At 34.3% G+C, this 72,089-nt stretch overlaps 1 protein-coding gene and 1 long non-coding RNA gene across 2 annotated transcripts; one reads left to right on the forward strand and one right to left on the reverse strand.

Moving 5' to 3' along the window:
• Positions 1 to 12,872: 12,872 nt before the first annotated feature.
• Positions 12,873 to 37,587, forward strand: LOC150028999 (uncharacterized). The gene is made up of 3 exons (XR_016519058.1): positions 12,873 to 12,989; positions 13,159 to 13,233; positions 37,273 to 37,587. It is a non-coding gene; the product is annotated as an uncharacterized LOC150028999 (long non-coding RNA).
• A 354-nt stretch (positions 37,588 to 37,941) lies between these two features.
• Positions 37,942 to 39,678, reverse strand: LOC137810675 (protein JINGUBANG). Its single transcript, XM_068612062.2, has one exon. It carries the CDS (start codon positions 39,374 to 39,376, stop codon positions 38,144 to 38,146), a length of 1,233 nt encoding a protein of 410 aa, XP_068468163.1. The 5' UTR covers positions 39,377 to 39,678; the 3' UTR covers positions 37,942 to 38,143.
• Positions 39,679 to 72,089: the final 32,411 nt, after the last annotated feature.

Below are 72,089 nucleotides of genomic sequence, written 5' to 3' on the forward strand. Positions count from 1 at the left end.
TGCTAGTCCGTAGGTAATATCCACCAACTCTAATTCGTATATATTATCCACCAACTGAAGTTCATAGGTAACACTCATCAATTGAGGTTTGTAGGTAACACTCACCAACTTTAGTCCGTATATATGCACAAACTCTAGTTCGTAAGTAAATCTATACTTAATCTTGCATACCTTTCTTTAATCTCTTTCATTTATTTTTTTTATCTTTTGTTTTTCTTAATTAGCAAAGAATTAATTAAATTAAATGGAGCACTTCAGGGTGTCCCAACCCTTATACAAAAGACTCCCAATAAAACTTGCTTTCCAAACTTACAACTAAAAAATCCATCTAGATATAAAGTTTCTAAGATATCTATCAAAACACTAATCCTACAACATCTTCCTTTAAACAAAATACTCTAGGACGTATAAGAAAAACAAGAGTTCAATTCAAAGGAAACCTCCAAAATTAAAAAACCAATAAAATGAACAACATTCATATTATGTATCCACAACCATCATTATTGTTTAACCAAACAACTTCCAACATAAGGATTGAGTGTCTCCCACCCACCTCCACAGAACCTCATTGTCCTCTTATGGAATTATGCTCCATAGAAAGTCGTACATACCCCTACAACTCCTGCTTAATCATACCAATTGTGCTTCCTACACCCTAATATTCCACCCCAACTATTGCCTTCATTCCATGCCTTCTTCTAAACTTGAAATACCTCACCACAATGCATTTATTTCATCCTGCACATGTTAAACACCCACCACTTCCCAAACCTTACAACAAATTGATAGAAAACCCACTCACACACACAAAACTACAAGTAACTTTACATACACGTCAAAGGGTTTAATACCCAGTCCGGATAAGAAAAATTAAAAGCATGCATTTTGTATTCAAGCTTAACCAAACTTTGAGTTGTGCCAATATAGGACTTCTTCCAAGTCAACTTTACCTTATTGAAAGACAACTTTATTTTTATGATCCCAAATACTTCATACTACCGCCACCCATAGATCTTTCCACATAAGATTTTGTTTTGCAAAAGCTTGTATGAGATAGAAAATTTCAAAGTGGATCTTCAAATCATTATGTTGGGTGAACACTATTCCTAAGCAATTGTAGCATTTGTTCCATACCTGGAATGCTATCTTACACTCCACAAACAAATATTGCGTAGTTTCTACCCCTAACTAACACAAAAGGCATTATGCCAATTTCACATATATTTTTCTTCTAGATAAGTTCATTTTAGTAGGCACTCTATCTAGTAACACCCTCCAACCAAGGGTAAGAACATTTTGCATCCCTCTTACCTTCCACAAACTTATTAAAACATCACTCTTTTGTCACTCTTTTGTCATGTAACAAAACATAGTTTTCCATATGCTGACTCTACCTCTTTCCATTTTTCTTTTTCTTCACTGACTAGCCTCCACTTCCACTTAGCCAATAGGACATAATTGAACCAATGTGTATTATTGATACTTAAGTCTCTCTCCTCCTTAGGTTTGCATGGTTTATCCCAACTAATCCAAGCAATTGTTCTCTTTTTTTTTCACCCCCACAAAAATCTCCTCTGGATACTAGTAATCATTTTATATACTTCTGTTGGAGCTTTGTAAAAAGAGATAAAAAAGAAGTAGAACAGTGAAAACAAATTTAATCAAATATATTCTCCCAGTCAAAGACACGTGTCTTCCTTTCCACACATTTAATTTGGCCCTTACTTTGTCTGGGATGGGTTCCCAAAAACAACTTTCTCTTTGGTTGCTCCAACAATCAAACCTAAGTATTTGAATGATATAGTCATTTTTCACAGTTTAACATTTATGCAAAGGTCCTAAAATTACTTCTCTCTACATTTATACTGCAATCTTAGATTTAATAAAGTTAATTTTCAATTCCAAAACTAGCTCTTAGCATCTTAGAAAAGCTTTTATCATAAAAACACTTTGATAATTAACTTGAGACATATATTTACTACTATTATTTACAATAATTATTTATGATTATCATTTCTAAATATTAATTATAATTATTATTTATAATTACTATTATTAATTATAATTATTATAATAATATTATTCATATTATTTATATTATTAATATTACACATATTATTAATATTATTCGTATTATTAAGATTCGTGGTAATAATTCATTGTTAAATCTAATTTTTTTTAGTATTCCATATAGTAGTAGCACGAAATGATTAATTCACTGACAGAAAAGTATGATTTCCATGATGGATTAATTTTTGAAGAAAATAACTTAGAGTAGAAATAAATTTTTAAGAAGTAAGATAGTAATTTTGTAATCTTTAATGATTAAATTAAATTATAAAATAATAATAACATAATTTTTGGAAAAATCTTTTGTCTATAATTTAACCTTTAAAAAGTGTCCCTTGACATTCAATTCTATTATACTTTATCCTTTTTACCACATCAATCTTTATATTATATTTTTCTTTTCTTTTCATCTCTTTGTTGTAAAAAAAATTTATAATTTTGTTACATAAAATTTTCCCTTTATTAAAGGACACCTGTTTTCGAAATTAAAAGTGAAAGGAATATTGTATGCCTTACAAAATTTACTTGAAATTAAAACTCGGCTTTTTATCATTATGAGGTTATTTTTTTTTTTTTTATCAAAATGAGGTCCGTTTTAAAAAAATTACAATTTTAGGCAAGTCGTACCAATTCGGCACGATTTCATATGCACAAATCGTCCCAATTAAACACGACTCTGCCATGTCATACTGAAGTCATGCCAACTTGGCACGACTTCTTGCCTATCATACGAAAGTCGTGCCAACTTGGCACGACTTCTGTCATGTCATACTGAAGTCGTGTCAACTTGGCACGACTTCTGCCACGTAATAATTTTTAATTTTTTTTCAATTTTATTGTTTATATTGATTAGTAAGTTATGTAATGTTAAAAATTAATTTGATACATAATTTTATAAGAGTGTTAGTTTTAAGGAACAAAAAATTGGATAATCGTGTATGGATCATGTTTGACGGTAATGTAATACAATAACTTGATTAATTAAAAAATGAAGAAAATTGTTATTGAATTTGAAAATAAATAGATAAATGAAAATTTATTGTATTTGGAAAATAAGTAGAGAATTATTGTTGTGAATTAACAAAATAAATAGTTTGAGAAGTAATTATTATAAGTGGCGACATGGGTCAAGTCAGCTAATAATAATTACTTCTCAAGCTATTTATTTTGCTAATTCACAACAATAACTCTCTATTTATTTTTCAAATACAGTAAATTTTCATTTATCTATTTATTTTTAAATTCAATAACAATTTTCTTCATTTTTTAATTAATCAAATAATCAAGTTATTGTATTACATTACCGTCAAACATGATCCATACACAATTATCCAATTTTTTGTTCCTTAAAACTAACACTCTTAGAAAATTATGTATCAAATTAATTTTTAACATTACATAACTTACTACCTAATATATAAACAATAAAATTAAAAAAAAATGATATGGCAGAAGTCGTGCCAAGTTAGCACGATTTCAGTATGACATGACAGAAGTCGTGTCAATTTGGCACGACTTCAGTATGACATGACAGAGTCATGTCAAATTTTGTAATTTTTTTTAAACAGACTCCATTTTAATAAAAACCAAAAAGAATAACCCCATCATGGTAAAAAATCCTTAAAACTCACACACATTATGAAACACATTATTAAAAGAGGTAAACTAAGAAAATTACTTGGAAATGCACTGTTGCCCCTGTGATTAAAGTTTTATGACTATGGTGATAAGATGATGTGAAGTAAAGATAATGCCATTGTAATGATTAAGAAAATGACCTCATTTACAAATATGATTACACTGAAGAAATATATAAAGCCCTTGCCATTTTGATTAATGAGTTGAATTTAAACTACGGTTAATTAATTAATGCATACTATAGTCACATTCTTATCACTTCCTGACTTCTCTTCACTGGTGGGTGTACCAGCCCTGTGCTTCCTGCAAAATTAAGTAGAATATGACTTTTTTTGTCAATTAATTACTGTTTATGTCATTGTTTTCAATGTTAAGTGTACAAATATTTTTTATTTTTTTTTAATCAACAATAAAAAATAATATAATGAAAATACTTAGTGTATTTTAATCCATATAAAAAAGTCTAGTTCTTAACAAAAAACAATCATAAAATAAATAAAACAACAACTTGATAATATTTCTTAGTCAAGTGTACAAAATTTGATAATATTTACGTACAGCCAAGAGCATTTTGTCTTCAGACATCAATTTTTTTTTGAAAGAAACATTTCAATATGACTTTTCCAACACTCTTTGCAGTTTAACTGGTTTTTTACTACTTCACTATTTTTTTAGATTATATACCGATTATTAATTTACTAATTGTCAGTGCAATTAATTTAAAAAATTATTAAAAGGACTTCTATTTCAAACTAGTAAAAAATGTGTTGCAATACTATAAACTTATTAAATAAAAATTAATTTTAAAAATAAAAATAATTAATTTTTATATTAACTAAATTATATATTATTTTAAAAATTAAAAAGATTTAAATTAATTTCTATTATTGATAAATAATTTTTAAATTAGTATCTAATTATTATTAAAGTTTTAATTATACAGAATAACAAAGCTCCATCTTATTATGATTATATAATAAATAATGGATGGTGTTGTTGAAGGATAAGAATGATATTAAAAATTTAAATAAAATTATGAAACAAACATAGTAATAATAATTATAAAGTAAAATAAGACATAAAATATGTACACGAAAACGACGTATCCTTTTATCTATAAATATATACAATTTAGAGATGAAGTGATTGCTCTAAGATAAGCTTTTTATCGTGTTAAGTAAGAAAAAGAAAAAGAAATAATGGTTAATTATTATATTTTAGATCAAACATGACAAGAGATTTTAATGGTTTTACACTGATAAATGTGGTTTGCAAGCTTTAAAACATGAAAATTTAGTGCCTTATAACTTCTATTTTTTTTTTAAAAGTATAGATAATTTTTAAAGTTGGATCTACGAATTCGTTAATATAAGCATAAAGAATTTAATCACATTTCATCAAAAGTACAAAAACTAAAAAACAACATTTTTTTTTATTAATCCACCAGTGAAAAAACAGATGTAGATTGAACTCATACATAACAAATAGAAGAAAGGAGTTAAAGTACCTTAAACAAGAAAATTCTTCTAGCATTTCTAGACCTAATAATGAAGGTACTACATGGTAAGGGTAAATTATTTTAAAATCGTATTATAAAAAGACCTTGTACGAGGTTGTATAAAGGTTGAAGTAACACAAAATATTCCTATTATTTAATTTATTTATTATTAAAAAAAAGGAAAAGACTTTTAAGGTATTAATATTATTAAATGTGCAATTTTGTTTTTTTAAAAAAAAACTCATTTATGACATTAAATGTATATTAATTTTACTGTCAAACACATTGTTCATTAAAATAAGGTAACATTTTTTAAATTAAAGCGTGTGAATAAATGATGGTTCCTCACACAACCGTCATTTATTCCAATAAGTAGGTGAATAAACGGCTATTCAACTCCACAACCGTTATTTATTCGTGTGAGTTATACAACGTAAAATCGTTGTATATTCGCATATGCTTAGGTATAAATGATGATTTTACTGAAGAACCGCCATTTATACCTTCATTTTTTACTCTAAAATAGAGCACGCTACTTACATTTTTCATTTCGTTCTTAATATTTTGTCTGCTTTGCGGCTTTCTCTTCCTCTTCACTGTTGCATTCTTCCTCTTCCTTTGTAAGTTCTTCCTTCAAACCCATTGTTTTTTCTCTCATTGCTCATTGTTCATTCCATTCGGTTCATTGATGGTTCTCATTGCATTTCGTTCAGGAGCCTTCGTTCTCTCACTGCTACCACAACATTGTCACCACTGTTTTACCTTTGTTCTCTCATTGTTGCTGCCGCCACTGCCCATCCATGTTGGTTTTTTAATATTTTTTCTTTGTTTTTTTGGTATTTATATTAATTTGTATAATTTAGTGTTTGTTATAATTTATATATTTTAGTATTTATGTTAATTTGTATTATTATTAATTTATATTATGTTAATTGTTAGGTTAAAATAGAATTATTAATTTGTTAGATTGTGATTAGAGTAATATTATTTAGTATTTATAATTAATTTAATGATTTTTAATTAGATTTTGTAATTACATTATAAATAATTTATTGATTTTTAATTAATATTTTTTATTCAATTGTATGTATAATTAAATTTGTTAATTTTATATTACATGTATATTTATAATTCTTTGATACGTATTGGTATTGAGTCCGAGGGTATTTGACCCTCGACAATTGTTTCCCGTATGAGAGACCCTTAGTTTACCATTTGAGATTTAATACATGTATTTGTCTACTACTCCTCCAATTGTAATTTTTTTTAAACATTTTTTAAAAAGTAGAGGAGGTTGTAGTGACAGTAATTGTATTGAGTCTTGAATTGTTTAGGTGAATAGTTTGAGAAGAACAATCACTTTTAATTGACATATCATATATTTTACATAATTTTGGTAGACATTTCGTGTTGTTATTCGAGTGCATATTTGATTCTGGATATTTCGTGTTATAGCTTTCATTTTGTGCCACTTGAAGACCATTGCGAAATGCTGCCAAAATTTCGTTAAATAAAAGGAAGGTTGATTAAAGTTATGTACTATTAAATTATAAAAAAAAAATGAATCTTCTCGAATAAAAACGAGAAATTTCACACGCATTAGTGAACACCTTAATGACCATTACAGAACATAATTGATCGATATTGGATTAACTCTAATCGCATAAGTGATGAGTATGAAAGAGGAGTAGAAGAATTTATACAATTTGCGCAAAATAACGTCAATAATAATGGTCATGATGGAGTAAAGTTTAAGTATCCGTGCATTAATTGTTTGAACGAGAGGCATTTGGATGTTAACAAAATCAGGGAACGCATTCCATGTAATGGGTTTCTACGATCTTATACAACCTGGACATGACATGATGAATTATTAAATTTACCTAGTGTTTTTGTATCCCAATAATATGTTCAGTCCACCATGGATGATGCAGTACATGATGATCGATTGGAGGACATGATTCGTGATGTTGGAGCTGAGTCTTTTGCAAAATAACATGGATATGGAAGTATGTCAAGCGATGAGTAAACTCCATTGTATCCTGGATCAACTAACTTAACACAGTTGTCGGTGATGTTAAGATTGATGAATTTGAAGGCAATAAATGGATGGACTGATAAAAACTTCACGAAATTGCTTCAGTTTTTGAAGGAGATGCTTCTAGAGGAAAATACTCTACCTAACATCTGAAGCAAATAGTTAATGTGTAATTACATTATAAACTTAAATGAGTATAATACTTAAATGTCTACTAACAAGTTATTTTGTATTAATCAAGACATAACGTGGATATAACATACTCAAAGGTTGACCCAGTGCAAATTATCAAAAACTGACATGGTTGAACCTAAATGTTTGTAATTTTTGTCTTCCTCTTTTCATTGTTTATCAAAATATCAATACTAATTTTTAATTTATATTGAATTGGAGTGTAATAAACAACCGGGAGGCTATGAGTGTGACTACTACGTTATGCAATGGATGGTTACAATTGTAAGACTAGGCATTCGAAAAGATCGGGAGTAGGTAATAATATTTAAATCATTCTTTATAATTCTTAAAAGTATATGTATCTTAACACTAATTTGAACCTTATTTTGTAATGCAGTTCTTTATGGGTGAGCAACCATTGCCTTTGGATGCCCTAGATTATGTGAGAAATGCTTGGGCCACATATTTCCTTAATTACTATAACTCTAGGATAGCTAATGAATAGTATAAGAATTAGATAGATAGAAATATGATTAGTGTTTGTAATACATTTTATTAATATGTGTATATATATATATATAATTTTCTTCTTTGAATGAATGTGTCTAAATTTATGTATCTGGTTGACTAATTTTTTAAATGAACAGGTTAATTAAGAAAGAAAAACACATAAAACAGAATGAACTAAAAAAATGTCAATAATAGACGACGGTTATAACCATAACCGCCGTTTATGCCTCTCGAGGGAGGGGTATAAACCGCGGTTATAGTCATAACCATCGTTTATACCTTCACCATGTGCACTTTTTGAGTAGTGCCAAGAAAGGGTATAAATGTCGGTTATGATCATAACCGCCGTTTGTACCCTTCCTAATACTCTATATACTCATATTTGATTTTCGTTATACATTGTGATTGTGAAAGGAATCGTCGTCTAGATGTGACTTATAAACGGCGATTAAAGAACCACTGTCTATACCCTAATATTATAGGCTACATGCTGATAGATAACGTGTTAAAAAAACCATTGTCATTGACCTTTTCTACATTAATGACTTAAAGTATTTAAAAATTCTATTTAGCATTCAACTAATTTCTATTTACAATCATTTTAAAATAAAAAATGGTTCCTCCAATTTTTATTTCATAGCCATCAAGAATGAAACTTCAATTCTTCTTCAAGAAAAACACTTGCATCAATTAATCATTCTCTCTTAGGATTTCTGACATTTGATAATCAATAAAAAGTACACAAAAGGGCGAGCAAAAGGATGAGCCTTGCTTGGTTCCTCTTTTCAGCTGAGTGGAGGTTTTGTTTTGCCCAATTGTCCCTTTGATTCTTTTGGTGCTAATGCAATGCAATGGTTTTGTTCAGCAATCCAAGAAACAAATTGAAAAAAGATGTTACGGTAAAAAGTTGTTTTCCACTTCCGAGATTGAAAGGGATCGCATTGGAGAATCTGGAAATAGTAATTATTCAAACTTCAAAGAAATGGAAGTTAATGCTATACTCTAGCTAGAAGATTGAAAAGGCCAAATTTTGGTATTTTCTTAGAGACATTCAATGAAAGTCAATTTTGTTCTAACCAGAATAAAATCATTATGAACAACACATTTCTCTATAAACTTTGAGCAAAAGTTAACTTCAAACCCTAAACCCTAAAATGGATCCACTCTAATTATTATATATTTATTCTACGCAGAAACAGTGAAAAGAGTGTGATTATCAAATAACATGATGTCTTATTAGTTATTAGAGATTAATACAGATTTTGTGCAGATAAAAGTGTTATGACAGATCACTACCATATAATTTCTGGGATTGATTGTAGGAAAAGAAAAAGGAAATTGGTGCAATGATGTGAGGCATTTGCGTTACTGGGTGCATGGGTCCCTAATATTGATATGGATGAGAATGTTGGTTAAGATTAGTAAGACGAAAACGTAACGCAAGTATCATAAGTCAATGCACTTTATTAGTTGACTTATGCACCACATGCTTCCTTGTTATGTCGATTTCGTGAGACAAAATAGTTTTACTTTTGCACCAGGATATCCACTCTTATCTAATTGCTTTCTGCTTCGACCAATGTGCAGCCAATCAAAATTATAGCTTGGATTTTTTTTTTGTGAACAGGAAAATAACCAAATCAAATAAACTTCACTACCACAAACATCTTCAATCGTTAAATTTAACACAATTTTTGTTGGATCTGTTAGGGTTACATATGATATTTAAAATTAGATTTTTTTTTTCAAATGCTAAAAAGTTAATGTGAGTTCTTATCTTCTTTTTAATATTACCGTAATATATTATATTTCAAATTTGGGTCTTTCTCTCTCCTTTTTTTCCATCACTTTTAAGAGGAGGAGCAAGTTCTTAAGAGTTAGGGTATAAGAATTAGTTCTCCAACTCATTTTTTCCAATTTAAAATTTAAATAACAAGTATTTTTTTTATTCTAAGAACCAACTTAAAAAATTGTGGTGGAGATTTTAATATCACTAATGTAGTCTATGAATATATACCATACCCAAACATGTTGATATTTGGTCAAGTGAAAGTGACGTCCTTTGATTATAAATTAGTCATTGGTTGTTAATTTTAAGATAATGTACAAGTACAAAATGTATAAATAGTGCTAAATGTATAAATAAGTGAGGTTTATTTAGTGCGGCTTTGTGCTCAAACGCTTTTGTAAAAAATGCGGTGACATTTTTGTAATTAAGTTCATTTACAAGTACGGCTATTTGTACAGTCGCCCTTGTAAATCAAAACGCTTGATTTACAAGGGCAACTATAAATAGCCGCCCTCGTAAATCAAAACTCTTGATTTACAAGGGCGGGCTATTTGTATAGTTGCCCTTGTAAATCAAAACGCTTGATTTACGAATGCAGTTTTACAAATAGTCACTCTTGTAAATCAAAAAGTTTGATTTACGAATGCGGCTTTACAAAAAACTGCCTTCTTAAAACCTTTTAAACCCTAATTCAGAAACACGCCACTTATGTTTTGATACTCTCATTTCTCTCGCGCTTCGTTTCTCTTATGTGTTTCCTCCATTAACTGTGCTTCCTTTTTTCTTCCTCTTTTCTTTGCATTGTCTTCGTGTCATCGGTAAGCATTGTCTTCCTCTCTTCTTCTTCACCATTGATTTTTGTATGTTTTGCGTTTCTCTTATGTTTTGTTTTATGTCATTGCTAAGGTTATGCTTGGAAAGATTTTTGTTTGCGCTTTTTGTTGTGCCTTCCTCGTCGCTGTTGCCGCCTTGCTCTGTCATATATTTGTGTTTCATTGGAGAATTTTTATTTGCGGTTTTTGGACTTCCATTGGGATGAAATACAAAGATGTATAATATGGATGCACGAAGAGATCAAAAGAAATGCTAAAATAATGATCATGTTCTTCGGAAAAGATCAAAGTTGAGAACATTGATTAGAAACCCAATCAACAGCGAAAAAGAAAAGAAACCCTAAACACCTCTCGTAAATGTGATTTATAAATGCGGTTATGTAAATAACCGCATTTATAAATCAAATTTACGAATGCGGCTATATATATAGCCGCCTTCTTATCTCTTCCATTTACAAATGCGTGCTCATCAAATGCGGTTATATAGCCGCCCTTATAAATGTAAAATAGTCGCACTCGTTTTGCTTTTCTGCACCAGTGTAGATAAAAAAAATTGAACACTATAAGAAAAAACTGGATGTTTATTTTTACATTATCAATGGTTAAAATCTTCGTTAAGTTATTTAGTTAAGGTTATGATTTTTTTAGTTCAAACCATCCATTGAGAATGTCTTTCCTAGGGTTTTTCAAATCCCAGGAGAAGTCAATATTTAACGGAGGTTTTAAAAATCCCGTTAACTACCATGAGTTTCAAAGTCTCCATAACATTTTATGGGTTTCAAAACATCCGTAAAATACTATATGTTTCAGAGCCTCCTTGAAATAACATGAGTTTCAAAGTCTCTGTAAAATACTATAAGTTTGAAAATCTCTGTAAAATACTATGGGTTTCAAAGTCTCTGTAAAATAACATAGGTTTCAGAATTATGAACTTTTGTTACTTTTAACTCATTTAAACATTCATGTGTTTTTGCAACTACAATTGTTTACATCTATTGTTTGATAAAAATATTTTTTCAATAAATAAAACAAATAAATGGATATGACAATCATCAATTGATGAGTTATACATATATATTATACCAAAATATATTAAGTATACACATTGAAATTCAAACTCAGACACAAAATATGAGTTAAAAACTAGGAGGAAGTAGTAAAAGAAGAATACTAGTATGAAGTACTACAAATGAAAACCTAACATATTGTTCAAAAAGCACAAAATAGGACAAATAATTTTCACATTACATTATATTCTTCGGCTATCACATATGCTCCTCTTGATGTCCAAAATTTGTTCTATTAGTTGACACACTTCCTTCATCAGAAACCTACAATATAAACATGTATCATAATTAGAAATGTAAATTTGGAAAATAAAACTAGTTATTTATAACTTTTTAAAATATTATAGATGAAGGATTGAACATTGTCAACTCAAGAGGCAATTGACCTTGATAATTTTGAACAAAAAATTCATCATTGCCTCAAATATTTTGTCACGTTCTTAAAATTGTTAGTTTTGTTCAATCATTGTTCTATTTTATTCAAATTATTTCAGTTTCCATGATATCGAATTTCAGGCTTCTTTCCATTAGCTTAATAGAAACACACTACAAAAAACCATGTATAAAGTAGTGGTTTAATATGGCGGTTATTAATAACTTTCACAAGTTTTCGTATAATATGACGTCTTACTAACTGTCACAATTATCCTTCAAAATGTTTCATTTTGAACTGCCTTCCTTCAGAATAAAAACTCCGCATTCCCCTTCCCTCCATACACCATTCCTCTTTATTTACAATTTTTTTTTAAACTTTCTTTGACTCTTGGAAACTGAATACACTCTTAACTCTTAACACTTTTCATAAACACTCACACGAAATCTCTCTTCCCTCCCTCTCTCTGCAAAACAATTGCCCTCTCTCTCACGACGCCCTACCACTCTTCCCCCTCTCTTTGCAAAACACTCATGAAACCTCTCTTCACTACACACTCACGAAACCCTGCCTCTCTTCACTCTTGCCTTCACTCTCGCGCTAGGTTCTTCACTTTCGTCCTCACAAAACACAAACTGTAACAGTTACAATTCACGCGTTACACTCTTGCCTTCACGCGTCTGATCAGTCTCGTACACCGGAAACCTAACCTTCAATGTTCGCCATCGCCACCTTCTCTGCCATCGTTTGTTCAGGTTCAAAATCTAGTGCTGCATTGTTCCTAATTTTTCAAATCTATTGTGATTCTTCATTTGTGAAATCTATTGTGTATGACTATAGTGATTGTGTTATTGTCTTTGCCCTGTACCGGAGACACAAGTGCTTCCAATTCCACCAGGTGTTTCCCTCATGGATGCAGGTAGTTTTCTTGTGGTCGCATGCACTGTGTGGTCTACTGTTTTCATGAGGAGTCCTTTATCTCAAGGGGAAAACCTGTTGGTATTTCATCATACTCTGTATTCTAAATTATTATTATTATTATTGTTATTATTATTGTTATTATTATTAACACGCAAGCATTTTCACTGAATCTTACCAAAAGGATGTATGATGACTCTAATTTCCTAACTTATTATGTTAACTTTAATTTATTATATCTCACTCTCAGATTCATGGAAGTTCTAGTGGGATTTTGCAATTCAGATAGCCAAGTATTGATGGGCAAGAGTATTTGTTACTGCAGGTTCGATACTGATTTACCCCTTTATTTCACTTTCTGATATATTCAACATGTAGAAAACTAAAATTAGTTGTCTCTGTGATGTAAAATTTAATAACAAGAAACTTTTAAAATTGTTCTATAAAATCAAATATATTGAACTCTAGACATCATAATGACAATGAAAAACAAAGGACGAAGACACAAGAAACTGAAGATAAATAGAACTTTTTTATATTAACTCTAATAGAGTCTTAAGATACAAGGTACAATAAAAATAAAAATATATAAATATGATAATAACATAAAGAGTAAACTACCTTTTTATATATATATATATAAACATAATTTCTATTATTTGAATAAATATAATTGATAGGAAATATTAACTACAAGCTTTGTAGATGACAAGGATACCAATTTGTAGTGATTAGGAAAGGAGACTAATTTTGTATAGGGCAACATTGCTGCTCAGGTATAAACTGTTTTGGTTTCATATAGAAACGTATGTCACTGTTCATAACCTATGTGTATTTTTTTAAAATTTATATAATTAGTAATCATCTGATATTGACTTTTTATATAAGTTGGATTAAGTTAGGTACTCTCCATATAATATATTTATATCTTTATCAATAAAAAAAATATTTGCAATCTTCTAATCACCCTAATATTTTTTAGATTCTATGACAAAGCATACAACCTTTACATCTTCATGAAAATTAAATAATCTCAATTCTGCTGAAGTTATGTTTAAGTAAATCTAAAGCTATAGGTTGAAATAGTTTATTTTCATGATACTAAAAGCATTTAATATATTATTATTATTATTATTATTATTATTATTATTATTATTATTATTATTATTATTTTTGTCCTTAGTGTGCAAGAGTGTTCTAAAGCTTTTAGTTCTTGTAGATCTTCAATTTGTGATGTAGAAATAGATGTGGAAAGTCATACAAATTTCAAAATGGTTGCAAAACACATTATTATAGGAGTTTAGTTATCACCTAACACAATCAATCTATTGTTGGACCAAAAGCATTTGGGAGTTTCTTCCTCCACCCCTACATTTTGTGGAATATCGAAATTATCTTTTCACAATTTCCGGTGATTCTGGAATAGGAATTTCATAAGTAAAAATGTTTTCAGAATAGGGGTTTCATAAACAAAGGGTTTTTCCAGAATAAAAAATCTGAAAAATAAAAAATAATTCTTAAATATCCTTTTCGAAACATATTTTTTTTTATTTTTGAATTGGTAAATTCGAAATTGATAAAATATGTTCTGAAAAATATGTTCCAAAAATATTCTGAAAAAAGCAATCTGAAAGTATTTTTAAAATAGGTAAAATAATCTTCTTCAAAAATGATATGGTGGAGGTAGACATTTGTTAGGGTGCAGGAAGAAAACAGCCAAGCATTTAACATATCACTTAGTTGCTTCTATTGTTGGGCTCCCTTGAAACTGGAAACAGCTATTGAACTTGAGTAAGTTGCAAGTGGTTTTTCCGTCAACACCACTGTGCAATGGCTACGAAAACAATTTTTCACATTTTCTAGTATATATACAGTTTCTACTATTTGTCTAAATTTCCTTAAATAGTTTATTTAATTCCTCAAATTATTTCAATGAATCTTCATCAATTCAAGAATTATAACCATTTACACAAAGTTTTGCTTGTTTTCAAGTAGAAAAGTGTTGAGAATTATATTTTTGTATGCATAACACCAAAATATATATTTCATTTTCAATAAATTTAAGTCAAACAAAAAATGTATGTGATCAAAAGAGCATGTATAGCCAATGAGCCTATACAAATTTAAGTTACTATCCCATGAGTAAATAATTTGTACAAAATAAATAAAAGTAGAAGTATGTATCTTTATTTATTTTATATATATATATATATATTTATTAGTTAGCAATATTTTAATTAGGGATGGCAAAGCGGGCCAACCCGCCCCGCGCTTGGCCCGCCCCGCAAAGTTATTGCGGGCTAGAATTCCCGTCCCGCCCCGCATAAGAGCTGGTCCGCAGGTTTGCGGGCCAGCCCGCGTTCTTTTTTTTTAAATTAAATATTTATTTTTTTACATTTTGTTATTAAAAAATTGTCAAATTAAACCTATATATTTGTTATTATCAAACCTAATTTTTTTTCCTTCCTTTTCAAATATAGTCAAACATCAAAACATTAAGATAAATATCAAATATCACTATTCTTCCACTTCCAAAACATTAAAAATACCTAATTCCAAAACATTAAACATAAACATTAATTCAAAAACATTAAACATAAACATTATTGACATTCTTCCATTTCAATAACATTGGATGCCACCTTAGTAGAACCTTCATCCATTTTTTCATAATTATAATCTTCCCCGTCATCTGCATATATTAAAACAATGACAATTAATTAATTAATTTTTCATAAAAATAATACAATAAAAATAAGATAACTTTTGGCTCAATTGATGGTTTGGTCATGGGTAACTTCTAAAATACCCTCTGCTTACTTCTCCTTCTCTAACTGGTGTCTTGTCTTGCTCCTTTATCGTGTTTGAAATTGATTTAATTGGCATGACCCAGTTTAGGTTGCCCTGCTGCTACTAAGTGTCAATATTTTTTTCTTGCGGGTTTGCGGGCCAGCCCGCCCCGCCTCGCAACTGGCCCGCGTGGGTTGCGGGCTAATGCAGGTTAGCGGGTTGAAAAGGTCATCCCGCCCCGCGTTTTTTACCTGCGGGCCGCGGGCCGGCCCGCACCGCTTTGCCATCCCTAATTTTAATATTAGTTACCAATATTTTAGTTACTAACTACTTTATATTTTAAATTAATCAATATAAAAATTAATTTAAAATATATTTTATTATTATTATTCATATCATTAATAATATTAATATTATTATTCGTAGTATTATTAATATTATTATTCATATTAATATTATTACTCATATTATTATTTAAATTATTAATATTAATATGAATTTCGGATATAGAATAGTAGATAAAGTTATTTATGGATTCATATAAGTATGTAATTTACCTAAGGACTTATATATATATGTGAATAATATTAATCATATTAAAAAAAATATTATCTATAGATTATATCCCTAAATATTACTTACATATATTTGTATTTGTAAATCATATTAATAATATTAATTGTTTGTGTTAGGGAGATGCGACCTATAGAACAATTGAAGTCTTCGTCTTCCTTCTGTTAGAAAAGATGGATTTAAACTAGAGGGGGGTGAATTGTTTAAAAGGGTTTTCACAAACTTTTCAAAACTAGAATGAATTTATCTCAGAAACCAATTGATTCAGCAATTCAGTTAGCCAAAACAGCAAGCAAAAGCTGTAGTACAAGAAAAACAATCGGTTGTTTTAGCGAAACAATCGGTTGTTTATACCAGCAAACAACAAATAAATTGAATTTAAAGAGATAGAGATAGAGAGATTGTACACAGTTGTTTATACTGGTTCACTCCAAACCAGAGCTACATCCAGTCTTCTCAGAAACCCTGAGGATATCCACTAAGCAATCACCACTTGATCACTTACACAACAACCAAGAGAATGACCTTGAACACCTCAAGAAACACACTCTCCTTGGCCAACACTAAGATTGCTGATCTTGAACACCTCAAGAACACACAGCCAATCTCAGCAAACACAGAAACGAATTGTTCAACATATTACAAAGATTACACTTGTTACAGATGAATATCTGAAATCAATACAAGTAGAATCCTATTCCAGCACCTTGATCAATCACAAACTCTTAAGCAATCTCAGCACTTTGAAAAACTCTTTAGAAAAACTTTGTCAAAAAGATTGATTCTTAATTCTCAAATCTGTTTTTCTTAATATATTCAAAGATGTAGTTTGTTATCAGATCTTAACAAACTCTTAAATTGCATTAAAAGATTGGTCGAAGCATTTAATGACTGAAGCGTATTCAGTTAAAGCATTTAAAGCTCAGTCAAACATAAAACAGTTTTTCTGTTATGGTGCCAAAACAAACAATCGGTTGTTTCCTCGAATCAATCGGTTGTTTTGGTACTTAACAGTTTCAACCTTTCAAAAACAGTTTTCAATCTTTCTCAAAACACCTAAGTATAAACAATCGGTTGTTTTGACAAAACAATCGGTTGTTTCAACTTAGTTTAAAAAACATTTTACTTTCATAAAGATTGAGATGCTAATTGCTTGAGATTTAATACAAGGGTGGATTACAACATGTAAACTACCCCAGAACAAAGCTTAAATCAGCACAACAACAACAAGCAAAGCAGAGGCTTCAACATCCTTCAAAGGATTTGGCTTCTTCAAAACATTGAACATCACAAGGTTCAACAATCTCCCCCTATTTGATGAAGACAAATCCCTGATGCTTGTGTTGTACCTGATTAAATCTGAAGCAATTCTTGTAGAAAAACTTTGAGCAATACATTGAACTTCTGATATTCTGTTAGCATACAGATAAACAGTTTAAAGATTAAAACATCTAATATCAGAAACATATTACATATTCCAAACAGTTTTATCAACTTTAAAACAGAAACTTAAAACAAACTCAAAACACAGCATATATCTCCCCCTATTTGTCTTCACAAATAGTCAAAGATAAGAGATAAAACAAGATATTGTTTTCATTACATCAGAATAAAACAACAACAGCAGAAGGAAAGAAATTTTAAAACCAGAAAAGGATTGCTAAAAACAATCGATTGTTTCGATGACCAATCGGTTGTTTTTCCTTCATTCTTCTTCATCAGCAAACTGAAGATCAAAGATTTGATTCTGGACAGCTTCAATCTGTTCATCCAGAGTCATAAACCTTGCATCCATGTTGTCAAACCTGGTGTCAATCCTTTGGAAATTACTAACACAGAGATCATGGAGGCTCCTTTGATTTTCAGCAAAGCTATCAAGCCTATTCATCATGATTCTTTCAAAAGACGACATGGTTGGCATTCTTTCTCCTTGATGTCCATCAGCAGCACTAGGTCCTGCATCTTGAAAAACTTCAGTTGGATCTTCATGTTGAACATCCATATCAGCAGGTTCATCTTGTTCAAGATTTGCAGCACTACTAGATGAGGCACCATGATCACAATCCTTACTTATCCATTTTCCACCTACTTTTGTAAAGCCCATCTTGCTGAGTGATCCATTGTTCAACTCTTGAGTTGATTTGACCAACTCAGAAGTTTCATCTTCAAGATTAACTTCAAAAAAGTGTAGAAACTTAGATATTAAAACAGAATAGGGATAATGATAATCACCTAACCTCATGGATTTTTGCATGTGTTCTTTGATTATATGAATCCAATTGATCTTGATTTTCTTGGTGATGCAGAAGATATAAACCAGATCTTCTTCAGTTAGCACAGAGTGGTTACTCCCCCTTGGAGTTAGAATCCAAGTTACAATGAGAGCAAGCAACCTCTCATCGAGCTTCAAACCTCCAACCGAGCATGTACTAACTTGAGATTGATTATTCTTCAAGCAACTTTTGTAGAATTGGATTTTGTTAAAATCCTGCACCACACCAAGGTTTCCCTTGTTGATTCTCAGACCTGAGAACTTAAGCCCAACAACAGCAGCCCAAACTTCATGAGTTATCTCCATTTCCACACCTTTGACATGAGAAACAAGATTGTTTCCCTCAAACTTCAAGTTGGTGTAGAATACCCTCACTAAATCTGGATAAATGTTTCCCTTCATCTCTGGGAACTTTCTTAGAGATTGATCCTTAAGCAGTTTTCTCACATTATCAAGCTTTTGACTTTTCAGCCAATCAAAGCATACAACCTTGGGGTTGTTTATCTTCTTGATGCTTGTCTCATATCTATACTTCTCAATGAGATCATTGTCTCCAGAAAACCAGCCTTCTAGCCTTCCTCCAGATCTTACAGCCCTGGTTTTGACTCTCTTGGAGGTGGGAGGGGTTGATTCCATGACAGCAGAGACGAAAACAAAGGAGAGCACACTTCACAGATTTTTTTGCAAGAGATGGTGGAAGAGATGTTGCAATTGGTTGTTCTTGTGGAAGAATTCTGCATTGGATTTTGTAGCAGTAAGAGAATCAATATGAATTTAATTTCATTAAAGGGTACCTGATTTTCAGAGAGAGAGAACTTGACTCTGCTCTGCACAGAAAATGTCAGAAAAAGCTGAAAACATTTTACTTTCATAAAGATTGAGATGCTAATTGCTTGAGATTTAATACAAGGGTGGATTACAACATATAAACTACCCCAGAACAAAGCTTAAACCAGCACAACAACAACAAGCAAAGCAGAGGCTTCAACATCCTTCAAAGGATTTGGATTCTTCAAAACATTGAACATCACAAGGTTCAACACCTTCTTCGGTCGGGCAGGTTGTTGGGTGTTTGATTGGGGTACTTCTCGTCTTCGTGCTTCTCCTTCGGTTCTCGGTTTTGGGTGAACACTAAATGGAGGGTACCTGCGGGAGGCACTCCGACGCTCAAGTCAGTAAAGCGGGTGATCGGTATTCGGGTAGGTGCACAATAATAAATGACGTACTTTTCTCCTTGGGATGTGTGCTATTTATATTATTTTAATGGGCTTACCTTATTGATCCTGCTTAGTGGGATGAATCACACTTATGGATGTATTACCTAATCCTTAATGACAGATTAGCTTCACTGACCTTGGTTTGAGCGTTAATGGATGTATGCCGATCGTGGCGATTTCCCTCGTCTCGACCAAGTTTCTCTGGTCTCGGTCAGGTAGACCAAGTCTCAGTCAGTTAGGTCGGGTCTCGGTCAAGGAGACCGAATGTCGGTCTCGCTCATACCAATACACTTGCCCCCCAGGCTCGAGGGAGGTCATGTTCGATGAGTCTGTAATAGTGGGTGTCGGTCGGTCTCCCTGGTCGTTTGGTTGTCTCGTTCCCCGAGGTGTGATGTGACCTCAAGCGGCGTGACGTGACCTTAGGTGACGTAACGTGATTGGCATTAATGAGGGGTTTTTCGGGTGGGAAGCGTTGTGGACCGTTGGATCGAGAAGATCTAACAGTTGAGATGGATCCGACGTTTCAAATTCAGAGGTCGCTAGCTCCTATAAATAGCAGTCTCAATAGTGCCGAGACGTTGTGCTTTTCATTTGTGAGTTTGTCTGATAGCTGAACGTTCTCTCATCCATAGCTCTGAGATCTGAGTGACTTCTCGCCCTCCTTTATTAGACTCAGTCTTGTCCAATTTTCACAACCCTTCCTCTCCCCTCGGTCGCCCCTCTCTTCCTCTTGGACCTTCTTCTTCTTCCTCTTCTTCTTCAACTTCTTCTTCTTCTTCTACCACTGACTCCTTGTCGGTCGAGGTGGCTGAGGCGCCACCCCTGATAGAGGTAGTTAGGGGGGATGATCCGGCCAATGCTGTTGATCGGTCGGACTCTCCCCCGACAGCCATTCCTCTCGTGGACCTTAGCTGGGTGGACCCTAAGGTGGTTGAGATCTTGTCCACCTATAAGACCGAGGTATCTTTGACCAAGTTTTTGGCCAAGTACCCGGTTCTAAAGGCGGGCGGGCATTCTCATTACTTTAGTGTTTTTCCTTGTGAGCCCGCCGAGAGTGTGTGCTTGGTGCGATCGGGAACCGGTCCCCCTTTCTTCTACATGTACATTTGTGTCTTCTCGGACCTACATGTCTCCCTTCCTTTTGATAAATTCACCATGAGCGTTCTTCGGGTGCTCAACGTGGCTCCCACCCAGATCCATCCAAATACTTGGGCGTCCCTCCAGGCCTTTCGCTTGTTGTGCGATGTTTTGCGCCTTCGTCTCACTCCCTCCTCTTTTCTTTCTTATTATGCCTCTCACCCCGCCATACCTACCTCTTGGCTCTCCTTGGTCGGTCGGCCAGGGAGTGTTTTGTTTGACTCCTTTGCAGTCTCATACAAGAGGTTCAAGGAGAGGTTCGTTAAAGTTATCGTTCGGGCAGAGGCGACGACCTTCTTTTTTTATGAGGCCGGTCGATCTCGGTTCCCATTGTACTGGACTGACAATCCTCAGGATTTTAAGGTGTGGTCGAGGCCTACGGGGAGTGTCGAGGAGGTGGAGATTTTTTCCCTCTTCGATGCACTCCCCGGGATGCTGATTGGTGCTTATGCCGAGACGGCACGATGGGTGGCCGTTAGGGGTATGGGTCTTTGTTTTTATGTCGATCGGTATTTTTGTTCCCGTCTTTTAACACTTGTTTTTTTTGCTTTTGCAGCTGTTATGGTTCAAGACAAGCCGACCGATGTTAGCGTGCTGGATAATTATCGACAAAGGGCGGCCGATAGCAAGGGACGTTGGAGCATCGACGTCCTTCCTCCAAAAAAAGGATCGGGTGCTAATAAGGGCTCGGCCGACCCTTCCAACAAGTCCAAGAAGAGGTCGAGGGATGGTGATAACGTTGTCACCACCACTCGTTCCCCTGGCTCTCTGCCAGCACCGCCGCCTCGTCGGGAGGTCGTTAAGGCGGGCTCTCCCTCTCCCTGGTGCTTAAAGCGAGTGGTCGGGCCTACTGAGGCCGGTGCTAAAGCTTCGTCATCGCCCCTCGATCTTCTGGGGTGGCCTTCAATTCATGTGCCAAGTTCGCATGGCCCTCCCAAGGAGACTCGGGAGTCGATCTGAGGTGTCTCCCCTTAGACTTGTTGATGAGCGGCTTGGAGTTGATGTGTCGCTCGATCGTCCTCATCGAGCACGGAATTCAAGTTCGAGACCGTCATGCTGAGGATGTGTCTCGGTTGGAGCATCAGCTGGTCAAGTCCAATGAAGACTTGAAGCAGTCTTTGGCTACTAACAATGAGTTATTGGCCAGGATTGCTCGGGAGGGGACCGAGAGGGAGTTGGCTCAGCAGGACGCTGTTGAGACGAGGCAGCGTTTGGCAGCGGGGGAGGTCGAGGCACTGAGGGCGGCAACTGAGATTGCCGAGCTGAAGAATATGGTCGAGGAAAGAGATGAGAAGCTCTTGCCCTCGGCCCCTGAGTTAGCCACCCTCCAAACTGTAAGGGACCAAGTCGAGGCTGAGCTCGACCAAAACTACGAGGAGTCGGAGGATTTGCTGAAGCAATGCTTCGACCGAGCCGTGCGTCAAGCCCATGTACTTTATGGGGGGTCGTCGGCCACTGATGAATTCAACATGGATTGTGAGGTTCAGCAGGGTTAGCTAGTGCCAAGCCCCAAGATGGGTGCCTTGGCGGCACAAGAGGTTGGGCCGACCGAGGCTGAGGAGGGCGAGTGCATCAAAGTTCAAGACTAGGTTCGCTCTTGGTCGGGTTGTAGCCTTTTCTTGTTATCTTTTTGTTTCCTCTGAGGGCGGGGTGGACTTCCTCCTTTTGCAGTTTTTAATCTATCGCCCAATTTCCTTTCAATCGGTCTTTTTTGCTTTTGAGGAAATAATTTGCAAGTTAAAAGTGTCGGTCTTTATTTGTTTGGGCGGTCGACCATTAATTGTGAATGCTTAATCGAACAAGTTAAAATGGGCGGTCGACCATTAATTATGATTGCTTAATCGAACAAGTTAAGATAGGCGGTCGACCATTAATTGTGAATGCTTAATCGAACAAGTTAAATGGGCGGTCGACCATTAATTGTGATTGCTTGATCGAACAAGTTAAGATGGGCGGTCGGCCATTAATTGTGATTGCTTGATCGAACAAGTTAAGATGAGCGATCGGTCAATAATTGTGAATGCTTAATCGAACAAGTTAAATAGGCAGTAGGTCATTAATTGTGATTGCTTGATCGAACAAGTTAAGATGGGCGGTCGGCCATTAATTGTGAATGCTTAATCGAACAAGTTAAATGGGCGGTCAACCATTAATGTGTGAGTTTGTTTGTGCCGAGTTACAATGTTAACTTGGGTGTGTATCGATCGGTCTCGGTAGGGGTGTGCCGGTTGAGGCTTCGACCAGGCCGAGCCGAGAGAGAGGTGTTGGCAGGGTAATGCCGGTTAGGGCTTCATCCAGACCGAGTCGAGTGTGAGGTGTTGGCAGGGTATGCCGATTAAGGCTTCATACATACCAAACCTGGTTGATCGGTCTCGGCAGGGTATGCCGGTTAGGGCTTCATCCAGACCGAGCCGAGAGGTTGTAAGAGAACAGTGCTAGTACTTTGATGAAAACACCTCGTCAAAACCTCCCTGGTAGGGTGAGGAAAGAGTGCATAACTTTATAAAGTTCAGCTGTAATAAAACTTGAGGTGCGTGGAATTCCACGTTCTCGGTACAATTTTGCCCGAAAGCCACTCTAAGTGATAAGCTCCCCCCTTTGCGACTTCTCGGACTCGGAAGGGTCCCTCCCAGTTGGACGAGAACTTCCCTTCATTTTTCCTCATATCGTTGCGCATCCTCCAGATGAGGTTGCCCTTCTAGAAGCTCTTCGGTCGGACTTTTGTGTTATACCGCCTTGACGCCCGGATTTGGCAAGCGGCCTCCTAAATTCTGCTTTTATCACGAAACTCACTTACCAAATCGAGGTTGACCGCTAGACTTTCCTCGTTTAGGATGAGGTCGAACATCTGTCTTTGTTTGGTGGGCTCAGCCACCTCGATCGGGATCATGGCCTCGACTCCATATGTCAAGCTGGGGGTGCATCTGTACGTCCAAAGTACTTTTATTAGTTCCTCGGTCTATCGGCCTTTTTCCTTGTCCAGACGCTTTTTTAACTCATTGAGTATGACCTTGTTGGCGGCCTCGGTCTGCCTGTTGGTTTTTGGGTGTTCTATCGAGGCTGTAACAGATTTGATGCCCAGATCGTCATAAAAGGACTGCAGGCCTCGGTCAATAAACTGTCAGCCATTATCATTTATTATTGTGTGTGGGACGCCGAATCGGCAAACAATGCTCTTCCATACGAGATTTTGCACATTTTTGGCCGAGATGGATGCAAGGGGTTCGGCCTCGATCCATTTAGTGAAGTAGTCGACTCCCACCATGAGGAATTTGGTCTGCCCTTTTCCTGGCGCAAAGGGGCCGATAATGTCCATCTCCCAGATGGCGAACGACCATGGGGAGGTAATACTGTGTAGCTCTTCCGGCCTTGTTTAATGTAGAGGGCCGAACTCCTGGCACTTTGCACATTTTTTCACGTACTCGATACAGTCACCCTGGACGGTCGACTAGTAGTAGCCGGCTCGCAGGACCTTAGCGGCCATCGTCCTCGCCCTAGAGTGAATTCCACAGACTCTCTCGTGGATCTCGGCCAGAATGTACTCGACCCGTTTGTTGGTGATGCACTTCAGTAGGGGGTCGAGTATCCTCTTCGGTACAAGTCTTCGTTGATCATGGTGTACCGGACACATTGTTGTTTCATTGCTTTTTCTTACTCTCGCTTGCATGTGCCATCCTTCAGGTATTGGATGACGGGTGTCATCCAGTTATCGGTCTCGGCCTCGGCCTCGGCCTCGTCTATTGCAAGACATTCGGTCTCAGTCACACTGGGGTGCCTCAACCATATCTGTATGATTGATCTCTGGTGGCTCTTTTTATTAGTGACCAACAGCTTAGACAATATGTCGGCCCTTTTGTTTTCCTCCCTCGGTATGTGTTCCATGGGTGCCTTGTTGAACCGAGCAATACTGTTTTTGGTCACGTGGTAGTATCGTTGCAGTAGAGGTTCCTTCACCTCGAATTCTCCATTTACCTGACCGACCATCACGTGGAATTCACTTTTGCATGTAACCTCATGTGCTCTCATGTCGTAGGCTAGGTTCAACCCAGCGAGCAAGGCCTCGTACTCTGTCTGGTTGTTGGTCGCCCGGAATCCAAACCGAAGTGTTTGGTCCAGAAGGAGGTCTCCCGACCCTTCTAAAACGACTCCTGCTCCACAGGTCGTTTTGTTTGACGAGCCGTCCACATAGAGCGTCCACCCGCCCGAGAGGGTGGGCAGTGGTGTCAGCTCAGCCGAGATGTCGACCAGGCATTGAGATTTGATGGCGTCCCTCAGTTCATAGCGTGTGTCGAACTCGGACAATTCGACCGACCAGCCTATCATTTTCCCCGCAAGGTCCGACTTAGATAAAATTTTAAAAATGGGATAGTCGGTCCTTACAATTATTGACAACTAGGGAGAGAGCCACCTTATCGATCATCTGGTATCTTGTCTTGGCCGCGTGGAGGGTTCGGTTGACGAAGTTTACCGGTCGTTCCTCGCGCTCGGTCTCCTACACCAAAGCAGCACTGACTGCTTCCTCCGAGACCGCCAGATACACTAGGATTGGGTGGTCGGGTCTCGGCTTTTGGATGACAGCTGGGGATGCCAGGAACTCTTTGAACTGTTTGAAGATTTCCTTACATCTGTCATCCTAGCTGAACTCAGTGGCCTTCCGAAGCAGCTGGACCATCGATCTCGTCTTCTCGACTAGACGGGGGACAAACTTGGAGAGGGCGATCAGGCGCCCTAGGAGTTGTTATATCTCCTTGATGTTCTTCGAACTTCTCATGCCAAGTATAGCTTGACATTTGTCGAGGTTCTCCTCTATCCCTCAGTGGGTGAGCATGAAGCCCATAAACTTCCCTCTCTCAACCCCGAATGTACACTTCTTGGGGTTGAGCTTCATATTGACCCCCCTGAGGACCTTGAACACCTCGTCGAGGTCCTTCAGATGTTGTTCGAAAGAGTCAGACTTTATGACTATGTCGTCCACATATACCTCTACTAGCCGACTGATTAAGCCTTTGAAGATTTTGTCCATGAGGCGTTGGTAGGTCGCCCCCGCGTTCTTGAGGCCGAACGACATGACCTCGTAGTAGTAGTTGGCATTGACCGTCATGAAGGTCGTCTTCTTCTTGTCCTTGGGGTGCATGCTTATCTGGTTATAACTAGAGAAAACGTTCAGGAAGCTCAGAATTTTATGGTCGGCCGCCCAATCCACCAGGTGGTCGATATTTGGGAGGGGATAGGTATCTTTTGAACAAGCGCTGTTGAGGTTTTTGTAGTCAACGCACATCCTCCAGTTGCTGTTCGGCTTGGTGACCATGATGACGTTTGCTAGCCAAGTCGTGTATCGGGCCTCCCGTATGAACCCGACCGTCAAGAGCTTATCGGCCTCCGCCTTTGCTGCTTGGCGGTTTTCATCGCCCAGATCCCTCTTCTTCTGGGAGATCGGTCAGGCTTCTCTAAATATCGACAATCGATGGGTGATGATGTCCGAGCTCACTCCCAGCATGTTGGTCGGTGTCCATGCGAACATGTCCATATTTTTCTTTAGCGCGACGTGCATGATCTCAGCCTCGGTAGCTGCCATGGTCGTCCCTATAACGATGTTGTGTTCTTCGTCCAAGAGGGGTACCCTCCTTAGCTCCTCTCGTGCTTCTAGTCTGTCCTCAGTTGCCCGAGGGTCTAGGTCTATCAACACGATGGTCGACTCGACTGACATCGGTCGGGCCTCCCTGGGTGAGCGGTCCTTCGGAAGGACTTTCTCTTGGGGGAGATGTTGTTCCTTAAGGGCTCCACCCGGAGGCTTTCGGCATAGCACTCTCGTGCCTCCTTTTGGTCTACTTGGACCATAAGAATGTCTCCCGTCTTTTAAGGGAACTTCATTGCCAAGTGAGGGGTTGATACAATGGCCATTAGCCGGTTGATGGATGGCCGATCAAGGAGGATGTTGTACGAGGTATTGGAGATGCCGAATTTTTATAGTCTTGGTATTCTTCCCCTCGCCGAAGGTGGTGTAGAGCTCAATGTAGGCCTTGCTACCTACCCTCTCACCCGAGAACCCTATTACATGATCGTCGTAAGGCATCATCTCGATCTCGACTATCGTCATGGACTTGAATGTTTTCTAGTAGAGGATGTCTACTGAACTTCCTTGGTCCACAAGGGTCTTCCAAATGGTGAACCGGTCTATATTGACCGATATTATCATTGGGTCGTCCTGTTGGCGATAATCCACGCCCTTGAAGTCCTCGTCCGTGAAGGTGATGGGTGGCATCCTTGGTCAGAATGCCACCACGTTCACCTGGTGCACCGCCCGCATGTGTTTTTTTCGGGCGTTGTTGGTGCTTCCTCCCCCGGCAAAGCCACAAGCTATGGTGTTGATAACCTCTCGGTTATCTCTTCTATCGACCTCCCTGGGAGGGTCATCCCTGTGGGGAGGATCGTCCCTCCTAGGCTTTCGGTCGTCTCTATGATCTCGGTCATTTCGACCGCGTTGAGGTGACCTTGTTCACCTAGGGAGTTCGCTCGACGGGGTGGGTCTCGGCCGTTCCTGACGAATTGGCGGAGGTGCCTAGCCTGGATAAGTTCCTCGATCTTATCCTTCAGAGTCTGACATTCCTCAGTCGAGTGCCTACTGTTTATATGGTACCAACACTGCTTCCTTCGGTCGGCATTGTTTGGGATGGCCACTTTCCTCGGAGGAGGGATCAACTCAGCGTTGAGAGCCTCGTCCAGAATCTTTCCCTTCTCGGTCGTCAGGGATGTGTATCTCGAAAATCGGATTGGTCGATCCCGGTTGTCTCTGCGTCGGTCTTTCTTTTGACTCGGCCAGCCTTGGCGGTCTTTCTCCTCCTTGTTCTTCTCTCCACTCTGCACGGGCCTGGTTGTGGAACTCTCTGAGTTCTTTCAACTGCATGTACTTAGCAGCTCTTCTCCTTAGCTCGTTCAGGTTGTCGACCGACTGCATGCACAGGTTGTCAGCAAATGGCCCTAGACGTAGGGCTGTCAGCATGTGATGCATGGCAACGTCCGAGCTCAGGTTCCGGATGCTCATTGCCACTTTGTTGAACCTATCAACAAATGTTCTCAGCGACTCTCCCTTCTCTTGGCGGATGCCTACCAGGGCGATGGAGGTCAAGTGATGTGGCCTACTGGTGGCAAACTGGGTCTCAAACTTTGTCACGAGGGTGGCAAAGTTGTCAATGGAGTTGGGTGGGAGCTTGATAAACCAGCTAAGGGTTGCTCCCTTCAGCGATGTGGGAAATACTCAGAACAAAACTACATCGTCTGAGGTGTAGAGACTCATATGGGTGGTGTAAGCGTCCATATGCTCGTCGGGATCGGTCGATCCGTCATATCGGTCTCGGTTGAAACCCTTCCACTTGTCAGACAATGGAACTTCAATGATGGTGTTGGTAAAAGTATGTCGGCGGGTCGAGTCGGCTGTCACGGTCGTCCGGGTGAACCTGACTAGGCATGACTAGTCGCCCATCTCGGTCGCCCGGGGAAGGAGTCTGTCTCTCGTCCCCTCGGTCGTATCTAGGTTGGTGGGGGGGGGGGGGAGGTGTAGGACTTGCCGACAACGTTGGTCGGTATAACAGAAGGTCCTCCCCCAGCTTCTTTTTCATGTCTTCGTTCTCCTTGCGGAGAACCTACAACTCCTGCTCGTTCTTCTGAGCAGTCTCCTCGGTCTTTCTCTTCATCTCGATCATCTCTCTCTAGAGAGACATCAACAACATCGTCTAGTCGGCTTCAATCATTCTCTCCATACTTCTGGTGAGACCATCTACTTTCTTTCTTCAGCTAGTTTCTCTCGGTCCCACGGTGGGCGCCAATTGTTCCTTCTAGGGAGATGGGACCCAGAGAACTATTGAAGTCTTCGTCTTCCTCCTTCGGGGGGCAGGTTACTGGGTGTTTGACTGGGGTCCTTCTCTTCTTCGTGCTTCTCCTTCTGCTCTCGGTCTTGGGTGAACACCGAATGGGGGATACCTGCGGAAGGCACTCCAACGCTCAAGTCAGTAAAGCGGGTGATCGGTATTCGGGTAGGTGCACAGTAATAAATGACGCACCTTTCTCCTTGGGATGTGTGCTATTTATATTATTTTAATGGGCTTACCTTATTGGGCATGCTTAGTGGAATGGATCACACTTATGGATGTATTACCTAATCCTTAATGACAAATTAGCTTCACTGACATTGGTTTGAGCGTTAATGAATGTATGGGTCGTTAATGAATGTTAATTATGTTATTAAAAATAAAAATATTAATATTAATAATAATAATATTATTATCATTATAATTATTAATAAGATTACAAATATTATTTTTATTATTATTAATAGTAATAAGAATAACATCATTAAGAATAATAATATTAAAATTATTAATATTGATATTATTAATGTTATATATCATTAATACTATTTGTATTATTAATATTATTAATAATAAAAACTAATAATTATAATAATATTTTTATTATTATTAATATTATTATGAATAATATTTTTACAATTATTAACAATATTATTATTAATACTAATAGCATAACTAAAATAATATTACTAATATTATTATTGCTATTATTACCATTCTTACTAATTTTTATTAAAAAATATTGATAATAATCAGTATAAGGAAAAAGTGTTTTAACGGAGGCACTAGTGCAGACAAGGCAAACGAGTGCGGCTATTTTACATTTACAAGGGCGGTTATATAGCCGCACTTGATCAACACGCATTCTTAAATCGAAGATTTACAAGTGCGGCTATTTAGCCGCATTCGTAAATGCAATTTATAAATGCGGCTATGGTAAATAGCCGCATTCTTATTTAATTTTTTTTTTTTTTTAAAATTAAAACCCTAAACCCTAAGGTAGCAATAGCAGTGACAGCAACAACAACGGAGCAAATACGACATAACAAAAATCCAAGAAGCAGACAATGAAGCTGGTGACCTTCGTCAATACAAGAAAACAAATAGATGAGAGAAACGAAAAAATAAATATAAATCAATGGTGAAGAAGAAAGAGAACTCGAAAAAAACTTACAATGACACAAAGAAGACAATGAAGGCTCGTAGAAAACGAGAGGAAGCACGAGAGCATAAACAAAAGAGAAAACGAAGCGTCAGAGAACTATTTGCCAATGCAAGAAAACAAACAAATAAATGAAACAAAGAAAATTTATAAACCATTGGTGAAGAAAAAAGAGAGCGAATCAAAACAAACTTACATTGGTACGAGAACACAATGAAAGTCACAGAAGAGAGGAACACCAGAGCAAAAACAAAGAGAAAATGTGAAATGCCAAAAAGGAAGAAAGTATGAAAGCGTAAGTGGTGAGTTTCAAAATTAGGGTAAAAAATGATTTAAGAATGCGGCTATTACAGATAACCGCATTCGTAAATAAAATTAATTTCAAAAATGCCACCGCGTTTTGAATGACAGCGGCTAACCCTAAAACCGCATTAGATAAATAGTCGTTGTTTATACATTTTGTGCTAGTGAGGTTATTTAGTGAATGTTATTATAACCCTAGAAATTGATTTAAGTAACGAAGGTTATTTTAATCTCATTAATTTTCAAAGGTTATTCTAAAACCTCAGCAAAATAAGAGAGGTTCTTTAAACTTTCGTTAAATTTCAAAGATTTATTTTAAAATCTCATAAAAGTAATGGAGGGTTTTTTAACCTTCGTTAAATTTCAAAGGTTTATTTTAAAATCTCAACAAAATAACAGAGGTTTTATTAACCTTCGTTAAATTTCAAAGATTTATTCTAAAACCTCAGCAAAATAACGGAGGTTTTTTTAACTTTCAGTAAGTTCCAAAGGTTTATTCTACAACCTCAGCAAATTAACGGAAGTCTTTTTAACCTTTGTTAAGTTTCAAAGGTTTATTTTAAAAACCTCAACAAAATAACGCAGGTTTTGTTAACCTTCGTTAAATTCCAAAGATTTATTGTATAACCTCAATAAAACACTCCAGATTTTTCAAACTTCAATAAATAAATATAATTAAATCTATTTATAAAAAATAATTAAAAACTACATATTTTAATATATTTTATAATTAAATTCTCTAAAATTTTGAAAGTGTAACTTTAGGTTACAAATAAATTTTCTAAAAGTTTCAAAATTTATCCTAAAAACTCAGTAAAATAACATTGGATAATAAGTATTTCAATAGGATTTGTTTATTTCTTATCATTGATGGTAGTTGGTTTATATAAGTTTCTTTGTTACGAGGTCATACTTAAAAAAACCTGATTATTTTGTTTTAACTTTTGATATACGTATATTTTATGTACAATTTTAGTTTTAGTCATAATTATTAATATATAATTCTCATATTTTTGAAATATTTTTAATTAAGGCCTTTATTTTAAAATGCATCCAATGATTAATTCACTCTGAAAGTGAGAAGTAATAAAATTTATTTCTCCTCGCAATATGTTTTTGCAATCTCTGAAGCCCTCGTAGTCAAGAACACACATGACTTTGAACCCCACATCTGACAAATAATGCAATTATTTAGGATATATAAAACAATGATAAACACCAATTGTTGCTGAACTAGGTAATGATGGCTTGTGACCAAAGTTGGGGTAGTAAGGTTATAGATAAAGCAATATTGGAGTAAGAAGAAGATAGTGCCTTATTTAGTGTTTCTTTTCCTTATATATAATAGACATAAGTGTGGTTGAATTGTGATTGTCATTGAGCCTATGCTGGAGAGTAGTGTGTCTACGGTTGAAGAGAGAAGTCAGGAGAATCGTTAGAGATGGTGAAAAATGGGGTTGAAAATTATTTCAGACAGCAAGTCATTTTATGGAAATTTTGAAAATTATGGTATTTTACGGAAACCATGGTATTTAATGGAGGTTTTAAAACTCATGGTATTTTACAGAGGTTCTTAAACCCATGGTATTTAACAGAGGTTCTAAAATACTTTTCTTGAGATTTAAAAAAACTTTGGGAAACACGTTTCCCAAGAATGGTTTAGCGGGGGAAACTGCAACCTTGGATAAATGACTTAATAAAGATTTTAACCATAAATAATGAAAAAATAAACCATCGTTAAAATCATGTTTTCTTGTAGTGAATATTATTAATATCAATATTATTATTATTATTATTAAATAATAATATTAATTTAATGAAAAAAATGTTTTTATTGTTATTATTAATATTATTATGAATATTTTTTTTACTATTATTAACAAATAATATATAGGAAGAAATGTGGGTGAAAGAAATAAAATGAAGGAATAAAAGTGGTGAAAGGATATTAAAGAAATAGGTAAAAATAGCGATGAAGACTGGTTTAGTTAGCACATAGGTTGGGGGTATAGGAAATGAGGAAGAAATAAATTTTTGGAAAGATAAATGGTCATGAGAGATGATAATAAAGGATAGTATGCGTAAAGGGTATGGAAACACTTTACAAAAAGCTATAAAAGTCTATGGGATGGATTTCTCGAGAATGATATGTGGAGATGGCAAATTGTATGGAGAAGAGGATGATTTGAGTGAGAAAAATCATTGGTTCATAAACTTATGGAAGACCTAGAAAAAGTTCAACTATGTAGGACCAAGCAAATAAAAGGGTTTGAAAAATTTAGTAAAAACAAGGAATACTCAGTTCAATCAACATACGATACTACAAAAATGGATGGGTTGGGATGAAGGATGGCAACTTTTTCATACATGTAGAGAACTAAAATATTGTCGAGTGCAAAACATTTTTCTTAGCAAATTCTTAAAGGTAAGGTTGCTATTAAATATTTTTTTTTATCAACAAAAAATAAATTAAATTAAAAAATAATACTTGAGGAGTGTTATAACCCTTATACAAAAGAAAGTCCCTATTAAGATCCACAGGTATTTCAAACAACTACTTAAACCATACCAGAAAAAAATATCACATATAAAATAGAAAAAATATATAACACTAAAAGAACACAGAGCATCATTTCCTTTTCTTCCATTAGGCTCCGAAGTTGCATCAACTAATAAGCTCTCCAAAAGCCTATTAATTTGATAGATGGTAACTTGAGTAGGAAGGAATAAACTAGGTTGATATCTTAAGCTCAATGTGTAAAATTCAGTTAGAAACTATTACACATCTGTTTTTTGAGTGTCGAGTATGGTATAATTGTGATAGATGGTTGGGCATTAGCAATGTCACACAAATCTGTTTGAATAAAGGGGACACTTCAGGGGTGTCTCAACCCATATACAAAAACTAAAGACAACAGAAGAGGGCAACACAACATCTATGTCTCTATACACTCCTACAACAAAGAGAACATTTAAAACCTGCATCAACAACTATGTTCACACAAGCCCAGCATCCAAACACAAATACAACAAAAGCAAACGCTATAAACACCACACAAATTACTCCTGCTACCACAAAACGCATCAGGGTAACCATGACAAGTCCTGGTGCCCCATAAGGAGCTGCCACAGTAGAGAAGACCTACTATGCTCCACTAAACATAGCCATTTTACTCCCTACTACTGCACCAATTAGCTGCATACTAAGGTTTTTTTTATCGGCAATAAGCAATTAAGATAAATTGGCCCACTTAAGGGGTGGTCCAACCCTCATACAGAGAACAAAAGATAAAATTTCCTTTCCCCCTTCTTATCTAAAACCCACAAATTAATCCTTTACTTCCTTTCCCAACACTAAAACTGAACAAAAGACAAAATATTGCATCATTATTAAATCGAGTACATACATACCAGGGGTTCTAGATACCATTTAGAGAATGAGAAACTCACCGATGGTATCTTAGAGTTGATCCAGGACCAAACCTTGACCTGGGCCAGAGAAAATACTTCGGTATGATCAACCACTCCTCCTTTAAACAAACAATTATTTTTGTGTCTCCAAATCTCGCTGACCAAAGCTATCCAAATATTACCCATAATAAGATTAACTGAATTAGGTGCATCCAACAACTTGAAATGTTCAAAATGTGACCCGGGAACAAGAAGATCAACTGAATTCAATCCTAACCAGTCATAACATAGGTTCCAAACTCTCCAAACAACCCTACACCCGAAGAAAAGATGATTTGTTGACTTCTCTGATAGCCTGTATAAGTTGCAAATATTATTCTCAATTTGAATCCCTCGTCTCTCCAGATTTACCTTTGTGGCTACCCTGTTTTCAATCACCCTCCAAGTTGTGACATGAGCTGAAGGCAACGCTTTAATCTGCCATAAAGAATTGTAAAATCTCGAATTTTTCTCTCCTCCTTCTCCCATTAATAAACAGTAAGCAAACTTGACTGAAAATCCTATTGTCTCTCTATCCTTCCAAACCCATTTATCCCCTATCTCCGACTCTATCCTCCTATTAGAAATCGTCTCTAAGATCTGTCTTTCTAGATCCTCCTCCCAAGCAAACAAACCCCTTCTCCACCTTAAATTCCACTCCTAAATTCCGTTAATCCTTGATCCACATTCACATATGTTTGTTTCCTTAAGAACGGATAAAGAGAATAACCTTGGGAATCTACTTCTCAAATCTCTAGTTGTTACCCAATTATCTGACCAAAACAACACGTCTTTCCCATTTCCAACCTCCCAATTAACACGATCTTCAAACTTCCTTCCCCATACCTTTGAACTCCATACCTTCATCAGATCTCTCTACCATAAAGAAACTTTGTTGTTATCATTATGAAGTTCCTTCAGGCCTCTCCATCCACCGTACTTGGATTCGATCACTTCCCTCCAGAACCCTCCCTTATCCGAGTCCAGACGCTAAATCCATTTTCCCAATAAAGCAAGGATAAAACTTCTAATGTTAATAATGCCTAGCCCACCTACATCCTTGGAGTTACAAACCTTATCCCAAGCAACCCAAGCAATCTTCCTCCCATCTGCCCCCCAATCCCACATAAAATTCCTTTGTAAACTCACAATCTTCATTAACACCTTAGACGAAATCTTGAAAAGGGAAAGGTAGAACAAAGGTATAGACGATAAAACAGACTTAATCAAACAAATTCTCCCTGCCATTGAAATGTATCTACCCATCCATTTACCTAGTCTGCTTTTTACTCTGTTGACCACCTCATCCCAAAATTCACCCCTCTTATGGCATCCCCTATAGGAAACCCCAAATACTTAAAAGGAGTACCCACAGAAGAAGAGTTGTAGTTGATACCTTAATATTTGTGGGTTTGGGTTCGCAACACCAACCAACAAACAAAGGCTTGCACTCAACTCAAAGGCAGGCTCCTGCGCTTCCTTGTAGACTACCCCTCTGATAACATTGCCAAACCTGGTATCAATCTCAAGAACAGGCCTTAGCCAATAGCCATAAACATGACAAAGTGCACGACGCTCCTTGTTGATAAAGGTCATTGCACCGGCTACAACAAACAAACAGGGGAGAGAACTTCACCGTCAAAACACCTACTAAGAACACAATAGGTATCCCTACCCCTCACACATAACTTTTTAAGCAGAGAATAGGGTTCAAGTGCCAGTTAAAGAAGGAATAGTCGAAGGATCTAGCCCTATGTTTCAACCAAAGCCAAGATTTTAATTGGGCCATTTGGAAGATCTCTTCCACATCTACTACCCCTTGCCTGAAGATAACCTGATTTCTCTGATCCTAGATACATTGTACCACAGACGCCTAAATACCTTTCCAAACCAGATTCTGTTTGACGGATACACGTTGCAATACAAAACTCTCAAAGTGTGCTTCACATCTTTATGTTGGACGAACCTAATCCCGATCCATCTGAAACAAAGATTCCACACTCGTTGAGCACTAACACGTTCTATAAACAGATGTTGTGATGATTCGTCCAAAAGCTGACACATCACGCATAACAAGGGGTTGACCACCCCTCTTCTGGACAGGCAAGTTCTAGCGAGTACTCTATCCAAAAGGACCCTCCATGCAGTTTTGTCAAAACATTTGGGAAAGCTTTAGATTGACATAATTGTTTACAAATGGAATCGTGAGAACTGCATCCATGATTTGTGAGACAACAATAAGCTGACCTAACAGAGAAACTACCCGAAGCATCAACTCCCCACTTCTGGACGTTCTGGACCTCCTTATTCAAGCTGACTCTAGAAATCATCCTCATGAGATCGTCTACTTGTTCCTCTTCCCATCAGAACCTGACTCTCCTCCAACTCAACCTCCACGTCCACTCTTCGTTATCCCACCCTCCTACCTTAAAATTCTTAAATCTTATCTAAAAGTATAAGATCCACTAAACGTGAGTTAAGTTCCGCCATAATTTGCATTATTGGAGATACTATAAGCAGATGTTATTCAAAAATGTATTTGAATGTAGTTATTTATGTTTGTATGTAATATTTTACACAAACAAGTTTAAAGTCTTTGTATTTAATTTTATTATAATTGTAGGTTAAAATTTGTTCACTTATATCTTACTCTTATATAGTTTCTGTATTCATCCCTGAAACCAAGAGTTCAAGCATTGTTTGGCCATTTTTGCAAGGTTGATCTCCAAGTGGTGGGGGATGAGGGAATCCTCTTTAACCAGCTAGATCCTGATTATACGGGAGCATAAATCGACTGGTATCCTCAGAACAAATACATTAGAACTACCCAATTCATTATATTATATATGAAACTTATTTATACACACACACACACACATATATATATATATATATATATATATATTAACATTTGTAGTTTTGATCCTCAGTAAAAAAATTATTTCTATTTTTGTTCTATTAAAAATTATTTGTTGTCAAGTGGATACCTTTTGCATGTATTATTATTTTTGCTTTTAATCCTTAATAATATCTTACATTTTATTTTGCTTTTCAATAATTTTTCCCATATTAAACTCATTAAAAAGATTACTTTTGTAGAACATTTTTTGAGTAATGAAGTTACTACAAAAGAATTATTAAATAAAAATTAATTTTTTAAAAAATAATTAATTTTTATATTGATTAAATTAAATATTACATTAAAAACTAATAAAATTATTAGTATATAAAATAGTTTCTATTATTAATAAATAGTGTCTAAATTGATATATAATTAGTTATCAACTTTATAATCTAAAATAATTGATAATTCAAATCTTAATAGTTATAACCAAATATTAGTTTAAAAAATAATTTATAAATTTTATTAATAATAAAATTAATTAATAATTTTATTGTAGTATATATATATTAAACTATTATCCTTAAGCTAATAAAATTATTTATTGACCCCACAAGTACCGAACCGAATAATGAACAAGCAAATTATAAAGATGAGTTTGGATTTTATTTTTATATTAATTATGAAACTTGAAGAAAGTAGGAGATGCGGTTTTTTATTCTTAATATATGTACATGTGGGCAAATCATGCAGATATAAATAGCTGGGAATGAGAATGGAAAGCTGGTAGTGGTTTCCAGCTTACACAAAAAAATCGAGGCAGTGGATATGGAACATGTCGGAGAAGTCCATTTCCTAAGGTTAGGTATATATGAAAGAAAAGAAATCTTTTTTATTCCATTATTTGTGGTCCAAGGAAATATTTTACACGTTAAGGTTTACTTGCGTTTTAAGCTAGCTTTTTGTATTAAATTATTGTGTATAATTTTCATTCCACAAAATTTTTGAAAGAAAAGTTAGTCATAAGCTTCTAGATGATGCAACTTGCGCAGTCTCACGTACAACAACAAAGGACAAGTATCTATTCTCTTTTGCCTACCTCCAAGGTCGTATTCTTGTATCTTTTTTTAGGCAAAGAAAAATAAAATTGGAAGCTAGCATAACTCAGGAAATAAGGAATTTCGTAGAAAACTTATAAGCTAATATTTTCAATAAAATTAAGATAATAATAAAAAAAGTGGGTATTAAACGTATTCTTATGTTTTTTATTAAATTAAAAGTCTTATATTTTCTTATAGGCAATATAGATTTTTATATTATGTATAAAAAATTTAATGAAAAAGAGTTACCCTCTAGAAAATTTTAACTAAAGTCACCTTCACCGCCCCCACAAAATCAAATTATCCAAGTACACACATCAAGTACACAAGAAACCAGATACGCTTATGAATTTTTGAGTCAAAGCAGTAAAAAAAACACTACATTTGGAATTGGAGGTGGAAACTAAGTCAACTCACACACTCATACACGAGAATTAAAAGAAAATCTCATTCTATTTACAAAAAATTCAGTGTAAGAAGATAAAAAAAGAAAAGAAAAAGTAGTAGTGTAGTAACAAAAAGAATCACAATGAGACCGAAGGAACGCGTATTTGCCAGACTTTAATGTCACAGTCCAAACCTGCACTGTAAACAAGATAAGACCTATCATCCTCATCGGGACCACCACTGTTGGAGTCAACAGCCATAGCCAAACACTTCACTGGTCGTCGATGACCTTCCAACACCGCCAAACACGAATAACCCTTCTCAATCTCTTTCCTCCATACCCTAACACTGTTATCAGCAGATCCACTACACACCAAATCCGCCATCACCACCAAACACAGTATCGCCTTCGTATGCCCCCTTAAAGCCCCCACCACCACCATATTATTATCATCATTCTCATCCCTTTCCCACACTAAAATTGATCTGTCACACGCGCCAGAGTACAGCACCGACCCATCTGCGCTAAGCGCGAGAGCGTTAACTGCGGATTTATGCTTCTCTAACGTTGCCACAAGGGAATGCTTTTTCTCACCCTCGCGCTTCTTCCACATCTTTATCTTTGTGTCGGCGGAACCCGTGTAGACAGCGCCGTCATTCGACAAAACCAAGGAGTTAATCGCGTCCTCGTGCGCGTTTTTTACGGACTCCAAACATTTGAAGTCCGAGGTTCGCCATATTTTAAACGTCCTGTCCCAGGAAGCGGAGTAGAGGAGGGAGCCGTCGTGAGAGAGCGCGAGGGTGGAAACGGCGTCCACGTGATGCACCCACGTGCGCTTTTTGTGGCGGCGCACCTCGACGTAGTTCTTGGAGGAGAATAGCTTGGAGAAACGGTCGTGGAGCGTGGGAAGCGTGGCGATGCACTTGGTGGGTTGGTCGGTTTTCCAGACTCGGATTTTGTGGTCTTGATGTGCGGTGAAGAGCGTGTCGTGGAATACAATGAGGGACTTGATGGGCGCGTTGGTGGTTTCGACGACAACAACGTTGGTGTTGGTTGTGGTGTTGGTTTGGAGTATGAAAGGATCTCTGCTGCATGTTTTGACCTCCCCGCTGGAGGCGGCGCTGTAGAGGAGTTTTCCGTCAAGGACGAGGGAGGAGATTGGGGAGGAGTGGATTTTGACGGTGGTTTGAGGTTGTTGTTGGAGGTGGTGCGGTTGTTGTGGGGTGAGGGAACTTAGTGAAGGGACTGAAGGAAGACTTGGTTGTGAATGTAGAGAAGAAGAGGTTGATGATTCTGAATGGTAGTGATCATAGGATTTTTGTTGTTGTTGTTGTGAGTGGCGACACAAGGGATGTTGAAGAAATCCCATTTTGGTTTGTGTTATGTGGAAAGTTTTGAGGGTTTTATAGAGGCATGTTGTTAGCAATTTAAGGGAGGGTAATGGTGCATGTTAGCAGTTTGGAATTAGGCATAACTGAGGACCAATGTGTTGTCCCTTTGTCCCCCTTCAGAGTCCCATGCTTGGTTGGGTCCAACTTTTGTTTTCCGATGAGTAATTGTTTATGTGAAAAGAACTTTCTTTAGGTTTTGCTTTTGAATTAAAAATGTACTATAAATTCTTATATTTAGATTACTTTCGCCAAAACTAGTTGCAATATTTATTAAAATAATATGAAGTAGCTAAAACTATAAATGATGAATATGCATATATTTATATAATATTTTTTACATAACTTTTATTTTTTACATAACTTTTATTTTTTACGGGTAAAAATACATTTTGATATATTTTAAACTTTTTTCAAATTATTTTTAACTCTTAAAATTTTCGTTAATAACTATACATTAAAAAAGTTATTAAAAAAAATAAAAATAATAATTAGTTATTAAATTAGATATATGTTTATATTAGAGACTTAAAAAAATATTGATATCTAGTTTATAAAATTTATTAATAATAAAAAATACTTTAGATGCTAATAATGTTTTTAGTCTATAAAATATTATATAATTTAGACAATATAGTAATTAATTTTTTTCTCTAAAATTCATTTTTATTTAATCATTTTTTTGTATTGTTAGTTAAATTTATTATATATTTTTTTGGTGATTTATATATTTTTAATCTTATATTATATGTAAAAATATTTTTAACAAGTTTAAAGTTAAGTAAAAATAATGTACACTTAGGTAGATGTAATATATTTTTTTTATATCGTGTGTTGTTTAAAAATAAATAGTTAAATATAAAATGTTAAAAATGATAGGAAATAATAAAATAAATATATAATTATCAATTTTTAAATTATAATAATTAATAAAATAAATATTATAAAATAAGTATTACAATATAAAAAAGAGCGATGAAAGAAAATAAATATAAGAATTACCTTATTTAAAAAGGAGTAAAATTTGAAAAAAAAATGAAAATCTAGAAGTTAAAATTTAGAAGCTACTACAAACGGTTTAACTATAAAAAAAAAAAAGCTAGAAAGAAACTAAAAACCTATACCAAAATCTTGCCAAACGTAGCTTTAGATTCAAAGATTAATTAAAACATTATTAATATTATTTAATTTACTAATTACATTTTAAAATACATATTTTAAAAATTCTTTTTTTAATAATAATATTTAATAGTTTTTTAATAAATTTTCTGTTATTAATTGAAGGTATTTTAGATGTGATATTATTAGTTATGGAAAGAGTAGTTAGAATTTCTTTGTTTTTAATATTAATATAAATAAATTCATCATAATATTAATATAAATAAATTCATCATAATATTAATATAAATAAATTCATCATAATATTAATGAATTGCATACGTTCTCTAACTGTAAAATATGTGAGTATAATTCACCATACTATTAAAAAAGCTAGTGAATTCTTAGCGAAGAATTAAATCCATATATTTTTCAAGATTTTGACAACGAATTTTATTGATATAAAAGAATACAAGTTTTACCAAAAATACGAAGACTACAAATATTCTTTATTATTTAATTAGTTCTTTTAAAAATAATTATCATAAATTTGTAATATAATTTTAATACTTTCAGCCAATTAAACTTTTTAATATAGTTTTTAAATTATTATTATAAGAATCCATAAATTTCTCATAAAATATAAGGAGTGTTGGGTTTTATAGAGATGTTAACAATTTAAAGCTGGCCCACGTACGGTGCATGTTAGCAGTTTGCAACTAGGCATGACCAAGGAGTCGTAGTTGGACTTTGTATTGTTCCCTTCACACACTCAAGTTTTACTTTTCTTATCATTTTATATAGTTCTATAGTGAAGTATTTATTAGTTTTGATGATAATTAATTTTTACTTTCGAAACTCTACCTCTTCACATTCTAATGAGAAAAGTAACAACATTTTTTTAAAAAAGTTGATTATTCTTCTAAGGTGACCTAAATTAAATATTATTTATATTATATTATATTATATAATTAATTATATTTATTTTATTTTATTATAAATATAAATATGAATGAATTAAAAATAAAATAAAATATTTATTTTATATAATAATTATAAAATATATATTTAATATAATATATATATTTCAACACTAATTCCTTCCTAATCTTCGTATATTCGTGAAAAAAAATGACTAAACTATTATTATCTCGTTTTCTGTTTTTTATTTATTTTTTTATTTTTTTATTTTTTTAATTTCTGTGTTTTTCTTTACTTTATGTGAATCCGTATTGGAAGCAAACTATATCACTAGAGTTATAATTTTTAACATTTTTTAAATGATTTTTTCACACATGATTTTACCCTTCCCTTACACTTCTCTTAGATGTGGTTTAATGCTGAGTATCAAAGAATCTTCATCCTATTATTAATCAAGGAATAAAAAGTTGTTGAGGTAATAACACTTTTCCCCTATATACTTTACACTAAGTTGAAAATTTAGAATTTTTTTATTGGCATATAAAAATGTAATAAATGAGAACTAAAGTTAGAACAAATTCATTTCTTAGTACATCCTATTCCATTTATATGGCAATTATCATTATACACGATAGAACGACGTTGATGTCTAAAGACAAAAGTTATTTGTTGTTTATATTTTTTTTATCAATAAAGAATAAATAAATTAAAAAAATACTTCAGAAATATCTCAATTTTTTTTATACAAATGTCAAAAAACTTTACCACCTAACTTATAATTAAAAAAACATTACAAAACAATAAAAACCTAAGCGATTGATATGAATACTCCTAGAGCATCCATCTATTCCCTACATAATCAACTAAAACCTTTCCCAAACACATTACATGTGTTAAAGAATAACACAAGGTGTGAGTAAAAATATGTAGCCAACATACAAAGAACTTGGTCCAAGGACATTTAATGGGAAGGATAGGAGAAGATAAAGAGACACACTGCTTATCCAAAAAATTAGAGACATACTTAATTAAATTCAAAGGGTAGCCCTTAAATTAGACTTTCATGTGAATTATTATTTGATTTTAGCCCCACCAATTTCAGTATGAAACATGTGTGGAAGTTGCAATTTAGATTCCTTGACCATGCAACCAAGAGTGAAGAAAGTCAAATGAATTGAGAAACTAGTAATAATAGAGTATACATTAATTAAGTCAACAGTTAATTTAATACCATGACAAAAGTGGACTGTATATGAACAACTAGGGATATATTTTATTCCTTTTCCTTACGTGCCTTTTATCCAAAATTTAGGAGAAATAATAAGTGTGTTGATATAGTGTTATTGTTTTTTTTTTCACACGTAATTCTGAAGTTGACCAACAAAAGTTTTTACCTGTAAGTGTTATTATTTTCCTTTGGTTAAATATTATTTTAATATTAAAGATATTTTTAATTATATCTTTAGTTTAATTAATATAAAGAGAAAAAATAGGTATGATAACAAAGAAAAAATATTACTTTTGAAATAAGAATTTTAAAAGAGATATAATGCATAAACTCATTCAAAATTACATTAAAGGTAGAAAATTAAATATTTTTCTTTATAAAAAAACCTAATAGAAACAAAGACAACATATAGTACTGTTAAACTTATTTAATATTCTTAATTTTATAAAATAAAAAAGCAATCTTCTAAATTATTTTCGGTCGTATTGCGCGCGCATATATATATATATATATATATATATATATATATATATATATATATATAAAGTTTAAACATAAAACTATTTTTAAAATAATGCGTGGTTGAAATTGTTTTTCATTTAAATTTAGTAGACATACATGATATTTCTTTTTGTTATATGTGAGATAGGAATAAGGAGCATTAGTTTTGATGTTTGATAATTCTATTACTATTTTATTATAAAAATTATTGGATATTTCAAATTAATTAGAGATACTTAATTTATAAGATTTATAAGATTAATTAGATTTAAAGTTAAATTTTAATAAAAATAATTTTAAATTACGAAATAAAATGTTAATATTTTATTTTATTTTATTTTATCAAAATTTATTATATTCATAAATGGGCTCTAACCCTTTATAAACACATATAATAAATATATAAAAGCTTTGATGTCTCAAAACTTTAATTTTGATTTGTGATGTGTTGGTGCAAAGAACCAAACTCTTCTACATTGGTGATCTAGGCACTATGTGGGTTAGAGGCTATGTAACATAGACACTAACACGGATATGACACGGACACAGAGATACGTAAAATGTAGGACACGTGGACACAGATCTATATATAATAATTATGAATTATATAAATTGACAATAAAGATTTATATACACAAGTATATTCCATATTATTTTTTGAAGTAGAAAAATGTTTTTCATGACTTGTTCACAAGGATTTGTTTCTTATTTTTATAATCATAATAACAATTTATACATAAAGTTTGATTTTTTTAAAAAATTAATGTATTTTTCCTTTTTTAAAATTGTACTAGAGTTGTCAGAAGTCTAATAAATATTTTTTAAATTGGACACTTCACGGATACATGTCCTATAGGTGTCATACAAGTGTCAGTGTCCGATACGAGTATCAGACATTGACACGCCATTTAAAAGAAGTGTCCGAACTAGGTTAGAGGTAGCACTTGGTTGTTCAATTTGGGTGAGACCAATCTTGATGTTTCCACGAAAGGGGTTGTTGGGCGCAAGTGGGCAAATTTCCCCACTTTCTTTTTAGGTAATTTGTGGTTTTGGTTGGCATGGGATATGGTAGCTGCTAAAAACCAATCAGATAAGGATACAGAGGCCTTATGGTGCAAGATCATTACCAATGCTTTTATTTAGATTAATCTGGTTAGGGACCCCAGAGCCAGAAGGGTATTCCATAACTTTTTAACCTTTTCTTTGACGCGTGTGAATGAGGCTCCACCACTTGCACAAACTCTACACTAGCCAATGTGGATCTGTTATAGGTATACATGAATCCTAGACTATTATCATTATGCAATGCATTCAGATCAGATATCTATGATTTCCTTTGGATAGTTGTGGAAAACAATGTGTAAGGAGGTTTGGTTTCAAATGCTATAAAAAATATTATTCGAAGTCCACATTGTGCAAGTGCAAAGCTCAAATCATCATAAGACAGCCTAAAACCACATTCTCTTGCACCCTATATGTAGGATCTAATAACCAGAGATTATATAATCATTGTACTTGTTACACTTACACTAGTGTGAAGTTTTGTCATTATTATATATATATATATATATATATATATATATTAAATAACATATAAAAAATGTAATTTTTTTTATAAGATTCACGTTAGGAAACACGAAACACGTGTCGTCACATAAAAAATAGCATAAAAAGGGAAAAACAAACAAACATGGAGACTGTACCAAACTCATACAAAGAAAATAAAAAATAAAAAAACTCCCAAGAGTAACATATGCAAAATTTAGAGTTTAAACCAATAAAAGAAAAACGAAATAAAGACAAGGTAAACAAAAGAACATTCTCTGAAGTGAAGCTCCCAAATACAACAAAGAGAAATGATTGAATGTCAATAATCCAATCATATTGACCCCCATTTGCATACAACATCCATAATTAAACCCGTTGATAATCATGGACATCACTATTTTTTCTTAGGTTGACCTACTTTGGAGGTTTTCTTATTGATTCTAGCTTTAGGAGGACGTCCCGGTCTTTTGGAGGTTTATACTAGTTCATCTTCTTCACTTAATGATTTATTTTATTCTTTTTTTTTAAGCCAAAACTTAGTGATCAAATTGACTTCTTTTAAGAAAATACCATTCGGGGTAGATTCAACTATATTTGTTGCCAAGATCATTGGACATGACTCATGAACCTCTTGATCATCACTTGAAAGAAATTCAAAACATTTTTGGAAGACCAACTCATGAGAAACAATTTTAGAAGTAACCTGTCTGGAAGCAACAAATTTAGGAGGCGTTGCATTAGATGCAAATTTTTTAGAGGATCCTTTGAAAGGTCACGAATTATCAGTAGAGAAGGAGTCCTTTTTGTAGCAAATAATCCAATTCATGAACACTCTCCAACAAGGGCATATCAACAAATCCTGACTAACCCAACCTCTATATCATCAACTGTGACAACATAATTATCAACAACAGAAAAATATTTGGTAGATTTATTTAACTTTGGACCTACAAGAGATCCAACCTCCACTTGGCTAACAACAACTTCAACAGAAGTATCCTGATCAGTAGGAGGTCCCTCCATCCCTGCATTACGAATATGAACATCATAATTATGTATCTCCATCGTAAAATTTTTTTGCTTTATGACACCAATCACTTCCTTGTGAGGAGCAACATTATTTTCCGCGGTTTGAACATTCACATGTTTATACTGCACAACAATAGGTTAGGGAAAAATAGAAGGCAGTTTGACTATGTTATTGTGAGTATTAAGCTTTTGTTTGCATTTTGAAATATCATGCCCTATCATTTTGCATGAGGGAAAAAATAGAGGTAACTTCTCAAATTCAATATCTGCAATAAAAGTAAAATCAAGTCTTTCCACCAAAATTTGATTAGGCAAAATAGAAAGCATATCAATATTAACCAACACTCTAGCAAAAAATACCTCTACATTTATTCTTGGTGTGGTCATCAAGAAAAAAATGAATACCAATTCCTCTAACTTAGGGATGGCAATGTGGGGTAGGCCATGTAGGCCAGCCCGCAACCCACTACCAAAAAGCGTGGGACGAGCTTACTAATCTAGTCCGCTGATCTGTTTAGGCTAGCCTCGCATAACCTGCAGCCTGCATAAATAAAAAATAATTAATTTATTTGTTTGCAAAAATAAAATCATACCTCACTCACCCATTATTGCAATGTGATCTTTATTTTATTTTAGAAAAAAATGAATATAATGTACTAAAAAAAGGAATGTTTTATTTTAATAATCTAAAGAAGTTAATATTAAGAGTGATAGTAAATTTAGTTTTAAGTAAAGCCTTATATTTAAAATTTGTTAATAAAAAAATAATATAAAGAAGAGATTTCAATAAGAAACTTGTTAAAAAATTTGTCATCTTCATTAAATTAATTGAATGAATTGAAACTTGGAATTTTGCAGTAGCGGAAATAGATTTTTTTATAATTAATGAAATTTGATTTTTTTTTAATGATTTACCTCTTATGCGGGACAAACTTGTGTAATGAGCCCGCATTCATTGTGTGGGGCGGACCAACCCAATATGCATTTTGCGGGCCAAACGCGGGGCGGGCTAGACTGCATTGCCACCCCTACTCTCACTCTAAAGAAAATTGCTTTAATTCTTTTTCTTTTATCTTTGATGATTTTTATCCTTTTAAGTTTATTCTTTTATAGTATTAGACCTCCTTTTGGAGCTATGTTTTTTCGTTTCTTATCACTACATCAAATTTAGTTTAAAACTCTAATCAAAATCTTCAAATTTTTATTATATTGTCCTATTGAAAGTCGGTCTTGTGTCATTGTGTTACCAATCTTGATCAAAAACAACTTTTTAGTCATATTTCTTTTGAATGACCCTCCTCTTAATGAGATTGCTCATTGGAATCATTCTTGTTCATGCACTTATAAATTAAAAATATACCTCCTAGAAACCCTTGAATACATTAGTGTTGTCTTGGTTGATAAATTCCTGGTCACCATCATTTTTATTAATGTTCTATATTTTGATTATGTTGTTGATTTTGAAAACACTCAAAGGAGCATTTCTCCCAAGACGATCTCTTATACATAATTTTTTATTACCAATAAAAAATAAAATTATGTGGAATATTTGGGGTGCTCCAACCCCTATATAAATTGTAACCTATTTACATGTAGTTCTACAAAAAATAAAAAACACTTATTTAGATAAAAAAAACATACATCAAAACTAGAATTGTATTCTTTCAACAACCTATTAGGTCTGATACTATTTCAATTAGCCACAAGCACCCGTTGCATTATTACCTTCTATCATAATAGGTGCAAAAGAAAAAAAGATGAAACAGTACCAAACTAGTTGCAGCTCCTTTGTATTGGATCAACCAGATTAGTTGAATTGTGCGCAAGCTTGTAGGCTTGGTTTGCTTAGGTAAGAACACCCACTTGTGGTGTGACAAAATGTAAAATAGCAGTAGGGGAGAAAATTGGCAAGAGCTCATCAAAATTTATTAGAGATCATATAGACTCATGATATTATATTTTGAATGTTGAGCTCATCTAAAACTTCCCCATTAGTATTGATCATAGAAAATTTTAAGAACCTCTTTCACCATTCCTCCTGAAAGCTCCCCTCTGAGTTGTGTAACCTCCACCTTGTTTGACATCTCCCTTTAGCAGTTGTGCCACCATTCCCTACCATAGTGACCCATTAGCATATCTACATGTCTCATTGGATGGCAAACACTAGTCCAATTCCCTGAATTTTTACTCTGTTGTCAGTGTTGTGTCAGCCTTATCATATTACAATTGATACATATTAGACATTCTGCAGAGATTCACAACAACTACCCAACTAACATGTTGTAGAAGCTAACAATGGGGTAGGAGCTTGTTGTGACAATTAGAACCAATACCTATTTTCCCCTTCCTAACCAAGAACAATTGTATTATAATAATTTTGACAACAATACTTAAAACTTTATGGATATATTCACAAACATTTGTAGCAATACCAACAACATTAACAAAAGTCTTCCTTTGAAAGTTACTTTTTCATACCTTGTTCTTTCTCTGCTATGATTTTATGTAAGTCACCCTATTATCTACAATGTGGGCCCTTGCCTTACATCCTTATTAATTGAATGCATTTGAGTGGACATAGACACTAGTTTGAATATGAGAATTTTGCTTTTTGAATTTTGTTTGTGATCTAGGTTCAGGCCCTAACTTATGCTTGAGTAAACACCTACTCAAGATCTTTGACATTGCCCCTAAACATAACATTATTCCTATGTAGCTAGATGGAACACACTATGGTACCCCATATGCATCTCCACAGCCTATTCCCTTTTACTCCTCAACCCCATTAATGAAAACTGGTAAAAGTGATCTTTTGACACATTATGATGTGATGTGACAATATCAACCCATTTATCACACCTCTTCCAAACATAACGTGCCAGACCGCATCAGAAGAACATGTGTTGTGTAGATTCCACCTCGTCCCCGCACAAGACACATTGTCGACTTATAACATCGACCCTTTTTGGTTAAGTTTTATCTAGTAGGTACTTTATTTATTAGCACTCTCCATGCAAGGTATAATGTTGTAGGTAAAACTTTAAAACTATACATCTGCCTTATCTTTTTCAATTGTACACTCCCTCGTTTCTTGCATTAGAGTGTCTACCATGGACTTTTCCCATTCAAACATCGTCCATTCAAATTGCATTCCTAGTTCCCTTCATTCCATATCTCTTACACATTGTACAACTCTATGAAGAAGTTTTTAACCTCAAGCAAGACACACAAGCATTCATCAATTACTTCACTAACTCGACTTTTACATGGGAAGAACTTGACAACTATTGTCTCATGTGTCCTTGCACTTGTGTGGTAATAACATATCATCAACATGATTTTATAATTTTTTTTTATCTAAAAGGCCTTGATAAACGATTCTTAGTACTACGATCGCAAGTTTTGCTCATGGATCCTTTACCCAACACAAATAAAGTATTTTCCATAGTTATTTCAACATGAGTGATTAGAACCAGAAGGATCCACCATCTTTGATGATCAAAATTCTTTTATTATTGCATTTGAAAAACATCAACCCTATGGAAAAGGACACAAAGCTCCTTAGGATGATGGAAAGGGTGTTTCCAACAAAATGTGCAATGAAAGTGGGTGTTTTGGTCACATTGTTAACAACAATCATGGATATCCCTTGGCCACCCTAGCTACCTTGGTCAACCACATTATGCTATTGTGTGTTTGGTTTCTCCTATGCCAACATTATTGAGATGCCTATTGTTCATGAAAATAGTGGAAAAGAGGAAGGAGAATTTACTAGGATAGGGATAACATCAGTGAAACCTAATATCAAAATTTATTAATTCTTTTCTAACAAAGGGTAAAAGAATTGATGGTTCAAACCCGAATGACAAAACTAGCCATGCCAACCTCTTTCATGTTCCATTAAATGGGTTAAATGATTTTGTAACCCAAAGCCTAGTAATCGTTATGTTTTAACTATTCAAATCCATACTCCATGGATAATACAAGTTTAGGAGCAAAATACCATACTAACATCTTTATAATATTTTCAAGTTTATTTCAAAATACATGGTATTCACATTAAATTATCCAACACTACCTTAGTCACATCAACTTACTCTGTCATAGTTTATTTTTCAGCCAATTCTCCATGAGCCTAATTTTCATTTCAATCTTATTTCTATTTCCAAGCTTCTTTCTAATGCTCATTATACACTTCAATATTTTTTGAAAAATTCAAGTACACAATTTCTCGAAGATGATTGGTTTGACTAAATTGCATAAGAGACTCTACCATCTAATTATTGATCAATCCACACCATGATCTTCCTTAATCAATAATTTCATTGTGACACACTTCACTACATCTAGTCTCTATAATTCTAAATTAGTTGTTTGGAAATCATTTTTAATATTTTACATCATCATTTTTATTTTATTTTATTTTCATGTATATTCATGTACATTGTAATATTTTCCATTTGGTTAAACAAAGAAAAATGTCTTATTCATCAAATATAATAGAGTTTCAATATTTTTTTTCTTTAATTGACATGGACTTTTTAGGAACTTTCTCTAAAATTTTAGTTCACGATCACAAGTATTTCTTTACAATTTTTTATGGTTATAGTTGTTATACTTAAATTATATTAGTGAAATAAAAGATTAAAGTGAAATTACATGTACAAAAGTTAAGTGCATATGAGATTTGACAATGGTTTTGAGTTTTTTTCTAAAATAATTATTTTCATCGAAAAACACTTTGCATCAAATAAGTTCTATTAAAATCACATCCCTTAAACAAAATGTGAGAGTTGAATGTAAGCATGAAGATGTATTCTATATAGCTTGAGCACTCATGTTTTTAATAAAATATTTTTAGTCATTTTTTATCATATGTTGTTCAACATGTTATCTATTTAATTAACCAAGTTCCATCTTGATGCAATACTAACCTCGTGTATAATTGTTCTGACAATTTTCACTAGAGAATTGACAAAATAGAAAATGTGAAAGATATTAAAGATGAAGAAATTACAATTTACCTTGATTGATGCAATAGTATAGATAAATTGATGAAGAGAAGAAGATCCACCACTTTGAATTGGAAATTCAAAGATAAGGACAAAAAGTTCTAAAGAAGAACTAAGAGAGAATTTTCACTTCAGAAAATTATTCAAATTTCAAAATGCTCAAATTCCAACAACAAAAGTCTACAAAGAGGTTTGTATACTAATGGATCCAAGAACTACTAGGACCCATTCAACAAACATCTTAAAACTAGAGTCTAGAAGGTCTCTAATTACAAGAAAAATAAAAACATATAAGACCTAATACAAACAAATATAAGAAGCAATTTAAGGTTCAATAAAGGTCCAAAACAAAAAATTACATGAAAAAAAAAATTATTCTAATCCAAGCCTTCTTCGCGGTCCTTAAGAAGGTGTCGTCCATAATGTCATCCACAACAATAATTTTGTTCATTACTTGCTTAAAATTACCTATGAATTTATATCCATAGGTATATTGTGAGATACATACAAATTTTATGTATGGATTCAAATTATATGTAAATTGGTTAACAATTTTTCGTAGGTAACAATAGATAAATTTCGTAGAAGTTATCCATAGAAAGGTTTTGTATGTAAGGTTGACGCGTTAGGACGGGAAAATTTGCGGAAGGATGGAATCCGTAGGTAATGTTAACTCCATCCATATGTAAAAGAAGACATCCATTACATACAAATGTTACATATGAATTTTAATGAATTATTCATCAAAGAAAATAAATTTATTCTCAAATGTAATTTGTAAGAACCCCTAAAAGTATCCTCGAAAGTCATTGTCCCCCCTAAGCTAACCATTGTCTTCTTTCTGCAACCTGCAACTCTAAGTCATCATCCTTCATTGGTAGCCCTAAGCACTCTAATTCGTCTTTTCCAAAAACTAAGTTGTCCTAACTTGAATTGCAATTTGGCATGTTGTAACCTAAAACGATGATGTGCCCTAAGTTCAACTTGGGAAGTAGTTGAAACAAAGAAGGTGAAGCTCAATTGACGACGATCTTGCCACTAAACCTCAATAAGAAAGTTATTTTAATAGTTAGTTGTTCATCTCTCACCCATTATCTAGAATACCTCATAACATTTGTTTACTTTTAAAAAGTCCAACCTTAATTATTTTTACGGTGGAAAAAAATGATTGATCAGGTTCAAGAAGTGGGAAGTTATTTCTGAATTCAGAAAATGGCTTCCAAATTGTGGAATTTGAAATACAAAGTTGACTTCTAAATTCTACAATTAAGAAATCATTTTGTATTTCAAATTTTACAATTCAGAACCTTTATAAATTCTACAATTTGGAAATAAAAAGAAAAATAGTAGCTTACCACCCACGAATCACCACCACGAGCCACCAAAAACCACCACCAACCTCCACAATCCACCACTGCAACTCTTAATGAAACCACCAATTACTATAACCTTCACCGTAAAACAACACCGCAAAACACCAGTTCATTACCAACCTCATTCACCTCCAACAAACCTAAAAATATTTTCATAAGGGTACTTTTAGGATTACAATAGTTATGGAGGAGTAGGAAGAAACTATATATGTGCAAGAAGAAAACGCCTGCAAAGCAAGGATGTGGCTACTTTCTATTGACCCATATTAAAATGTACCAAATTTAGTGTCAGATTGTTTACATTGTTTACAGAGTGGGTCAATACCCATTAGGTTTTTCAGAAGATTATAAAATGGCGTTTTCTTTTTACATCTCCACAACTTCTTCCTACACTTCCATAGTTTATATGACAAGTCTAATTTATCCCTAATAAATTTATATTTCAAATTATACAATTTAGAATACAAATGAAAAGGATGCCTTGCAAAACATCGTCGCCTTTTGAGGTTAGCAACACTTCTTCTTCCAAGCTTTCTTAACCTTAAGTTTCCTCTTTCACCGCAGTGTTAAAGTTTTTGAAGCCTCCATCCAGAAAGAGAGGAAAATGTCTCCCAAACCACCTAGTATGGGTTTGCTTGTTGGTTTGAACAAGGGTCATGGGCATTGTTGCCACGACCCTCCATTGCAAAGGGAAAACCATCAAAAGTTGCACTTTTTTGATCGAAAATACTTTCTAAATTTTACAATTTGAAATATAAAATTATATTTTGAATTTCAAATTTCAGAAGGTATTTTTGAATTCAGAAAATATATTTGAAATTCTACGATTCAAAATATAAAATTATATTTTAAATTGTAGAATTTGGAAGACCTTTCCTAAATTTGAAAATCTCTTTCCAATTTTAAAATTCGACATATAAATTTATATTCTAAATTGTAAAATTTGAAAGACATTTATGGATTCGAAAATACTTTTCGAGTTCTACAATTCAAAAGATAGTTTTGGAATTAAACAAATTATAAAGGTGTAGCAAAAAGCTATTGAGGTGCAGAAAGAAAAGCCTTATAAAATCTGTAGGAAAATAATTTAGCATATGGGCTTTAAGTGGACCCATTGGATCAACTTAATTGGGTTCTGCTCATGACAACGAGAAGGCTTCTTCTTCTTGCACCCTCGCGTTTTTCTTCTTGCACCCCCATAATTTTAAATATCTCAAAATTAACCTTGACCTATAATTTGAAAAGGGGCACATGCTGAACTTTCTTTGTCATTGTTCATCTTCATCATTGAATATCAACAACTGGTGGAAGGTTTTTGTAGTTGTTCGAGACAAGGTGGAGGAGTGCGCTATGTTGCCGAAGTGTTGTTTGGGTTGGAGAGGTAAGAGTTAAGTTTTTTTTAGGAGCATGGTGGTTATGAAGATTTTGGGGTTACCGGATATTGGGATCCGGTAATGTATTACGGATTCATGAATCTGAAATTGATTAAATTATGTTTTTCGGATGACGGGGTGTTCTGGAAGCAAATTTTGCATAAATTGTTGATTTCTGGATTGCTGAATCGGGAAGCCTAATTCTGTTACGTATTGGTGAATCCACAATGCTTTTTTTTGAATTATGGATTTCTGAATCCATAATGCATATTTCTGTTACGGATTGATGAATCTGGAATGCTTTTTTTTTTTTTAGTGATGGGTTTCTGAATGTGGAATGTATATTTTGAATTACGGATTGGTGGATAAAAAATTTACCGGAAGTGTCAATCCAAATTTTTCCATATTCCATAATCCGAAAAGTAAAAATATAAGTACAGTTTAAGTACATTTTGAGATTTTAAAAAAATAATAGAGACAATATAGTCTTTGCATGCTATTATAGGGGTGCAGGAAGTAACTGCCCAACTAGAAATGTACGGATAAAAACTACAGATTGTAAGAAAAGAAGATCAGAGGAGGATTAGAAACTCCTTCAAGACATGTTTCCATGCTATGTTAAATTTTTATTTAATTAATAGTAATAATCAAGACAGATTTTTTTAAAGTAATTATTATAACTTCCAGTTAATAGATAAATATTGTATTGATTTTGTGCTCTGAATAGTTTGCTAATGAGTTGTCATAATATTATGTTTAGTTGATAATCTTTATTTGGAGCTCATTAAATGTCATCATGCTATTCATTTCTAGAAAATAAAATGGTTCAAATATTCGTTTGTTTTAAAGTTGAATAAATTTTATTTATTTAAACCACTCTACATAATTGAGATGCGTAATTAAATTATTTTAATTATATCAACCCAGTTAAGGATAAAAGTAGACACTATCCACATAGACCTATGACATGCTTACATTAAGTTCCGGTAATATAATTTTTTATTATAATATAAGATATTTAAGTAAGAGTTTAATAATAATTTATCATTGATATTATTAAATAACAACTAATTTTAAAATTAAAAATAAATAAATATTTTATAAATATAATTAAAAATTATTAGTATATAAAATAGATTAAAAATATAAATTAATTTTTAAATTGGTAATTAGTTATCAAAATTTTCAGATTCTAAATTAATCTTTATAGTAACTAATTTAAAATCTAAAATAATTAATATTTAATATCTTGATAATTTATAAAAATATGAATTATTTTAAATATGAATTTTTTAAATTTATAAAATAATATTTAACTCAATTATTATGATATTAATTATTTTTATTAAAATTATAGTTATTACAATTTTATTGTAGTATATAAAAAACTTTTTAAATAAAGATCTAATATGAAACTTTAAATATATCATTTACAGCTCATAATCAACTTGAATTTTAACCTCACACATGAATTAAAATATATTTGATTAGTCATAAATATTCTTATCTTTATTTACACATACGTTGTTTTTTTACAATTTCTCAAGTTAAGTTATGATATATATAACTTTTTTCTTTCAAAATATATTTTCAGAGAAAAACTTCAGAAATATATATTTTTAAATTTTATTATTTTAATTTTGTAATACCTTTATATATATATATATATCATACAAAATCTATTTAAAAAATTAATTATTTTCCAAATATGAGTAAAACACGAAAATATCATTTTTTTAATTTGACAACAAAACTTTTTAACCTCAATGAGTGAACTGGTAAATCATAACTACGTAACTTTTATCAAAAAAATTTAGATTTACTAGTTTTAATTAAAATATTATTTTGTGTAAAACGGGAAAAATAATCTATTTTACTTTTGAAAATGATAGAATTTTTAGTGCTTATAATGTTCTCACGATAATTATAGAGGAGGTTATTTCAAAATAATTATTATCACTAACAACTCTTCTTCTCATAATATATAAAAGTAATACACTATTATATATATATATATATATATATATATATATATATATATATATATATAGAAAGAAAAGGGAGTGATTAAATTATATTATTGTAATTTTTAGCTTTTATATTATAAGTATTTAAATGGTGTAACTAATTTAATTATAAATATTTAAATTAATTAAAAGAATTATCATTGTTTTTGATTAATTTTGTAATATTCTTAAAATTATTAAAAGAAAATCTTAAGAAAAAAATGATAAGAGACATAAAAACAATTAAATTACAACAATAAAAGGTAAAAAGAGTATTTAAAAATAAATAAAAATCACAGTGAGGAATGTAATTTTGAGAAAATTTGTAATATATTAAAAATAAAATAGACATGTATTTTTAGCATAAAACATAAATAATTATTTATAAATTTAAATTTTTTATATAAAATATTCTACAGAATTTATAGAAGCTAATTTGATATTTAGTGTTTAATGTGAACTATTAAAATTTGAAATTAAAGTTCTATTTTTTCAAAACAAATGTAGAAAAAATAGAGTGAAGATATTTTTTTTTTTAATATTGTTTAATATTAAGGTTGTAAATAAATTGAAATTGAATAGTGAAACTATAAATTGTGTTGTTGTTATAAATATTTTAAAAAAATAATATTTTTCTTTAAAATTTTGTTATAATTATAAGTTTTATATTTAATTGCGAAGTATTTGAGTATTAATGGAGACGTTGAACCACTGTGATGTCGTATATGGTTCTAAAGTATTTGTATAATATATATTTTAATATGGATTAAGAATTTATTAAAATTAACAAAATTAAAAAGAAAAAACTAATTAAATTAAAAATAACATGAACCGAAATTTATTAATGTTTTAAATAGTCATTAAAGATTTCTTTTGATAATATTTTTCAGATGGATTTTAATTAAAGGTTACTCATCACCTACGTTTTGGAATTTAATGCAAGAAGAAAGAAGAAAGTGAAGAGTAAGATATTCATAATGATAAGTTTTCATATGTGTGGATGTTATAATACTAAAATGTAATATGTTTTATTTTATCAAATATATATTATTACTTAAAATATGTATTCGAGCATAGTGATTTAAGAATAAATTTAAAGCAATTAAATTATAATTTAATACTCTATTTCAATTCAATTAATTGTGCAAAAATTAACCCCAAGGTTTTTTGTATATATTTTGATTAGAATAATTTTGTTATTACACCACAACTTTAATACAATAGATATATGAATAATGTATTTAACTGTGTTGTTTTTATATAATGAGAGGATGATAAGGCATTGTCTAGAATATATTTTAGCATGGATTAACAATTTACTAAAAATTATAGTTTTGCTCTTCGCCCAACTTTTAGAATTAAATGCAAGAAGAAAATGATGAAGAGTAAGATGTTCATAATGATACCGTTTTCATACGAGGAAAAATATATTTTATTCTATCAAATATATATATTACTTGAAATGTGTATTCAGACATAGTGATTTAAGAATAATTTTAAAGTAATTAAATTATAATTTAATAATCTATCTAAATTTAATTAATTGTACGAAAATTAACTTAAATTTTTCAGTAAATATTTTTTTGCATTTCCTTCTTCCCCTAATTACACCAATTCATTGTATATTTTTCAGCTCCTCACCATTTTACCATTTTTTTCCTTTTTCCAACTACACCACCGCAACTTCATTTCTATATTTTTGAGCTCTTGATTTTGGATTTGTTAAGAAAACCGGAGTCTCCATGTGTTGCTATTTTTGTTTTTGTTTTTTTGTTTTAATTTGATTTTCGTTGAATGCAAATTTTGGGATTGTGGTGGGATTGAAGGAGTTCGTTTAAATTGGTGGAGTGCCCTTGCTAATTTCAACTTGCGAAAAGGTGAGTTGTATGACTTTTTTTTTTCACTTTTGAATTTGTTTCTGGATTATGAATTTTCTGTTAGGACTAGCCTACTTATGTTTAAGGTGAACTTGAATTAAACAAAAACAAACATAATAGGAATCAATTAAAGTAAATGACAAATTAAGTTAAAAACACAGAGTTAAATAAATATAATATGATTCCTTTTATTATTAAATTTTTATTTTGAATTGAAAGTTCTTATTAGATTTTGTATTACAATTAACATTTTAAATTAAATTAATTTTTTATGGAGGATTGAATTGATTGTTAGATAATTATTTTAAATTGAAAATTGATTAGTTGAAATATAAATTAATTTGGATAGTTTTTTTTATGGCAAAGCTCCCAGCCACACTCAACCACATAATAAGGAGGATGAAGACTTAAAATTTGTTTATGAACTTATTTGTAAATATGGGTCTAATTGAGCTTTTGTTTATTTTTGTATGCCCAATCAAGAGGACAACTCTAGGATGAAGGAATGTACAAAATATATCCAAGAAGACCTCAAACTCATCAAAACATAAACTAGAGTTTTGGTCAGAAGAACACAAGAAGACTGAGTTTCAGCTGACTAGTCAACATTATTTTTGGGCCAAGCTTTAGCTTAAATAAACTGTATAAAGTTTTTTAGGATTTCATGGGTCATGTATTGGGCCTAGTAGCATAAAATAATTGGACCAAATATTTGATCAAGTAGCATAGGTGTTTGGGCTTGTATTTGGGCCAATAGTAGAATATGTCCAGTTAGGGTTAAAAGTGACTAGTTAAGGTAACAATTGGACTTCTTTGAGCCCAATGTAACCCTAGAACATCTAGAGTATAATATAGGAAAAAAATTACCTTGGCATGGAGCACATGGACATCCACATGGCAACCTAGGAGTGGAGGGGTTTAGCATGGAAGGTGTGAGTTAAACATGGAAGTCATGAGTCCACATTGCACCTTCTCATTGGAGAGTTTTATTTTGAACTTTCAAATTTTGACTCCAAAATGTTAAGCGCTCTCTCCTATAAATTGAGGTGTTTGACTCATGAAAAGATATATTAAATATATGAGTGTTATGCTTCCAAATTGCAAGCCTAAGCACTCTCTTGTCTAAACCTCTCTAGGATAGACATCTTTGGTCTCATTTTCCACCTTTTTAAAGTGATATGGTGATACAATCGCAGTAGCCAAGCAGATGACCAATGACTCAAGAGATAATTCACACTATGATCAGTCATCTCAGTATGCAAGACAAGGCCCCACCAAATATCAATAAGACCTCAGCAGAAGAAGAATTGGGCATAGACCAAAACATCAAATGTTATTTCTTCTGGTCTTCTTACAAGACATAAATGTTTGTAAATAAATTTGGGCTCACTTTGAAGGGTCCAAATAGAAGAATAGGCTAGAGTAGGTTCACATAGCATACAAAAGGGGTGTACTTATCAAATTGGGCTTGTGCCAAGTCCATTAGGTTAGAAAGGTAGCACCGGCTTCTAGAAGGGGAGGCATTGACTTAGGTCAATCCCTAGGCCGCCCCCTTCATGTTCCTTTTCTATCCTCCCCCATCTTGCCCACCAAGGCACCCCTCCCTATAAATAGGGCGCCTTGCCTCATGTGTTTCCACTTGATTTTGAATACAGTAAAGAAACTCAGCTTGAGTGATTAGTGAGCTTTGTCTCCTAAATGGTTTTGGGTCTTATCTTGAGTGTGTGAGCATCTCAAGTGGCGACTCCTTCACTTATCTTGGAGTTTCCCACCCTCCAAGTGGCGTGATCATCCTCTCCCTTTCTCCATAAGCTTCCTTTACCTTATCTCATTTCCACCCTTTCCTTACGTCATTTACCTTTCCTTCTGATGTTCTTGAATTATGTCTTTTTCATTTGTTCATCTTCATTCATCCTTTACTTCCTTTGTTATTTAATTTCCGCTCTATTCATCATAATCACCATATATTTGTGTTTTCCTTTTGCCCTCTAGAAGTAAACCTTCACACTTAACCACTTGGTTAAGTTCGTGTCCAATGGGGATCTTCTTTGAGTTCTCACCTTGCATTGCTAAAAAAAAAATCATAAACAAGAGCAACCAATCAAAATGTGTAATCCTAAAATCAACTCACATCATATGACCAAACCAATCACCTTCCACACTCTTCATGGCAACTCCAAGGAATCCATAGCTCCAATGGAGCCCTGCTTGACACATTACTTCCAATAGTTTATGCCAACTCTCACCAAATTAAAAGAAAAACCCATTTTAGATGAAGGAGATGCTATCAATTTTGTTTTGAATGTTTTGAAAACAATATGCTTTCAGTAGGTTTAAAATTGATTTCATGCATATTGAAGCTTTTTTTTTTCCTTTTTATATTTACATAGTGTGGGCTTTTGTGTCGGCCTAGCCCACATATAAATTATTTTTTGTTTGTTTTGTATCCGCCAAGTCCTCGCATACATAATTTTCTTTTACATCGGTTTAACCCACACATGCTTGCGTCTTCTTAGCGTCTCTTTATGCCATGTTACTAATTGTGTCCCTTCACCAAGCCAATGCTAAATAATTAGCTTTCAAGATTTTAGTGTCTGTTGTTGGACTGGTACATAGCTCACGCTTAAGTGTTGGCTTCGTTGTTTTTATGTCCATTTTTTATTGACTTTATATCTCATTTTCTTGTAGTGATACGAAAATTTATATTAATATACAATTATATACTTTCTAGTTTATTCAAGTCAAAATATTAATATAAAATTTGTATAATGTATTGTCTCATTTAGTAAGATAATTAAAATATTTTTATGTGAATTAAATTTAGTAATAATATTTTTATTTCTCACTTAAATTATTTATCCTTTTATTATATTTCAGTGTTTTTACATGAGTTTATGGTAGGTATGTGATGTTTCTGCAAAAATATAAATTCACATGGTTTGAGTATTTTGTAGTAAAACCAAATAAATAAGTAATGGGTCAAAGTTGGATTAACACTAAGATGATCCCTTGAGGACATTGGAGGGTAATTTTAAATTGATTGGCAACTAAATAGAATTTAAGTGATAAGGATATTGTGGTAGGAAGTCAGACGTGTATGTGTGAGAGGGTGATTAAAACAATGATTAATCTCTTATTCAATTGTAGGATATTAACTCAAGTGTGGAACATTTGCAACAGGTGGGTTGGGATAATTTTTTTGTTGCACAATCAGGAAATGGCTACTCTTAATTAGTTTACTACCTTACACTTCAATGTTAAAGGTAATTTAGTTTGGAAATGCTTGTGGATAGCAATTGTTGGGGATATGAAATATGAAAAATTCATCTTTAATCATGGGAGAGTGGATGCTAAAGAAATTTTTAACTTGATGTATGTTATGATAGACCCAATAGCATACAAACCCAATCTATGTTAACCTACATCTCACATATATAAGTGAGATATTTGGGAAATAAGGAAGGAGGAGAAGAAATTTAGTAAACCTTAATTTAGTAGACTTAGTAGTCTATAGGCTTAACCATAGTTAGTCATAGTATAGGTAGCAGTTGTATTTGTTGTTCTATCATTGGTGCTTTCATTCACGTTCTCCCTGCCTCCCAAACTTCAATCTAAAGACCTTGAGGAAATCTCCAAGCCATCCAAGAACGACTCTCAGTTATACAAACTCAAATGGAGGCCACCAAAACCAGACAAACAAATATCAAAGCCATGAATGAACTTCTGCATTCGTCACTCACATCTCTCATAAACCACGTTTCCTATCTACCACCTCCTAATTTTTTCCCACATAATGGTACACAGGATCAGTCCCACACATAGTGATGTGAATGTAACTACAAGAACACATGATTCTTGACATTCTTAGGAGCAACTTGAGCTGGATTTGCAAGGCACTTTACTTTAGAATTGGATCAATGTTCTAATTCAAGAACTCACCAAAACTTAGCACCAACCAAGACTCATATGGAAGTCCATGTATTGTCATATGGAATCAAAACACAAGGAATGAAGAACAAGAATTAAAAACTGGACAGAATTGAAAAGCTAGCTACTGAACCGAAAAGAAACAAAGAACAAAGCTGGAAAAGTAAATGTAAACGGTAGAAAAAGAAGGAAAACACTAGGAATTAAAACTACCGAAAGGAAAATTGAAGAAAAGGAAGAAGAACACTTATAGGAAGATGCTTGCTGGATTTTGAGAATTGGAAGAAGCCATTCACGCCACTTGAAACCTTGAACTAAGATAAGTGATGGAGTGCCACCACTTGAAGCTCACCATAGCTCACAAGATAAGGCAAAGAAGAAGAAGACTCAAAACTCACAATTTCTCTCCAAATTTGAGTATAGTCTCTCTACTATCAAATTCCAATCTGAATTGTACAAGCTAAGCACCTTTATTTATAGCCTAGAGGTGCTGAAAAATAGGTGGGAATTTTCAAATAAAACTCATTTGAAATTCCCACCAAAAACAAGTCACATGGGAGGTGTGACCTTTTTCTACTATGACACCTCCTAAAAACTACACCTACACCCCCCTACTAAGTCACATGGACAAAGTGACTCTCTCTAATACATTCACACCTATTTATTTAGTATCCACACCTCCTACAAGAGTCATTCAAATGATGCTCTTTTATTTAATGCTTGGCCTTGCCCCTCATGGTTTGGACTTGGGCTTCTTGGGTTTGGGCCTTCTTGGGCTTGGGCTTGGGCTTTGGGCTTGGGCCTCAGCTTTTGCAAAGACTAATAAGAAGAACTTTAAATGCTTTGGCCCTTGTCCATTTCTTCTATTGATAACATCTTTTTGATTCTCATCACATAGTCCCCACCATTACCCACCATGAGACCACCAAAACTACAACTCACTGTTTTTGAAGACTCAAACCGCCCGCGCCCCAATTTGTCATGCCGCCCACGCCGCAAGCCTCCACACACACCAGGTCACACGCCGCAACACCGTCGCGCCCCAACCGTCACGTCGCCCAGTGCCGTTAGCCTTTGTGCACACTAGGCTCCATTCCACAATACCGTTACTGACATCAAGATCCGTTCAATTGTCAGCACCCTATCCGCCGCCGCGCCTTCCAAGGTCGCCTGCAAATACACCGTCCGCATCCCCCCTTTCATTCCCTTTAGAACCCCAAAACTTGTTTCTGCCATTTAAAAAAAAAAAGAGGAGAAAGAAATGCAACAACAGCAAGCGGCGCACCAAACCCTAATGCACAAGAGCAAGCAGTGCCCCAAACCAACCCTAGCAAACCCAAAATGCTCTCGTGGCCCAATTTCCTGCTACACCCCCACATCACTACTAAAACACTCTACCCCATAACCAAACAAATGCTCAAACGGTCCAACCCCAACCCAAGAAGCACCAATGACCCAATTGCACTTAAAACTACACTTTGAGGACATATATAAGTGAGATATTAGGAAAATAAGGAAGGAGGAGAAGAAATTTAGTAAACCTTAGCTAAGTAGACTTAGTAGTCTGTAAGCTTAACCATAGTTAGTCATAGTATATGTAGCAGTTGTATTTATTATTCTATCAATGTAACTTAAAGGATGGGCATGTGAGAGATATATAAGTTTAAAAAGGTCAATTTTTCATTCTCTTATCGAGTTCTTTATCCATTATTATGTATTAGATTTGCTCTTTAAGTGCATGTGTGAAGAGTTAGAGGTGTCTACAAAATAGAGATAAGTGTTTATGTAAATAGGTGGCACCAAAGAACCGTGAGAGCGGATGAACTCTTATGAGAGGCTATTGTGTACAGAGTGTTTAGTGTATTTTTCTATGATGTGTTCTTATGGATTATGTGTTGCAGGGATCCAACTCTCATTCCTAGGTGAAAATAGGTCAATATGTAAAACCCTATGTCACACAGACTGTCAAAATTGTTCTAAGCATGTACCTAAGCTGTGTAGGAAAAAGTATTGAATGGATGTAGTCGAAACACGTTTGGGAGGACTGCACTCAAGAGTATGGTCCTACTGACGACTGAGTATAAAACCATGGCTTCCTTACCTATCATAAAAATGTGTGTTAGTCCTATGGTTCAACCTTGTTTCTCTTACGTTGGTTATGACCAATTGTTGTCAGGTTGTTTGAAGATGAGTATCTTAATCAGTTTTCTGTATAAGGGTTGGGATATCCTTAAAATACTTCATATTATTTAATTTATTTTTTGTCGATAAAAAGAAAACGTTGGTTATGGCCACAATTTGTTGTTTTACGTGTATCACTTAGTGCTTCTCAGTGTCAGTTTGTCACAAATTACTTACGTCTCCAATGTTGAAATCCTGATGCATATCAAACTTGGAGCATGCTTAACAAATCCAGTTATGTTCTGTTAGTGAAACTTCATAACTTTCAGAAATTCAATTGTAATGGAAATAGGGAGAGAGACTTAAGAGCTTATTGGGATATATGGAAACTGCATAACCTTTAATAGTTTGTTCAATAAGTCATTTTTTACACAAATGCTATAAGGGGACATAGTATTTGAAGGTTGTAATGCAATTTTTTTTTATCAGCAAAGAATGAAATTTAATTAAGGGAGATACAAAGGGGTATCCCAACCCATTTACACAAGCATAAACAAGACAAGGGATCTCCAAACAACAAAAACACCCCATAGGCTACAGAAAAAGTTGTTTACTGCAGCAACAAAGAGACCCTTCACCAAAGAGCATCCTGCCTCTAATGGTCTATTTTAGGATTGACGATCTGCAGTTTTGAACACCAACCCCTCCAAAAGAAAGGATCCTCCAAGTTGTCATAGACATTCAAAAGGCTTCAAAACCACTTCAGAAGCAAAGTACTCTCTGTCCATAGAACCACAACAACATGGCTATGTGTTCTTCAGGCCAAAAGCATCCACCAGAAGGAAACGGGCAATCGTTCGTTCGAAGATTCCCTCCCTGTTGACTAAGCAAATAGAGCCGTTTTGAGCCTCCAGTGAAGGATCCTTGCTGAGATGCTTCGGCTTAAGAATTTCTCTGCTGACAAAGCATGCTTTCCATACCTGCTCAGATTCGCAAGACCCTGATCCTTCCCTTCTTCATCGATGGCCTTCTAAAAGAGTAGAAGGAAAAACACCGACAACTCCCTCTCCTACATACGAGAACCTTACTTCATGGCAGCTAAAACCTGCCACAACACACTAAAGTCTATCATGGCAGAAGTCCTCTCTAAGTATATCAGCTTAAAAAGTTTGTTGAACTTGGTTCATCATACCTAGGCACGAGCTGATCAATCAAGCATTACCAGCCCAACCAAACTTATATACTAAATCAAAACCAACAACAGAGAACGCCCATAACCGAAAGTACATAGGCCGTGTAACCTTCACTACTGCTGCACAACACATTTGATCCAGCTTTTAGCTCAGCTTCTCCGTTCCCTACAGATCACCAATAGGATCCAGCTCTAGCGTTCCACTTTACAGCAACTAGACCAGCGACCAACAACCTTTACCACCACAATAGAGGACTATTAATCTATATTCCCCTACATCTACCTCTACACATCTCAAGAGAGGGAAAGGGTAGCCTGCTTCTTACTTTACGCTTTTTATACATGTGGTTGGGTTAAGGACCCAATCAACAAACGAGTAGTTAAAAGAAAGCGCCTTGTGCTTCAGCCAAAGCCAAGACTTGAGCTGGGCTTTCTGAAAAATCTCATCTGCGTCCACTACCCCTTGTTGGAAAACAATTAGATTCCGTTGGTCCAAAATGCTTCTGATCACATTTACCCAAACACCTTTCCATACCTGGTTTTGTTTACTGGTGGCTTGGAACAAGTAAAAGCTTAGAAAGTGCATCTTCAGATCATTATGTTGGACAGAAGATATACCTACCCATTTAAAGCACGCAGACCATACCCATTGGGCATGTTTGCACTCTAGAAAGAGGTGTTGGCAGGATTCCTCCTCCAACTGACACAACGGACAAACATAGAGTTCATCAACACCCCTCTCCTACTCAAACACACTCTTGTAGGCATTCTACCCCTCATCACCCTCCAAGCTGTCATTACCACATTCGAAAATGCCTTTGCCTTCCATAATAGGTTATACACTTCGGATTGAGGGCCTCTACTGTACTTAGCTAGGCACTCGTATGCAGAATTTACGGAAAACATCCACACCTGTATATCCTCAATATTCTTCTTCACCGTGGCCCTAGATAAAAGCGTGATAAGGTCAGGTTCCAACTGAGACTCCCATTCGAATCTGGCGTGCCTCCACCTCAAGGTCCATCTCCACTCCGAGTTACACCATATACCAACTTCGCCCACAGTTTGACCCTGGTGTAGGGATAGTGAATACAGGCGTGGGAACATGGTTTTGAGGTCCTCGCTTCCAACCCACACCTCCTCCAGAATTTTGCTTTGTCTCCACAACCAAGTTCCCATCCTAATTCTTCTTGAAACCACCCTCTACCTGCTCCCTCTTTGCACATTTTGTTTAGGTCTCTCCACCACCAAGATTGGACTTTGGCAGGTATACAACCATTTACACAGTCCAGGTCATATTTTGAGCCCAACAGTTCCTTCCACCTTCCTTTCTCCTCTGATATACAACACCATTTCCATTTGGCAAGCAGGGCATGATTGAACTTTCGAATGTCCCTACAGCCCAACCCTCCATCCTCTTTTGCTTTGCAAACGTCTTTCCAACTCACCCAGGATATTGGCTTATTCACCTTCCCCCATCCCCACAGAAATCTGCTTTGAATTCTGACGATCCTTGTACACACCGACTCCGGAGCTCTGAACAAAGAGAGATAGTACAACGGTACTACAGTTAAAACAAAATTAATAAGGTAGCTTCTCCCAACTAAAGATAAAAACCTCCATTTCCTTACGCTGAGCCTTGCTTTAAGCTTATTAAGAACAGGTTCCCATAACTGTTTCTTCCTTGGGTTCCCTCCCACCTCGATACCCAAATACTTAAACGGTATCCCCATCTGAGTGCAATTCAAAATCTTAGTGAAACATTCTACTGTGTTGATTTGTGTATTAATGCCTGCCAACTTAGACTTGTGGAAATTAATCTTCAAGCCTGAGGCTAGCTCGAAACCCCTTAGGATGGCCTTCAAGGTTATCACATTATTGAGATTGTTTTCACATAGAAATAGAGTATCATCCGCAAATTGGAGAATGCATACCTCTATCTCCTTGTGTCCAATCTTGAGGCCCGTCAACAACTTGACCTTTAAAGCTTCTCTTGCTATCTCCGCAAGGCCTTCTGCAACTACTAGAAAAAGAAACGGTGCCAGGGGATCACCCTGCCTTAGCCCTCTTAATGGTTTGAACTCCTCCGTAGGGCTCCCATTGACCAACATAGACACAATAGCGGATTCCATGCACCCTCGAATTCAGGAGATCCACAAGCTATGAAACCCCATCTTGCTCAACATATCATATAAGGTTGTAATGCCATGTTTTTTTAAGAGTAATTAAGGACTATGACATATAGTTTATTATTTTTTTGTAATAGAGTTACAGTATGCTCCAAATTTATTTATTATTATTGAAAAAACCATTTTTGTTTTGAATAAAAGCAAAACCCTATTGTTCCAACACGAAACTTGTGAAGTCAACAAAGAGAGAGACTATGATTGAAGATTTGCGTGATGAGATATAGTAGATAAGCAAGTGGTGAGAATAATGCAGACATATACTAAATCAAATATCTTTGGAGATTTCATCGTACACTTCAACGAATGAGACATAATTATTCATCATTATTCTCTATTTTTAAACTTTTTACTTGCAGTTCAACTTGGTCCTCTATCATGAATTCAATATAATCACAAAAGTGTTTTCTTTTTCTATGTTTTCTATATACTTTTTTTATTGTATGTCTTGTTATACAATAAAATTGTATGATACATTTTATCTTATGATCTGTGATTATTATCTAGCCACCGAAAAAGAAAAAGAATCCATTCCAAATATCTCGAAAACAATAGTTCTCGACTATAATATTCTTGATACATATAAAACAAACCTACCACATCATGTCTTCTTAAATTGTACTAAAAAAATCCCAATTTTTAGAGATATTTAGAAAACATAAAAAATTAAAGAAAACAAAGACCATTAATTTAAAGAAAGAAAAATTTAGATTTAGAAATAAACAATCAATATTCAAACATTTTAAAAGAATGAAATTTGAGAATAGTAGTAGCTGAGTTTTGTAAAAATAAATACGAAAAGAAAAACTGTAGAAGTATAGTTAATCTTAGAAAACTAAGATTTGAAGGGGAAAAGTTAACGTAAAAAGAAATTTTGAAAGTAGTAAAAAGATTAAAACTATAATAAAAATAAGTAATTAATAAAGGTAAAATTATGCGTGGTATTACAGTAAATGAAGATGAATATTCCTTGCCTGATGTGATGCTTTAATGTAACGAACGTAATCGCACGTAGTCGTAATGGAGAAAAAAAAGGTTTTGATAAACCCTAATTGTAGAGAAAACTAAATATAAAATAAACTTTTATTCACTTGTATATTATAGAGTAAAATACATGGTGTATATATAAGAGAAAGATTAAGACCTAGCTGAAACAGAAAAGGAAGGTTGGGCCAAACAAACAAAGCCCAATAATTTAAAATGGAAAATTAAATATGTTAACACCCCCTGAAGCTGGGGAGTAGATATTTGTCAGGCCCAGCTTGGATTTGAGAGTAGAGAACTGTGCGGAAGCAAGGGGCTTGGTGAATATGTCAGCAACTTGCATTGCAGAAGTAATGGGCAGCAATTTGAGGAGACCAGAGTTAAGTTTTTCACGAACTAGGTGACAATCAATTTCGATGTGCTTGGTTCGTTCATGAAAAACTTGATTGGAAGCTATTTGAAGGGCAGATTTGTTGTCACAATATAGGTTTGCAGGCTGGGAGAGAGGAAGATGTAAATCCTGAAGGAGGTAGGACAATCATTGTAGCTCACATGTGGTGGTGGCAAGTGCTCTATACTCGACTTCAGAAGAGCTGCGGGAGATAGTTGGCTGCTTTTTTGATTTCCATGATATTAGGGAGTCGCCTAAGTAGATGGAATATCCAGTGACAGATTTACGTGTGGTAGGGCATGTTGCCCAGTCAGAGTCACTAAAACCACAAAGGTGAAGTGAACTAGTGTGAGAAAAATATAGTCCTTCACCAGGGGTGCCCTTGAGGTAACGCAAAAGACGGGAGACAGCTTGCTGATGATGAGTTGTGGGTGCAGATATGAATTGGCTTAAATTGTGGACAGCGAAGGCGATGTCTGGTCGCGTGTTGGTTAAGTAAATGAGATGTCCAAGGAGTCGTCTGTATTGGGAAGTGGCATCAGCATCGAGAGGTGAGCCTTGGTCGGGAGAGAGACGGGAGGTGTGAGTCATAGGAGTGGCCACAGGTGCAGAGTCAAGCATGCCAGTTTCTTGAAGGAGATCCAGAGTATACTCGTTGACTTAAATGAAGACCAGTACTATTGCGAGCAATTTTCAGTCCCAAAAAGTAGGTGAGATTACCTAAATTTTTTATCTTGAAGTGATGGTGAAGGGATGCAGTAATTGTATTGATTTCCTCCGTGTCATCACCAGTTAAGAGTAAGTCATCAACATAAACAAGAATAACAGTGAGTTTATCATTATTATATTTAAGAAAAAGAGAGTGGTCAGCAACAGAGATAGAGTAATTATTTGATAAAAGAAAAGTAGAAAGTTTTGCGTACCATTGACGACCAGCTTGACGAAGACCATACAAAGACTGTTGAAGCTTGCAGACATGCTGGGGAGAAGGAAGAGAGAGACCAGGTGGGGGGGTCATGTATACCTCTTCATGGAGATCACCGTGAAGAAAGGCATTATTGACATCAAGTTGTTTTAAAACCCAATTTTTGGTAGTGGCAACAACAAGGAGAAGGCGGACGGTAGTGAGTTTAGCAATAGGTGCAAAAGTGTCTAAGAAATCAAGTCCTTCATGTTGGGTGAACCCTTTGGCAACAACTCTAGCTTTGTGGCGCTCAACAGTGCCATCAGAATGATATTTAATTTTATATACCCATTTACAACCAATAGTTTTCTTTCCTGGAGGGAGAAGGGTAAGTTGCCAAGTATTGTTAGCAGCAAGAGCTTGAAGCTCAGCTTGCATGGCAGATTGCCAAGAAGCATGTTTGGAGGCTTCAGTATAGGTGCGAGGTTTAGGATGAGAATTGATAGAGGAAATAATATTTCTAAAATTAGAAGATAAGGAATTGTAAGACAAGTAATTATGAATAGGATATCTACTACTTACAGTGTTCGTTGCTGTGTGGAAATCGCCAAGATAGGCAGGTTGTCGGTGAGGACGAGTTGATCTTCTTGGAAATTGGGGTGAGGTGCTTCCTGGAGGTGCAGGAGGTGATGATGCTGGTGGAGGTGCAGTGTTGGATGCAGGAGCAGAGACATTATTTGCCGGAAAATCAGAGGATAATAAGGCTGGTGGAGGGGTAGTATTGGGTGCAGGAGTAGAGGCACACGGCTCGGCAGAAGGTGCAGGAGTAGAGGCACACGGCTCGGCAGGAGGTGCAGTATCAGAAAAAAAAATCAAGAGCAGAATTATATGCGTTAGAAATAGGGAGAGATAAAGTGTTGGGGTCCCTAGGCAAGCCACTATCCAATTTATATGGAAAATGGGTTTCATGAAAGATTACATGTCTTGATATCTCTATGCGATGAAACTTTAAATTTAAGACAATATAACCTTTTGTATTTTGCGGGAAACCAAGAAAAATACCTTTGATAGATCTATCATCTAATTTCTTCCTATGTGCAGTAATGGTACTAGCATAGCATAGGCAACCAAACACTTTTAAAAAAGAAATGTCATACGGTTTTCCAAACAATTGTTCATGAGGAGTGATGTTATTAAGTAATGGAGTAGGAATAGAATTTATTAAGAAAACAACATGATTTACAGCAAATTCCCAAAAGATAGAAGGAAGATTTGCTTGAAAAAGTAAGGCCCTGGTTACATTTAGTATGTGTTGATGTTTACGTTCCACAATGCCATTTTGTTGTGGTGTTTCAACACAAGATGTTTGATGTATAATTCCCTTTGAAGCATAAAAACTTGACATAGCAAACTCAACACCATTGTCAGTACGAATCGTTTTGATATTAGTTTGAAAATGATTTTGAACAAAAAGAGTGAAGTTAATGATGTGCGGACGCACTTCAGATTTATTATCCAACAAAATAACCCAAGTATAGCGCGAGTAATCATCAACAATAGTTAAGAAATAACGAAAACCTTGCATAGAAGTTATGGAACAGGGACCCCAAATATCAAAGTGTACAAGATCAAAAATAGCAGAGGTAGCAGTAGTACTTAAAGTGAAAGGAAGTTTCTTCTGTTTTGCACGACTACAAGTGTCACATACATGATGAGTATCAATAGTAATAAAAGGTAATTGTTTGTGTAAGACATGTAATCTTTCATGTGAAGGGTGCCCCAGTCTATAGTGCCACAATGTTTTGTCCGTGATATTACAATTAATAAGAGGAGCAAAATTATGTGGTTTAGAGCGATTAGAAGCAGGCAAGGTAGTGACAGGGTACAAGCCACCAGTGGCTTCAACTGTACCAATCCTCTCTTGGGTGAGATTGTCCTGTATAATGCAGTGAGTTAAAGTGAAAGTTAAAGTGCATTTAAGTTGGTGTGTGAGTTTAGAAGCAGATTTTAAGTTTAATTGAAAATGAGGCACATATAACACATCAGACAAATAAAACTTGGCCGAAAAATGTACTAAACCAGAATATGTGGCATAAACAGTTTGACCATTTGGGAGACTAATTAAGACAGGTTTGATTTTAGTCCAAGTAGTAAAAGCGCTCAGATTGTGGCAAACATGATCAGTGGCACCAGAATCAACAATCCAAGATTCTTTTATAGCAGATAATGAAGAGAAAAACTTACCCGTTGAAGATTGCTCGGTATTGGTGATTTTATCTGCCGAGAAGGTTCCGACTTGATTAATTTGAGCGTGAGGGGCAGGATCCTCAAGGTTTTACTGACGCAAAATGTTGGTCAGGAATTGACACTGCTGTGGTGTAAGTTGAATCCCCTTTACATCATGTTCTTTAGAAAAAGACTCAAAAGAAGGGTTAGTAGTAAACATATTGTTGGCTTGGGATGTCCTATTGATGGATTTGTAGCCAGGAGGAAACCCATGTTTTTTATAACAGGTGTCGACAGTGTGGCCAAGACGGTTACAAAAAGTGCAAATTTTTCTAGTAAAAGAAAACTTTGAGGTTTTAACATCACCAGAAGGAAAACCCACCTTTCGAAAACAAACAGCTTCAGTATGACCGTACTTACCACAAAAATTGCATGTAGTAGTGCGACTACTGTTAAGACTATGAAGACTAGGGGCAGGAACATTAGTGGATAATTGTCTCTCTTGTTGAACAACTAAGGAAATTTTTTTGGATATGGCAGGAATGGGATCCATGAGCAAAACAGGAGAACAAATATTTTTATACTGATCATTTAATCCTCTTAAAAATTGCATAGCACGATCCTCACACTTTCTTTGATTTATAATAGAAATGACAGAACAAGAACATTTTACTGGGCATGTGCACATAGGATTAGGTCTAAAATTCTCTAATTCGTCCCAAATAATACGCAATTTTGTAAAATACTCTGTGACAGACATATCCCCCTGGTTTAAAGAAATAGCCTCAAATATCAAA

Source organism: Phaseolus vulgaris, chromosome 2 (genome assembly GCF_051622355.1).
Source record: "Phaseolus vulgaris cultivar YP4 chromosome 2, ASM5162235v1, whole genome shotgun sequence".
Classification (NCBI taxonomy): Eukaryota; Viridiplantae; Streptophyta; class Magnoliopsida; order Fabales; family Fabaceae; genus Phaseolus; species Phaseolus vulgaris.

Bases quoted from the DNA above. Each gene is read 5' to 3' on its own strand.
- LOC137810675 (XM_068612062.2), bottom strand. From the start codon at position 39,376: ATGGGATTTCTTCAACATCCCTTGTGTCGCCACTCACAACAACAACAA.